We start from the raw sequence: 72,089 nt of genomic DNA, 5'->3' as shown, positions 1-72,089 counted from the left end.
ATCCGAATCATGTTAGCAATTGTTGCATTCTATGATTATGAGATATGGCAAATGGACGTCAAAACGACATTCCTTAATGGTTTCCTTAAGGAAGAATTGTATATGATGCAGCCGGAAGGTTTTGTCGATCCTAAGAATGCTGACAAGGTATGCAAGCTCCAAGGCTCGATCTATGGGCTGGTGCAAGCATCTCGGAGTTGGAACATTCGTTTTGATGAGATGATCAAAGCGTTTGGGTTTACGCAGACTTATGGAGAAGGCTGCATTTACAAGAAAGTGAGTGGGAGCTCTGTAGCATTTCTCATATTGTATGTGGATGACATACTGTTGATGGGAAATGATATAAAATTCTTGGAAAGTCTAAAGGCCTACTTGAACAAGTGTTTTTCAATGAAGGATCTTGGAGATGCTGCTTACATATTAGGCATCAAGATCTATAGAGATAGATCGAGACGCCTCATTGGTCTTTCACAGAGTACGTACCTTGACAAGATATTGAAGAAGTTCAATATGGATCAGTCAAAGAAGGGGTTCTTGCCTGTATTGCAAGGTACGAGATTGAGCACGGCTCAATGCCCGACCACGGCAGAAGATAGAGAAAAGATGAGTGTCGTACCCTATGCCTCGGCCATAGGGTCTATCATGTATGCTATGCTGTGTACCAGACCTGATGTAAACCTTGCCGTGAGTTTGGTAGGAAGGTACCAAAGTAATCCCGGCATGGAACACTGGACAGCGGTCAAGAATATCCTGAAGTACCTGAAGAGGACTAAGGATATGTTTCTCGTTTATGGAGGTGACGAAGAGCTCGTCGTAAAGGGTTACGTCGATGCTAGCTTCGACACAGATCTGAATGACTCTAAGTCACAAACCGGATACGTGTATATTTTGAATGGTGGGGCAGTAAGCTGGTGCAGTTGCAAGCAAAGCGTTGTGGCGGGATCTACATGTGAAGCGGAGTACATGGCAGCCTCGGAGGCAGCACACGAAGCAGTCTGGGTGAAGGAGTTCATTACCGACCTAGGAGTCATACCCAATGCGTCGAGCCCGATGACTCTCTTCTGTGACAACACTGGAGCTATTGCCCTTGCCAAGGAGCCCGGGTTTCACAAGAAGACCAGGCATATCAAGCGTCGCTTCAACTCCATTCGTGAAAGTGTTCAAAATGGAGATATAGAGATTTGTAAAGTACATACGGACCTGAATGTAGCAGATCCGTTGACTAAACCTCTCCCTAGAGCAAAACATGATCAACACCAGAATTCCATGGGTGTTCGATTCATCACAATGTAACTAGATTATTGACTCTAGTGCAAGTGGGAGACTGTTGGAAATATGCCCTAGAGGCAATAATAAAATGGTTATTATTATATTTCCTTGTTTGTGATAATTGTCTATTGTTCATGCTATAATTGTGTTATCCGGAAATCGTAATACATGTGTGAATACATAGTCCACAACACGCCCATAGTGAGCCTCTAGTTGACTAGCTCGTTGATCAAAAGATAGTCATGGTTTCCTGACTATGGACATTGGATGTCATTGATAACGGGATCACATCATTAGGAGAATGATGTGATGGACACGGCCCAATCCTAAGCATAGCTCAAAGATCGTGTAGTTCGTTTGCTATAGCTTTTCCGAATGTCAAGTGTCATATCCTTAGACCATGAGATTGTGCAACTCCCGGATACCGTAGGAGTGCTTTGGGTGTGCCAAACGTCACAACGTAACTGGGTGACTATAAAGGTGCACTACGGGTATCTCCGAAAGTGTCTGTTGGGTTGGCACGAATCGAGACTGGGATTTGTCACTCCGTATGACGGAGAGGTATCTCTGGGCCCACTCGGTAATGCATCATCATAATGAGCTCAATATGACCAAGTGGTTGATCACGGGATCATGCATTATGGTACGAGTAAAGTGACTTGCCCGTAATGAGATTGAACGAGGTATTGGGATACCGACGATCGAGTCTCGGGTAAGTAACGTACCGATTGACAAAGGGAATTGTATACGGGATTGATTGAATCCTCAACATCGTGGTTCACCCGATGAGATCATCGAGGAGCATGTGGGAGCCAACATGGGTATCCAGATCCTGCTGTTGGTTATTGACTGGAGAGTCGTCTTGGTCATGTCTGCGTGTCTCCCGAACCCGTAGGGTCTACACACTTAAGGTTCGGTGACGCTAGGGTTGTTGAGATGTTAGTATGCGGTAACCCGAAAGTTGTTCGGAGTCCCGGATGAGATCCCGGACGTCACGAGGAGTTCCGGAATGGTCCGGAGGTGAAGAATTATATATAGGAAGTCCAGTTTCGGCCATCGGGAAAGTTTCGGGGGTCACTGGTATTGTATCGGGACCACCGGAAGGGCCCCGGCGGTCCACCGGGTGGGGCCACCTATCCCGGAGGGCCCCATGGGCTGAAGTGGGGAAGGGAACCAGCCCCTGGTGGGCTGGTGCGCCCCCCTTGGGCCTCCCCCTGCGCCTAGGGTTGGAAACCCTAGGGGTGGGGGGCGCCCCACTTGGCTTGGGGGGCAAGCCACCCCCCTTGGCCGCCGCCCCCCCTTGAGATTCAATCTCTAGGGCCGGCGCCCCATAGGGGCCCTATATATAGTGGGGGGATGGAGGGCAGCCGCACCCTAGCCCCTGGCGCCTCCCTCTCCCTCCCGTGACACCTCTCCCTCTCGCTGAGCTTGGCGAAGCCCTGCCGAGATCACTGTTGTTTCCACCACCACGCCGTCGTGCTGCTGGATCTCCATCAACCTATCCTTCCCCCTTTCTGGATCAAGAAGGAGGAGACGTCTTCCCAACCGTACGTGTGTTGAACGCGGAGGTGCCAACCGTTCGGCGCTAGGTCATCGGTGATTTGGATCACGACGAGTACGACTCCATCAACCCCGTTCTCTTGAACGCTTCCGCTCGCGATCTACAAGGGTATGTAGATGCACTCCCCTTTTTCCCTCGTTGCTAGATAACTCCATAGATTGATCTTGGTGATGCGTAGAAAATTTTAAATTCTGCTACGTTCCCCAACACTCAAGTCCACAATGCAAATGTGTTAAGCTTTTGAGTGCTAAGGGCATCTACAACGCGGGCGCTTAGCCCAGGCACCAGGTTCTGTTTCCCGGTCGATTGGCTCGATTCCTAGTCGATCCCAGGAATTCGCTTGGCGTCGATGCCGCTCCTGTCATCGGGCGCTTGAGCCTTTTTTTTCCTGCATGCATCTGTTTTGACGAGAGTCAGGTCCTAGAACGTGTGCTAAAAATATTATCTAAGCGCTCAACCTGGCGCTCCTGCGTTGGAAAGGGAGACTCCTCCACTGATGCTTTTTGATTAATCTTTTTCTTAAATGATGCAAGCGCCCAAATAAGCGTCTATGCATTGAAAATGCCCTGAGCTTTGTGCATTTAATTTGTTGCAGACTCGGAATTGTGCTTCCACCTAGGTACACGTGCTTAGCACCGTTTCTTCCTGGGGTCACCAGACTACTCTCTCTTCTTAACTAGCATGCCACAGCATATTTTTTACTTAGTTGGCAACCTTAGCACCTGTACAAGGTGAAGCATTGGGAGGGGCCTAAAGGCATCTCTCCTAATGCAGGCATGTATCAGTCCCTAGGACGGTCTAGACACATTTTCTTTCAGACTAGTCACAATGGGAGTAACTTAACTAGTAACATCACACATTTCAATACAAGATTGCTTATGTGGCAGCTAATTAATGAGGAGAGAGGGATTTGTGGTAACTTAGATAGTTACTATAACATCACATATTTCAAGGCATAATGAGTCTATAGCCTAATAAATGAACTCTTTCACGATACCACTCATATGTTACTACCCACTATGGAGGTAGTAACATAGACTAGTAACATCGGCAAGTTACTACTCTATGTTACTCCCAACTATGAGCAGTCTCATACACCGGAAATAAACGTGAAGACTTTGCGGGTCTCCACATAGCTGCCACGCCCCCGTTTGATCATGGTGGCTCATAAAAAAATCAACCCACCTCTTCCGTGCTTTCCATCAAACGCTCACACTTTGCCGCGTCGCATTCATGCCGGCTCAGAGCATGTAATGGCCAACATTGATGCCGCGATGACCGGATGGGAGGGCGGCACAGACGGACATGACCTTTCACTGCCGATTGAGAGAGCGCCGCCCGGCTGAACACACCTCTTCGCCACATTCTAACGGCCACAGATTGCTTGTCTTTCTCCATTAAATACGCGTGTGCATCGAGAAACCAACTCCGGCCACATGTCCGTTCACGAGCCGCCGGCTATTAAACACAACGCCGATTGGCTTCGACCGTCCGCCCTCTATTTAAATGGTGCCTGCCGCCGAGCAAAAATCGCATCACACTCCGCTCTGAAAGGATCGATATAGTTGACTAGATGGGGGGGGGGGAATAGGCAACTAACATTTTTTAGCTTTTCTTTACCAACTTAAACTTTACATCAAAGTAGATTGTTTAGATATGCAACTAGGTGAGCAACCTATATGATGCAACAACAACAAGCACACAAGCAAGCAAGGGATACATCACAATATAAGTTTGCACAAGTAAATGTAAGAGATAACGAAACGTGGAGCCGGAGGAGACGAGGATGTGTTACCGAAGTTCCTTCCCTTTGAGAGGAAGTACGTCTCCGTTGGAGCGGTGTGGAGGCACGATGCTTCCTAAGAAGCCACTAGGGCCATCATATTCTCCTCATGCCCTCACACAATGCGAGATGTCGTGATTCCACTATTGGTGCCCTTGGAGGCGGCGACCGAACCATTACAAGCAAGGTTGGGGATATCTCCATAACTCAATTGGAGGCTCCCAACAATACCACGAAGCTTCACCACAATGGAATGTGGCTCCAAGGTGACCTCAACCGTCTAGGGTGCTCAAACACCCAAGAGTAACAAGATCCGTGAGGGATTAGTGGGGGAATCAAATTTCTCTTGGTGGAAGTGTAGATCTGGGCCTTCTCAACCAATCCCTAAAGAATCAACAAGTTTGATTGGCTAGGGAGAGAGATCGGGCAAAAATGAGTTTTGGAGCAAAAAGGAGCTTGGGGGAAAATAGGTAGGTCAACTTGGAGAAGAAGACATCCTTTTATAATGGGGGAATCAATCCAACCGTTACCCCCCTCTTCAGCCCGCACAGAGCGGTATTACTGCTCAGTGGGGCGGTACTACCGCTGGTAGCAGCGGTACTACCGCGGTGACTGAGAATAGAGCCATCAGAGGAGGAATGAAAGAGAGATGGGGTGTTTGGGCGGCACTAATAGCGGTGGTAGCCGCGGTACTACCGCTCAAGGGTGGTACTACCGCTGCTACTGCCGCTACTAGTGCCGCTTAACCCGACACGATGAGAGCACCCTCGAATCGAGGCGGTAGCAGTGCCAACCAAGGATGGTACTGCCGCTTGAGGTCCATGGGCGGTACTACCGCGAGCACCTCACAACCTCCACTCTCGATGAACCGACAAACTCCAAGGAGGGGAAAGGAGCTGGGGGTGCAAAGATGAAGTGTACATGTTGACTCCATCCTAGCATTTCCAATGCGAACCCCCTCTTGATAGTACGGTGTCTCCTACGACTCAAGTCCACCAGAACCGAAACAAAAGAGACTACACCGTATTCACATAAAGCTCCGAGGGGAAAGACTCATCTCCTGCCAATGAATGAATCTCTGAAATACTCAATGCACACGATTAGTCCGCAAAAGCATTGTCATCAATCACCAAAACTACTTAGAGAGAGACATGCCCTAACACGCTCCCATCTTCTCCTTGCACCATTTTCTTCACAATCTCCATGGCATCCAAGGAGCAGGAAGAGGAGTTCTTCGGCATTACAGCCAGCTGGGTGGCCCGTCGAGACTGCCGAATATGAGCAAGGCAACGCTCTGCTCCACCACCCTCGACGATACAGGCGGATACATCCCAACTCAACGATGCATAATTTCCAAACCGGTACGTCGTAACAACTCGCCACTCCAAGCCAGCTTGCCGAGGAGCGGCTAGTTGCACCAGGCCGACACGTGGGGGAGCACGGCGGCACGAGCATCGTGGCTTCCGTGGACGACGTCGTTCGTACCGCTACTCTCGTGCTCGGGACTATGCCATACCTCGTCAACGTACGCGTAACTGCACCCTACCGGCGAGGAAAGAAGTCGGCTTTGCAGAGATCGAAGAAACAATGGCCAGCACGTCTGCGGCTGCCGTCATCATCGAGGAGAAGTAGAACACGGGAGGCCGCTGAAGGAAATATGCCCTAGAGGCAATAATAAAGTTGTTATTTATATTTTCTTATATCATGATAAATGTTTATTATTCATGCTAGAATTGTATTAACCGGAAACTTAGTACATGTGTGAATACATGTACAAACAAAGTGTCACTAGTTTGCCTCTACTTAACTAGCTCGTTGAATCAATGATGGTTATGTTTCCTACCATAGACATGAGTTGTCATTTGATTAGTGAGGAAGCTAATGATGATGATCATGTAACTTCAGATCAAGTTACTACCGAACCTCGTAGGTCAACCAGAGTGAGATCCGCACCAGAGTGGTACGGTAATCCTATTCTGGAGGTCATGTTAATTGAGCATGATGAACCTATGAACTATGAGGAAGCGATGATGAGCCCAGATTCCACGAAATGGCTTGAGGCCATGAAATCTGAGATAGGATCCATGTATGAGAACAAAGTATGGACTTTGGTTGACTTGCCCGATGATCGGCAAGCCATAGAAAATAAATGGATCTTGAAGAGGAAGACGGACGCTCATAGTAGTGTTACTATCTACAAAGCTAGACTTGTCGAAAAAGGTTTTTGACAAAGTTTAAGGTGTTGACTATGGTGAGATTTTCTCACTTGTAGCGATGCTTAAGTCTGTCTGAATCATGTTAGCAAATTGCCGCATTTTATGAAATCTGGTAAATGGATAAACAAAACTGCATTCCTCAAAGGATTTATTAAAGAAAGAGTTGTATATGATACAACCAGAAGGTTTTGTCAATCCTAATGGTGCTAAAAAATATGCAAGCTCCAGCGATCCATCTATAGACTGGTGCAAGCATCTCGGAGTTGGAATATACGCTTTGATAAGTTGATCAAAGCATATAGTTTTATACAGACTTGCGGTGAAACATGTATTTACAAGAAAGTGAGTGGGAGCACTACAGCATTTCTGATAAGTATATGTAAATGACATATTGTTGATCGGAGATAATGTAGAATTATTCTGTAAAGTATAAAGGAGTGTTTGAAAGGAGTTTTTTCAAAGAAAGACCTCGGTGAAGCTGCTTACATATTGAGCATCAAGATCTATAGAGATAGATCAAGACGCTTGATAAGTTTTTTCAATGAGTACATACCTTGACAAGATTTTGAAGTAGTTCAAAATGGAAAAGTCAAAGAAAGAGTTCTTGCCTGTATTACAAGGTATGAAATTGAGTAAGACTCAAAGCCCGACCACGGTAGAAGATAGAAAGAGAATGAAAGTCATTCCCTATGCCTCAGCCATAGGTTCTATAAAGTATGCCATACTGTGTACCAGATCTATTGTATACCCTACACTATTTTTTGGCAAGGGAGTACAATAGTGATCTAGGAGTATATCACTGGACAGCGGTCAAAATTATCCTTGTGGAATAAGGATATGTTTCTCGATTATGGAGGTGACAAAAAGGTTCGTCATAAAGGATTACGTCGATGCAAATTTTGACACTGATCCAGATGACTCTAAATCTCAATCTGGATACATATTGAAAGTGGGAGCAATTAGCTAGAGTAGCTCCATGCAGAGCATTATTTACATAGAAATTTGCAAAATACTTACGGATCTGAATGTGGCAGACCCGTTGACTAAACTTCTCTCATAAGCAAAACATGATCACACCTTAGTACTCTTTGGGTGTTAATCACATAGCGATGTGAACTAGATTATTAACTCTAGTAAATCCTTTGGGTTTTGGTCACATGTCGATGTGAACTATGGGTGTTAACCACATAAAGATGTGAACTATTTATGTTAAATCACATGGCGATGTGATCTAGATTATTGACTCTAGTGCAAGTGGGAGACTGAAGGAAATATGCCCTAGAGGCAATAATAAAGTTATTATTTATTTCCTTATATCATGATAAATGTTTATTATTCATGCTAGAATTGTATTAACCGGAAACATGATACATGTGTGAATACATAGACAAACAGAGTGTCACTAGTATGCCTCTACTTGACTAGCTCGTTGATCAAAGATGGTTATGTTTCCTAGCCATAGACAAAGAGTTGTCATTTGATTAACGGGATCACATCATTAGGAGAATTATGTGATTGACTTGACCCATTCCGTTAGCTTAGCACTTGATCGTTTAGTTTGTTGCTATTGCTTTCTTCATGACTTATACATGTTCCTATGACTATGAGATTATGCAACTCCCGTTTACCGGAGGAACACTTTGTGTGCCACAAAACGTCACAACGTAACTGGGTGATTATAAAGGTGCTCTACAGGTGTCTCCGAAGGTACTTGTTGGGTTGGCGTATTTCGAGATTAGGATTTGTCACTCCGATTGTCGGAGAGGTATCTCTAGGCCCACTCAGTAATGCACATCACTATAAGCCTTGCAAGCATTGCAACTAATGAGTTAGTTGCGGGATGATGTATTACGGAACGAGTAAAGAGACTTGCCGGTAACGAGATTGAACTAGGTATTGAGATACCGACGATCGAATCTCGGGCAAGTAACATACCGATGACAAAGGGAACAATGTATGTTGTTATGCGGTTTGACCGATAAAGATCTTCGTAGAATATGTAGGAGCCAATATGAGCATCCAGGTTCCACTATTGGTTATTGACCGGAGACGTGTCTTGGTCATGTCTACATAGTTCTCGAACCCGTAGGGTCCGCACGCTTAACGTTTCGATGATAGTTATATTATGAGTTTATGAGTTTTGATGTACCGAAGGTTGTTCGGAGTCCCAGATGTGATCATGGACATGACGAGGAGTCTCGAAATGGTCGAGACATGAAGATTGATATATTGGACGACTATATTCGGACACCAGAATGGTTCCGGGGGTTATCGGATATATACCGGAGTACCGGGGGGTTACCGGAACCCCCCGGGGGTTATTGGGCCTCATGGGCCCAAAGTGGTGGAAGAGGAGAGGCAGCAGGAGGTGGCGCGTGGCCCCCTTGCCCCAATCCGAATTGGGAAAGGGGAGGGGGCGCGGCCCCCCTTCTCCTTCCTTCTCTCCACCTCCTCCTTCCCCCTTCTCCTAGTTGGAATAGGAAAGGGGGGCAAAACCTACTTGGAGTAGGATTGCCCCCCCTTGGGCGCGCCTCCTCCTCTTGGTCGGCCCCCTCCTCCTCCTCCCCTTTATATACGGAGGAGGGGGCACCCAATAGACACAACAATTGATCAAGTTGATCTTTTAGCCGTGTGCGGTGCCCCCCTCCACCATAGTCCACCTCGACAATACTATAGCAGTGCTTAGGCGAAGCCCTGCGTTGGTAGAACATCAACATCGTCACCACGCCGTCGTGGTGACGAAACTCGCCCTCAACACTCGGCTGGATCGGAGTTCGAGGGACGTCATCGGGTTGAACGTGTGCTGAACTCGGAGGTGCCTTACGTTCGGTACTTGATCGGTCGGATCATGAGGACGTACGACTACATCAACCGCGTTGTGCTAACGCTTCCGCTTTCGGTCTACGAGGGTACGTGGACAACACTCTCCCCTCTCGTTGCTATCCATCACCATGATCTTGCGTGTGCGTAGGAATTTTTTTGAAATTACTACGTTCCCCAACAGGAACCAATATGAACATCTAGGTTCCGTTATTGGTTATTGACCGAAGACATGTCTCGATCATGTCTACATAGTTCTCGAACCCGTAGGGTCCGCACGCTTAACGTTCGGTGACGGTCGGTATTACGAGTTTATGTGTTTTGATGTACCGAAGGTATTTCAGAGTCCCGGAATTGATCACGGACATGACGAGGAGTCTTGAAATAGTCGAGACATAAAAATCGATATATTGGAAGCCTACGTTTGGACATCAGAATGGTTCCGAATGAGTTCGGTCATGTTCCGGAGTACGAGGAGGTTACCGGAACCCCCCGGGGAGTATATGGGCCTTATTGGCCCTTAGTGGAAAAGAGGAGAGGAATTAAAAGGTGGGAAGCGCGCCCCCTAGCCCAATCGGAATTGGGAGGGGGCCGGGCCCCCCTTTCCTTTCTCCTCTCCTCCCCTTCCTTCTCTCCTACTCCTACTACATGGAAGGGGGAATCCTACTCCCGGTGGGAGTAGGACTCCCCTAGGGCGCGCCATTGATAACCCACAAGTATAGGGGATCAATTGTAGCCTCTTTCGATAAGTAAGAGTGTCAAACCCAACAAGGAGCTAAAGGTAGAACAAATATTCCCTCAAGTTCTATCGACCACCGATACAACTCTACGCACGCTTGACGTTCGCTTTACCGGAAACAAGTATGAAACTAGAATTACTTTGTAGGTGTTTTTTTGGGTAAGCTTGCAAGAAAGTAAAGAGCAGAAAATAAAAGCTAGGGGCTGTTTAGATGAAGACACAACTAAATTAGTTTTAGTAAAGAGCTTTTGTCAACAAGAAAGTTATTTGTCCCTAGGCAATCGATAACTAGGCCGGTAATCATTATTGCAATTTTATTTGAGGGAGAGGCATAAGCTAACATACTTTCTCTACTTGGATCATATGCACTTATGATTGGAACTCTAGCAAGCATCCGCAACTACTAAAGATTCATTAAGGTAAAACCCAACCATAGCATTAAAGTATCAAGTACCCTTTATCCCATACGCAAATAACCTACTTACTCGGGTATGTGCTTCTGTCACTCACGCCACCCACCATAAGCAAATCATAAGCATATTGCAAACCCTACAGCGGGAATCCCTCACGCTTGCGTGACACGGAGAGCACCATAGGACAGCACCAATAATAAAACATACAACTCAAACCAATCTTGATCATCAAATAGCCATTAGGACAAAACAGATCTACTCAAACATCATAGGATAGCCATACATCATTGGGAAATAATATATAGTGTTGAGCACCATGTTTAAGTAGAGATTACATCGCGTAAGAGAGAGGTTACACCGCTGCATAGAGGGGGGAAGAGTTGGTGATGATGGCGGTGAAGTTGTTGGTGAAGATGGTAGTGATGATGATGGCCCCGGCAGCGCTCCGGCGCCACCGGAAGCAAGGGGGAGAGGGGCCCCTTCTTCTTTTTCTTCTTCTTCTTCTTCCTTGACCTCCTCCCTAGATGGGAGAAGGGTTTCCCCTCTGGTCCTTGGCTCCCATGGCGTGGGAGGGCCGATAGCCCCTCCGAGATTGGATCTATCTCTCTGTCTCTCTCTGTTTCTGCGTTCTGTCCTCGCTCTGTTTCACCGTTTCATGTATATATGGAGATCCGTAACTCCGATTGGCCTGAAACCTTCGCCATGATTTTTTTTCCGAATATTAGCTTTCTTACGGCAAAAGAAGAGCGTCAACCGCCTTACGGTTGACTCACGAGGGTAGGGGGCGCGCCCCCCTGCCTCGTGACCACCTCGGGCACTGGTTCGCGTTGATTTTCCTTCCAAAATTTCCATATTTTCCAAAAATAAGCTCCGTCCGTTTTTATCCGGTTTGGACTCCGTTTTATATGGATATTCTGCGAAACCAAAAACATGCAACAGACAGGAACTGGCACTGGGCACTGGATCAATATGTTAGTCCCAAAAATAATATAAAAAGTTGCCAAAAAGTATATGAAAGTTGAATAATATTGGCATGGAACAATCAAAAATTATAGATACGACGAAGACGTATCAGCCATAGAGAGGGCCGGCCCCTCCCCTCCTCCACTCCTTTATATACGGGGGAAGGGGCACCCCATAAATACACAAGTTGATCATTGATCTTTTAGACGTGTGCGGTGCCCCCCTCCACCATAATCCACCTTGGTAATATCGTAGTGGTGCTTAGGCGAAGCCCTGTTCCAGTAGCAATATCATCACTGTCATCACGCCGTCGTGCTGAAGAAGCTCTCCCTCGAAGCTCTACTGGATCGTGAGTTTGCGGGACGTCACCGAGCCGAACGTGTGCAGATCGCAGAGGTGTCGTACCTTCGGTGCTAGATCAGTCGATCGTGAAGACGTACGACTACATCAACCGCTTTGTCATAACGCTTCCTCTTACGGTCTATGAGGGTACGTAGACAATAATCTCCCCTCTCGTTGCTATGCATCACCATGATCTTGCATGTGTGTATGATTTTTTTGAAATTACTGTGTTTCCCAACAGCCGCCACCGCTTGGGTCCCATGAAGGCCACCAATGTGGCGACGCCGGCGTACACAACCAGCGTCTTGCCCGGTAGTAGGCCATCATAGTCCCCTTCCCCTCCGGCGGAAGCACATTGTGCGGGTTCCACTCGGATGAGCGGTGCTGTCGAATATGGGGAAGCGATCCACTTGTTGCGCTGAAGCATATACTCTAGGGCTCACGACAGTCCGGCAGCGGGCTGCCGGACATGGGGAAGACAATGGAGATCCTCCGGCGACAGCCGTAGACTAGTCAAGGGTATCCGTGTCATGCACATGGATATCCGTTGTAGACTAGTTTTACCTTACTTGGGTATAGTTTTAGTTAAAAAATGCCCAAAATGTAATGAATGTTGTTCGGTTTATATGAAATCCATCGTGTTTACATGAATTTCATCCACTTGGTTCAAAAAGTTGTTGAAATGTATGCGGACAGTGTTGGATGGTTGTCTCCCTCATCCGTGTCTGCAGACTGGGCCCCTTGTCTATGGACGGATGCAGGGGAGGGGGGATTTTGCGTTTCGCCGCTGGAGATGCCCTAACAGTGCCAATGGGCTCATCAGATGAGCTATAATTTTTTCTTTTTCCACTAGGCAATTGGCCCTGCGTTGCAAAGGATACAAATATTCTAGTATTTTAGCTCGTGGTTTACTAGTTCATATTAATATGATTGTGTAGATAAATATTGACAAAGTCCTGCCTATGATTTATCTACCCATATCGTAAAACTTTATTTTGTATTCACTTAGTGGCTTATCAAAGAGAACACAAGTTTATTCGGTAAGCTAATAAAGGTGAGACAGTTAAGGCATTGCAATACGTTAGCTTGTGATTTACTTGCTCATATTAGGCCTCATTTGGCCGCAAGGGCAAAGTATCCCAGGGTAGTAATCCCACGGTGGGGATTTAACTGGTCATAGTAGATCCTCTCCCACCACGTGAAGACCCCCACGTGAATTTGGAGATAAGCAGGAGGGGAGGGAATCTCGTTCAGAAAAATGTCAGGTAAGATCCAGAATATAGCATCACAGCATCTGGGGGAGAGGAGGTGGAAGAGGAGGCGGAGGGAACTAACCTTGGCGGAAAGGAGGAAGACAAACGTCGGGTTGTCCTAGTCGTCAGACGAGACAGAGATTTGGGGAGAGTGGATCTTGGTGGAAGCAGAAGTACGGCCGTCGGGTCGTCGTTGTCGTTGTCGCCGGAAGGCAGAGGAACTTGTAGGTGTAGCGTTTGGCGAGTCGTCACCGGAGGGAGGCAGAGGCGCTGTTCCAGATTGCCGGAGAAGCTTGAGCGGCGTCACCGCCTCTCGGTCGCGAGAGCGAGCCGAGGTTTTCCTTCCCGTCCTATTTCGTCATGGAATTCTCACCCAGGAAAAGGCCGTGGAAAGGGCCGCGGTGCCTCCCACACGTGGGCGTCCAAATGTCACGCTCGGTTTCCCGAGGTTCATCCCTCCCGTGGTTTCTCCACCCGGGGAATAATCGGGGATCCCCTCGGGATACCCTGCAACCAAATGAGGCCTTAATGTGATTGTGTAAGTAAATGTTCATCAAAACCTATCTATGATTTACCTTATTTTTTTATGAGAAGTTTGATAAGTAAATTAAAGTAAAATTGATTAAGAAGATAAATCAATTAAGGTGATTGATTATCACAAAAGGAAGGTTGGACGAAGAGGTTATGAGAAGAAAGGTGAAACGAGAACTTTACATTCTTTTTAAGTAGTATAAGTAGAGATATGGTCACCGAAAAGGACCAGATTTCACTATCAACGATAATAGAACAAAAAAGCAGAAAACATGAAAGCATCTTGCCATCTTGGTGCAAAATATAGCTGTTGCATAGTACACTCACTAACAACATTCAGAAAGAAAGAAAACGAAGGCTAGATGTAGGATCGAAAGTATGTCTAGAGGGGGAGGGTGATTAGACTACTTGATAATAAAAACTTATCCTTTTCTCAATTTTAGTTGCGGGCAAGTTTTAGCAATACTACCAAGTCAAGTACACCCTACACATGCAAGTCTAAGAGTTGAGCAGCGGAAAGTAAAGACTTTGCATATGAATGTAAAGGAGGGATCGGGGAAATCAAACACAATGAAGACACGATGATTTTTGTCGTGGTTCCAATAGGTGGTGCTATCGGACATCCACGTTGATGGAGATTTCAACCCATGAAGGATAACGGGTGCACGAATCCACGGAGGGCTCCACCCATGAAGGGTCCACAAAGAAGCAACCTTGTCTATTCCATCATGGCTTAGGCCGACGAAGGACTATCACTCGGGTGGATCTTCACAAAGTAGGCGACCTCCTTGCCCTTACAAACTCCTTGGTTCAATTCCACAATCTCTTGGAGGCTCCCAAATGACACCTAACCAATCTAGGAAACACCACTCTCCAAAAGGTAATAGACGGTGTTGTTGATGATGAACTCCTTGCTCTTGTACTTCAAATAGTAGTCTTTCCAACACTCAATCACTCTCTCTCTTAAATTTGGCTTTGGTAGAAAGAGGGGATTGAATGAAAGTAACTTGGGAAAAGCTAGAAATTAAGGTTCAAATGGTTGGATTGTAATATCTTCATCTCAACACATGAGTAGGTGATTCTCTCTCAGAAAATGAGTAATGGAAGTAGTGGTTCGTTTTGATGGCTCTCTTAGAGAGTAGGTGTGGGGTGGAGGGGTATATATATATAGGCAGCACCAAAATCCAACCATTACAAGTCTTTGACCCAACTTGGTGGCACCAATCAGAAAATCTCAGTGAGACCGACTAGTGCAAAAAACATGACCATTAGGCTTTTTGGTGAGACCCACTAGTGCAAAAGACTTGACTGTTAAGCTTTTCGGTGAGACCGAACAGAATGAGTCAGTGTGACCGAAGTGCAATGGCTAGGGCAAGACCTCATTTCAGTAGTTTCGATTGTTTCATCTCGGTAATTCCAAAATGAAGCAACTTCATTACAGAAAATTGGTCAGGCCATCTCGGAGGGACCGAGGTCCATATCGGTTGTACCGAAATGTTAGGGTTTGATATGTGGCAATGTATGGGGTCATCTTGGTGGGTCCGGATGCGAAGGTTTTGGTGGGACCGAGATGAACATTTAGGGTTTTGGACAGGTGTGATGTGGAGAAGTGGTTGAGGATTTTTGGAGCAATATCACTAAGCACTTGAGCAATTAAGTCATGAGCAAAAGTTCATCCCCTTTTGATAGTATTGGCTTTCCAATGGACTCAATGTGATCTTGGGTTACTTAACTAAACATGTAGAGTCTTGGAGCTTTGTCAATTCTTGTCCTTAGCATTTTGAGGGGTCCATAATCACTAGTCCTTGCCATGCCAATCATTGATCTTCTCTGAAATCTATTTATCAATGAGCATTAGATCAATGACTCATATGTTGTTATTAATCACCAAAATCACCCGGAGATTAGTTGCACTTTCACTAGAACAACATGTATTAGAGCATCTATAGCCGGGTGCCTCAAACGCCCGAGCAGGTCGCCCGATCACTGATCGGTCAAAAAAGTCGAACCACTCGGGCGCCTCAAACCGGCCTTAAACACTCGGGCTATCCAACGCCCCTCATATCCAGCCCAAATGTAGGGCAGATATGGGGCGGCTCAGACATGCTCGGGCGCGTCTGCCACGTCAGCCTGGCCCACTTCGACCTCATAAATATATATTCTTCGATGAACCCTAGACCACAGTCCGCTCAGTCCCTCCGTCCACTCCTCTTCCCAATCCGCCGCTTCCTCTCTGTATCAGATCCATGACGGATGACAATGCTCTGTATCGCTCCATCTGATGGTGTTGCTACTGGTGCATCATGCAGCGCTTGGGGTTCGCCGTGGGCAGCAACCACACCTGGCCGGTGGCATCGGCCGCCGAATTGTCCCACGGCCTCCACGTATGGTGCAATGGTGAAGCTCACCTGCTTCCCTCCCATGCACAGAAGGTGTTTGTTGAAATGCCAGAGAGAGAGAGAGAGGATTGATGCGGCCCCACATGTCAAACGGTCTAAAAATGGAGTCGACTTTCCTGCCACGTCAACATTGACGGGTGGGCCCCGTCTGTTATAAACGCGCTTAAATGGTCTAAAATGGTTATGAAATTGAAGTGGTAGTTTGAGCGCAGTTTACCCCTGAAGTCAGGGGCGAAGCCAGGGGGGACGAGCAGGGGCCTGGCCCCCCCCCCCCAACAATCAACAATTTTAGTAGGAGCAATGAGTAATTACCAACGAGATTCGATCAATATACGTACTCGGCCCCCCCTATACTCCAATCCTGGCTCCGCCACTGCCTGAAGTGGTAGCCTTTTTCTACTGTTAAGAAAGTGATAGTTCAGTGGGACGGGAACCCAAAAGGTGATACTATTTTGTTAAATACTCTCTTCATTCATTTATATGTTCCTTTATGTAAGGTGCATTTGTTCTAACTCCTCGTAATCCCGTTCTTAGCCCTCCAGAAAAAGAAAAGTATCTATCACCTGATTGCATATATCTCTCGTAGAAATTTTTTGGGAAGTATATCTCTCCCGATTGTATGTATCTCTTACTTTTCTAGGCTAAATGATTTACTTTCCAATAATCAATGAACTAACAAGGGTAATTTCATCCTAATTTGTCTATAATTATATGACTTGGTCACTGTTCCGAAAGGGAGTACTCGATATTGGCCGGACTATGGCACTGTGGTACTATACAATGATCACCAAACTAAGAAATGTCAGACTCCACCCATAACTTATTTAACTACCAAAACCGATAGTTAGGCGTTTTGGCTCTCGGCCTCCATGGAGGCTTTTTTTGAAAAAGAATATTAAAAATCAAAATTTTTAGGTTGAAAAAAATCTAAAATATTGTGTACAAGTAAACAAGAATGTTATGCATATGTGTGTAAAATTTTAGGATGAAATACGTTGAAATGCGATCTGTACAAAAAAGAAAAAATCATGGCCTAGAAGGATTATCATGTGTTAAAAAGCCTCAGGTTTGTCTTTTTTTGCACATCCCTCATTTCAATGTATTTCGCCCTGAAAATTTACACACACATGCATCATGCCTCTATTTATATCTATATTTTTTCAGAATTTTATGAAATGTAAAAAATATGAATTTTGAATATTTCAAAAGACGGCCTCATTGGAGCTCGGCCTCCAAAAAGGATTTTCGCTTCTTTCTTGCCAATCACATTCACTTTGTATTTTTTTTCGAACCATGCAGGAAGACTGCATGTATTATATTAAAGAGAGAAGGAGAAATACACAACCAACGTCCATTAGAGTTACAGGAAGGACAACCTAAACTTCAGCAAACAAAAAAACCCAAAACCCTGACCACCACAACTGTCTACAAAAGCCTCAAAAAGAACGAAACTAAAATAATACAAAACGACCTAGACTTGCTTCTGCCCAATGCATCGCATCAATCTTGATCTGATTGATGATTCCTTGAAGCGGTGTGTGCGAGATTTCAAAAATTCTGCCATTTCTTTCCCTCCATATACTCCATATAATTAGTGGTACCATAGTGTTTAAGGAATTCCTTCTAGGTCCATGGACTCTATTTCTGGCCTTTTGCCATCAATCCCGGAAATCAGGAGCATTTTGAGGGATGGCGTCTCTCAGATTTGCCCAAAGAAGCACTGAACTCCAAATGATGGTTACAACACTACAACCCATGAAGAGATGATGAACTGATTCTTGCGCAATATTGCAGAAACAACATGCAACATTATGAGGCAAATCACGCTTAGCTAGATGGTCCGCTGTCCAGACACGCCTCTTGACGACCAACCAGAGAAAGAGCTTGCATTTTAAAGGAGCCCAAGCCTTCCAAATGATGCGAGAAGTATTACACATAATTGATGCAGCGTAGTGTACCTTATAAACAGATTTCGCTGAGTAGGTACCTTTAGAATTCCACGACGAGAACCGTTTGTCTTCAGCACCATGAACTTCAGAGATCGCCTCCCATAAGGTTAAGATCTGATGAAAAATGCGAATATTTATTTTCCCCTTTATGTCCTTGATCCATACTGCACTAATCATTGCTTCTGCTACTGTTCTTCTCTCCCTAACGACCGGAGGTACGGAATTAAAAACTTCTGGCGCAATATCTTCTACTGTGACGCCATTGATCCACTTGTCAGTCCAAAAGAAACATCTGTTTCCGTTGCCTAACTCAACATGAGCAGCAGCATTGAGTAGACGCCTTTCATGATTTTTCAAAGGATTTAGTAAGATGCTCCATGCACGATTATTTGATGTACGACATTCACTTTGTATTTGCGAGCAATCTCAAAATGTTGGAGTATATCTTAGCATCAGGAAAGAAAGTAACCTAGGCAAGGGCAGTATTCAGAATATAGAGCATCCGGCTGTGAAAATACAAGCGACTGATATGTGGGCTCTTATAAAAAATGGGTGGAAATACTGTGCGTTGTTTGTCAGAAAATATAGATGGAAATACAAGTGATTGAGACGTGGACTCTGTAAAAGTGTCCAATTATTCAGTTTTGCAGCTGTACTGACGGACGAGGAGCTGCGAGAAACAAAGCAAGAGCCTCCAAAAATCTGACGTCAGATTTATAGTGAATCAGTTCGTATTTCTTCTGAAAGTTTCTGTGTCTACACGCACGGGTTTTATGTCTGAGAATTTGTCACCTTTCCGGTCCATTGTAGGATTGCTACAGCACTGATGTATTTTCACTGCCCAAAAATGCACCAGAGACGAGATCCTAATTTCACCTCCGATGACACGGCCCGCCGCGCTGATCAAGTTTTGCATCAGCCAAGGTCGTCTGCCACCCATACATCAGTGCCGGCCTCCTTGTCCACCGCCCCCAGCATAGCATGGGCATGGCAACATTGCTGCTACTCCTGTCCTGTGCAAGCTCGTCCTCCGCGTAGGGAAAGTACTGACTGGCCAAGACGCGCATTCACTTTCCCCTACCCTGCGGAGAACCACCACTGACCACACGGCACACTCCACACTCCACACAGCCTCTGCTCTGCTCTGCTTCCTTTCTCCAGCCGTGAAAACCCCAACCCAGCCCAGAAACCCCACCGCAATGTCCAGCGACGACGAGCTCCGCGGCCTCCTGGTCCAGGAATCCACCGCCGCGATCGTCTCCGGCGCCGACCCCTCCAGCCCCACCGCCCGATCGGCCCACTTCCTCCTCCCCCGCGCGGGGGCCGCTCCCCTCCCCGCTCTGCCATCCCCGCCACGCAATGCCGACGAGCTCGCGGTGGAGTGGACGGACTGGCCCGGCTGCTCCAAGCTGTGGAGGCGGTGGGTGGCCAAGCTTCGGCCGCGGCACGAGCGCCTGTGGCGCAAAATTGGGATCTTGGACGGCGTTCTCGCGACCACGGGCTGGGTGCGGCGGGACGAGGACCTGCTGCTCCAGCTCGCGGGTTTCTGGTCCGGCGAGACCAACACGTTCCTCTTCCCGTGGGGTGAGGCCACGGTGACGCTGGAGGACATGGCCGTGCTCGGGGGCCTGCCCCTGCTGGGCAGGCCGGTGTGGTCGCGGCTCCCGGACGAGCTCCGCGTGGACGTGGACGCGCTCCAAGCCGTCCGGATCGCGCTCAACTGGAGCAAGAGCAAGAGAGTCAATTATACCTTGTGGGTTAAGCAATTCATCGAGGAGACCGGTGCCGGTGCTGGTGCCGCTGGCGACGGCAGAGGAGAGGCCGAGGCGGCCACATTGCTCGAGCACGGGGCGTTTCTGGCCATGTGGCTGACCAGATACGTGCTTCCGGTGGAGTCATTCGACGTGGTCAGAACGGACGTGCTCCCCCTCGCCGCCGGACTGGCGCGCGGCAGGTGCTCGGCCCTCGCACCTGCCGAGGGCTGCCAAGTGGTACAATATCAGAAGGATGCTTGATCCTGGGCACATCCATGCAGTGTTCATGTCCCCGGATGAGTTCAAATGGAGGCCGTACGGAGGCAGTAGCTTTGCTCTGCCACAAGCCAAAGGTGGCTGCTGGGTGCACTGCAATGAATTAGCAACAAGCAAGGGATTGCAATCCTTTGCGCAATGTCTCCGACCTTGCGAACTTGTCGGCATGCAATGCATCGAGCAATACTGTCCGCACCGTGTCGCGAGGCAGCTCGGCTTCGATCAGGACGTACCTGGGACTGTTGCCCGTGCCAACTCAAGTCAAAAGACGGCATGGGCGACATACAAAATGCAGCCTGGAAATGTTTCGCTCTTCGTTCCGCAACGCGATCCGGGCATGACAGTTGAATACGCACAATGGTGGAAGCAATACTCGTCAGCATGTGCTGCCGCCGTTGCTAATGCTGCAAGGATGAAACAACTTAATGTTGTAGTTATTAGCCCAAGAAAGATGAAAGCTGATGGTCTCAGTCTCAGTGGTGTAGATTGTGGCAAAAAGCGTCACTTGGAGGCTGGGATGACTCTGCAAGATGATACAGAGGATGAGATTCCGCTGGAAGAGAGGCTGAATAGTGTCATTCTAAAGACGGAAAGCCAGGATACAGAGATGCATATTTTGAAAGATGGCGAGACAAAGCAAAATTCAGAAACCGTGAAGGATTTGGTGCCAAGATGGGCAGGAAAAGGCAGACGTAGGGCAATTTCACGCAAAGTTGCTGAGAAAGCTTTCTCTGATGCAGAGGCAGTTTTGGTGAGTGAAGTTGATAAACCATCGTGTGGGCCGGTCACCAAGAATGAGAATTTTGAAGAGCAAGCATTAGGCTCGGTTATTCCGTGTGATGAGAAGAATTTCAGTTCAGAACATGGGGAAGTCGAGGGTGCAGCGACCGCTAGAAGCAACAAAGGCATTAGAGCTGCAATTGGAGCGGACATGTATTCAAATCTTCCAGACATCTTGGCCATCAGTGGTAATGAGTTGGATGAAATATTCAGAAAGGATAGCGAGGCGAGTGCAATTTATATGGAACTGTCCAAGTTGACGATGGCAGCATCCAACTCAGACCAGCCAAATGAAGAATTCGAACGACAACTGGTCACCATAAGAAGAGATGAGTCGAAGGAAATCATGGTCCAAAACAATAGTGATTATGAGCTTCCTACTGTCCAAAGTGATATCACTCTCAGACAAGGACCAGTTAAAGTAACTCATGCCACTAATGTTCAAACTAATGTTGATGTCTTAGAAGAATGCATTGATGAAATGCAGACACGCAATGTAATGGCAGAGGGAGATCAGAGAGCGAAGGTGGACAGAGAAAACTCAAAAGGTAATGAAATAGCACATGAAAATATCTCATCCTCGTATCTAGCAATGGAGTCGCTTAAAGACTGTATAAAGGTTAATGCATACTTTTCCTCTTCCTTTTTGCAGGAATCAATGATGCATCTTATAATGGTCTAGTATATGGAAAGAATGAAGTGGTCAAGAGAGTAATTTCTACTAAAACACTCTACTATCTTAGACCATTCAAGCGGGTGAAAGATGCTCAGGTCAGAGATTCAAGAGCCACCAATGCAGGTCAAGTCATTTTCCAACCAGGACGGGAAGTCGGAACAACGGAAATGATTAGAGAGGCGTCTGAAGCTCGAGAAGCAGAAAAGGTTGAGTTGGAAACAATAATTGATCGTCTTAAGAAACAAGTCGTGGCGCTAGAGGTGCAGTTGCGGGGCAGGAGAACCTAGGAAATTTGAGGTATAACTTAACATAGTATAGTGGTAGCTTGGGTCTTTAGAAGACATCTCCCGATGAAGAGTACCACAAAATGGTGGGCTAGTCTTGCCGGTGAAATGATCTTCATCAGCTAATTGCGCGTGCAGAAACTACAGCTCCTTAAGCTCTGATTATATGTTCCTGGTTGCTTCTTTCTTTATGTTGTGAAATTCAGGGGAATACATAAGTGCTAGTTTGTTTGGTGGTATAGATAAACGATATGCAATCTTCACACTAAACGACCGATTTGACCATGACATACATATATGTGTGTGCTCTTGTTAACTGATCTTTTGACTTACATAAAACAAGCTGATTACCTCAGTTAGCTGTGATTAAAACAAACGGTGCTTCGCAGTTGATGTGCCAATGGCCAACTTCTGTACCAAGTAGTCAAACCGAGAATCCTGTCATAGTGGTTTCGACCTTCTAGGACATGAGTTCATTGGATGCATGGAATTGGCTAACAAGGATTCAACAGATTTGGGGTGTGCATATTTGGAAACAGTTTACTGATACATAGCTTATTTTCTATCTAAAGGTTGCCTATATACTGCAAATTAACATCTCTGCCCCTACTCATCTGTAGTATCATCTCTGAACATGATATTTTTACAGATTACAAAATTGTTCTATTAGCACATCAGCATCTTGCTTGTCCCCAGCGCATTTATGATTCAAAGTTGAGGAGCTACCAAAAGGTACTTTACTATGCAGAGAATACATTGAGTATGCAATGGCTGTATGGACACAGACAGTTGAACAGAACTTCAGAACTGCTCAAAGTTATTTATGTAGAGAGATAAGTTGTCTGGGAATGCTTACCTTGTCTTTCATTGCTAGGCCAGACTCCATAAGCAAAGATGTGTAGGCGCCAATAAAAATTTACTCATCTTAATGTGATTCTTGTCAGGTCATACAGCGTAGACATCCACATCTAGACTCTTCTAAAAGCAATCGCACTCCTCATCATATGTGTTCCTTTGCTATTACAGTGACAATAATTATCATGTTGGGTGAACTTGTAATATTATGTTGCTATATACTCCCTCCGTTCCCAAATACTTGTCTTTTTAGGCATTTCAAATGGACTCAACATACGGATGTGTGTAGACATATTTTAAAATGTAGATTCACTCATTTTGCGTCGTATGTAGTCACTTGTTGAAATCTCTAAAAAGACAAGTATTTAGGAACGGAGGGAGTACAGTAGAATCCATTCTTATACCGCCATATAAGTGCACCATCAGCTAACCATCTGATCCCCTACAAGAAAAGCTTGTAGCCACTGTAGTATGTACACAGCTACTTATAAGGCAGGCATAACCGAGACCAAGCTTGCCACATTCACAGGGACCCCGCTGCCCGCTCTCCGTCATACTAACCAATGCCTGCCTCACATCATCTAGCATCTTGTTGGCCAAGAACGCCGAGACTACGGACAACATCCGGGACTGGCATTTCATCAAACACCCCGCGCGCGTCACGTCCGTGAGGTGGCCGCATAGAAAGAGGCGCAGCGTGTTGCCCGCGAACACGTCCGTAAGGTGGCCGCTTCTGAGCGCGGCGGCGTGGAGCTTGACTGCTTGACCCTTGGCTGCGTGCGCCTCAGCGGCGGCGTGGAGGACGAAGGGGAAGGTGCGGTCGTCCTGGCTCACGGCGGAGCAGAGCATGTGGATGTAAACGTACGCGCAGAGCTTAGGATGGGTGAGTTCCAGTCGTCCAGAGGAAGGAGGAGGAGGCGGGAGGAGGTTAGGTCGGCAATCGCGGCGTGGGAGAGGATGAGCGCGCCGGCGCCGGCGAGGGGCGAGGGACCGAGGAGGTTGTTGTCGTCGCGGCATTGGTGGAGGTGCGCGTGCACGAAGGAACGCGGCTGTCAAGTGGCTGGCGGCAGCGCGCTGCTGCAGTTGATGATTATTTTGACCATTTGAGTAGTTCAGGCTGGTCTTGTGGATGTAAAATGCTCATTTCAACTTAGACATGTTTTTCTTCTTCTCCTTGTAACTTGTCTTTCATCATTATTTCAACGCAACTAACCCTTCTGCTTGCGTCCCTAGATTTGGTATGAGTTTCCTAGCCAATTGTTTTCAAATATATATTAAAATAGTTTTAAAATATTAACTTGTTTTAGGTAAATTGTTTTAAAATATGAAGGAAACATTTATCAAAAACTTACAAACAAAATGTTAATTGGAATGGTTTCCTAGCCAATTATTTTCGTGTCAACCACACATTTTCTTTATGCCTTCAATCTTCCTCAGTGTTATCATTGATATATTCTTAATAATAATAAAAAACTTGTGAGGTGTGTAGTCGATATGTACATCTTTAGCAAATGTTAGTGGATTTTATTTTTATTTTTTGTTATCCCTGATGTTCTTTATACTAGCATGACTGTTGATGAATAGATCAGAAATTTTACCCACAAATAAAATAAAAATAAATTTGAATTTCACCCTTCCACTTCTCCCGGTCCATTGCTGTATTTCCATCAATAGTATGTAAGAATTTTCCATAATAAGAATTAAATACATATAAGTATGGCTTCTACAACGATGGACACCACCAGATGAGGGTTGGGTCAAAGCAAATTCGGATGGGGCCATACCGAAGCATGCTGAGAAGGGAGGAGGAGCAGTAGTTCTGCGGGACCGGATGGTGACTTTAGAGCTCGGACAACAGAAGACTAAAAAATGGAACACGGCTAATCACCGGAGGGAGAGTGTGACGTCCTTCAATATCCTGTTGTTGCTTGTCCTTCCGCAAAAGGGGCGGACGAGTCGATCCAACCGGACAAAAAAGACAAAGCTCACGTGCATTTGGGTCAACATGTTGGAGTTGCGGTGAGGAGGAAAAAATGCCTAGCGGCAACACATCTAGATCAACTAGAGGCGAGGAGAGAAAAGGGGCGTGTTGGCAGCAGGGGGCAACCTTCAAGGATTTGGGTGTGTTTTAGAAGTTGCCTCCTACCACATATATATACGAGAAGGGTTGGGTGCGTTTTGCTGCGCGTTGGTGTAGTTGAGTTATCTAAAAAATCACTATATTTTAAAATATAAGGTGTATTACTTTCTTGAAAAGGAAAATATTTTAAGTTTGATTAAATTTGTAAAGAAATGTATCAAAATCCATAATATCAAATCGATATTTTTAGATTCATCATGAAATGAATTTTCATACTTTTTTGTTTAATATTGTGGATGTCGATATTTTTGCTTTGAACCCGGTCAAAGTTAAAGAAATTTTACTTTCTAAAAAACTATCACCCCTTATATTTTGGAACTAATGTAATATTTTGTTTGGCGGGTGGGGGAGATGATAGAGTGTGTATTATTTTTATTTATAATGCGTAATTTGATGGTTCTTTCGTGGTGTGATTTTGTGTTATCCGCTAACCAACCTATATTTATGTGAAAAAAATTCTATGTGAGTGGTTGCATGTACTACATTGGTGCTACAATATTACATGATGACGCTTCTTTTTTGTAGGTGGTCGGTGGGTGCGCGGGATTGATATGTTTTTATAGCCTCGGTTGCTGCTGATTGATTTGAAAAATTGTTGGTCCGGTCAAAATCATAAACCAAATTCAAATTTGAATACCTCAATTGAATGGAAGAGCTTCAAACTTCAGCAAATAGTGAATTAAAAGAATTGAATGGGAGAGCTTGAGAAATTGTTGACCCGGTCAAATCATTTGACCCAATTCTAAATTGAATACCTCAATTAATTGTGAGACCTTAAAAATTAAAAAGTATAGTGGATAGTATAAAAGAATGTATGATATAAAAGAATTGAATGAGAGACCTTTGAGAAATTGTTGACCCGTTTTCAGGTGATCCAATTCTAATTGATAACCTCAATTGAGTATGAGCTCTTTAAAATTAGAGAGCTTAGCGTTATAGAGGATGTAGGTGGCGGTGAGAAAACGGAACTTGAGGAGAGGGGGCCTCCCCAAAATCGGCCAAAGCCAAAAGGAGGAGTCAAACTCCACCTGCACGCCAGAAGCCGTCTGCGGAGGTTTGGTCACGATTTACGGAATTTCGGACATCTGGACTTGTCTGGACAATTTGATAACCGAATGGCTAAAAGTGTCGAAATAATTCAGTCAAAACGTCTGCGTATGCTTTGCAGCAGCCAAAGCTGATGTCGTCGTCTGCCACCCATCACCATGGCAACATCTCTGACATCTCTACTCCGGCGCGTAGGAAAGTGAACAGCCTAATTTACTTCCTCCCCACTTTACTTTTTGTTATTTTATTATTACTGCCTCCCACCCACCCCAAATTCCACGGAGCACCTTCCCTACTCACGCTCGCCTTGCTCTGCGCCGCCCAGAAAACCCCAGCCCACCCAGAGCGCCACCGGCACCGCAATGTCCAGCGACGACGAGCTCCGCGGCCTCCTAGTACAGGAAGCCACCACCGCGATCGTCTCCGGCGCCGATCCCTCCCGCCCCTCGGCCCGATCGGCCCACTTCCTCCTCCCCCGCGCGGGGGGCGCTCGCCTCCCCGCTCTGCCGTCCCCGCCCCGCAATGCCGGCCCTGTTCTTGGCGACGAGCTCCCTGTGGATTGGACGGCCTGGCCCGGCTCCTCGAAGCTGTGGAGGCGGTGGGTGGCCAGGCTCCGGCCGCGGCATGAGCGCCTGTGGCGGAAGCTTGGGATCTTGGACGCCGTCCTCGCGACCACCGGCTGGGTGCGGCGGGACGAGGGCCTGCTGCTGCAGCTCGCGGCTTTCTGGTCCGGCGACACCAACACGTTCGTCTTCCCGTGGGGCGAGGCCACGGTGACGCTGGAGGACATGGCCGTGCTCGGGGGCCTGCCCCTGCTGGGCCGGCCGGTGTGGTCCCGGCTCCCGGACGAGCTCCGCGGCGACGTGGACGCGCTCGAAGCCGCCCGGATCGCGCCCAACAGATGCACGAACAAGAAACCCTCGTTTGCCCAGTGGGTTAAGCGATTCGTGGAGCCGCCGACGGGGGAGGTCGCTGCCGCCGGCAGAGGAGAGGCCGAGGCGGCCACATTGCTCGAGCACGGGGCGTTTCTGGCCATGTGGTTGACCAGATACGTGCTTCCGGCGCCGCCATTCGACGTGGTCAGACCGGACGTGTTCCCCCTCGCCGCCGGACTGGCGCGCGGCAGGTGCTCGGCCCTCGCACCCGCCGTTCTTGCCAACATCTACAATGACCTCTCCGCACTCAGTCACCACTTAAGCTTGGGCACCACCCATCAGCCGTTCGTGGCGAGTGCGCCACTGCACATCCTCCAGCTATGGGTCTGGGAGCGCTTCCCAGAGCTTCGTCCTGAGACACCAAACACTGCCTCCCACGGCGACGATCAGGGCATGCCGAGGGCTGTCAAGTGGCACAACATCAGAAACCCGCTTGATCCTGGGTACATCCACGCCGTGCTCATGTCCCCGGAGGAGTTCGAATGGAGGCCTTATGGAGGCAGTAGCTTTGCTCTGCCACAAGGCAAAGATGGCAAAGATGGCTGCTGGGTGCACTGCCATGTTGTAGCAACAAGCAAGGAGCTGCAATCCTTTGCGCAGTGTCTGCTACCTTGTGAACTCGTCGGCATGCAATGCATCGAGCACTACTGTCCGCACCGCGTCGCAAGGCAGCTGGGCTTCGATCAAGACGTGCCCGGGACTATCCCCCGTGCCAATTCATGTCGAAAGACCGCGTGGGCGACATACAGGATGCGGCCTGAAGACGTTTCCTTTTTCGTTCCGCAACGTGATCCGGGCATGACGGTTGAATATGCACAATGGTGGAAGCCTTACTCGTCAGCATGTGCTGCTGCTGTTGCTAATGCTGCAAGGATGAAACAACTTCATGCCGCAGTTATTAGCCCAAGAACCATGAAAGATGAAGGGCTCCCTGCCCCTGCTGGTGTAGGAGATGCGCAGGACTGCACCGAGTCGTCCAAAGATATCATCATGGTGCACAACAATTGTGGTTATGAGCTTGCTAATAATGTCCAAAGTGATACCACTCCCAGTCAAGGATCCACAGTTAATAAAGTAACTCATGTCACTAGTGTTGATGTCTTTGTCTTAGAAGGATCCATTGATGATGAGGTGCAGACACACAATGTCACAGAAAAGGAAGTTCAGAGAGCGAAGGTGGATACAGAAAGCTCAGGTGTTTTGGAAGGTAAAATGAAATAGCACATGAAAACATCTCAGCCTCATATCTACTGTAGAAGAATTGATGAATCGTCACAGCAAGCTATTGCTAATGCATACTTTACCTTTTTTTTCTGTAGGAAACAATGATGATGCATCTTGTGATGGTCTAGTATATGGAAACAGTGAAATGGTCAAGAGAGTAATTTCTACCAAAACACTCTACTATCTTAGACCATTCGAGTGGGTGAAAGATGCCCAGGTCAGAGATTCAAGAGCCACCAATGCAGGTCAAGTGATTCTCCAACCAGGACGGGAAGTCGGGACACCGGAAATGATTAGAGAGGCGTCTGAAGCTCGAGAAGCAGAAAAGGTTGAGTTGGAAACAATAATCACTCGTCTCAAGGAACAAGTTGTCGCGCTAGAGATGCAGTTGCGGGACAGGACAACCTCTAAAATTTGAGGTATAACTTAACATAATATCATAACGGTAGCTTGGGTCTTTAGAAGACATCTCCTGATGAAGAGTGCCACAATATGGTGGGCTAGTTTTGCCGGTGAAATGATCTTCATCAGATAATTGTGAGTGAAGAAACTGCAGCGCTTACACCCCATTAGACTCTAATTGTATGTTCCTGGTTGCTTTTTCTGTATGTTAACTTGTGAAATTCAGGGGAATACATAACTGCTAGTTTGTTTGGTACTAGTATATATAAACCCTATGCAATCTTCACATTAAGCTGAGATAGATATGCGTGCCCTGGCTAACTGATCCCTTTTTTTTTGTCTATTCCCTTTCTACTTATACTCTTTCCAGCTGAGATAGATTCAGAAACTGTGGCATACCATATTTGGACACAGACCGCTTGTCTGAAGCCAACTAGGCTGCCAGAGGTTCAAACTTACTAGACATAAATTCATTGGATGAATGTGGTCAGCCAATAGGGGTTCAACAGTAACAAATTTATGATGTGGATAGATGAAAACAGTTTACTGGTACATAACTTATTTTCTATCTAAAGCAAGTTGCCCAGATACAGATTAACATCTCAGCCTCTACCTCATATGTACTACCATCTCTGGACATGATATTTGTTACGGATTACAATGTTGTTCTATTAGCAAATCAAGATTATATTCTTGCTTATCCTGATCTACTACTCAAAGTTGAGGAACTAGCAAAAAGTATTTCACTGTGCAGGGAATATAGTCAGTATGCCAATGACTGTATGGACGGAGACAGTTGAACAAAAGTTCAGAAGTGTCCAAAGTTATTTATATAGAGAGACAAGTTGTCTAAGAATTGCTTATCCTGATTTACTACTCAAAGTTGAGGGACTAGCAAACGCTATTTCACTATGCAGAAAATATATCGAGTATGCTGACTGTATCGACGGAGACAGTTGAACAGAAGTTCAGAAGTGCCCAAAGTTATTTATGTAGAGAGACAATTTGTCTAAGAATTGCTTACCTTCTCTTTCGTTGATAGGTAGACCGGTAGCGCCAATCAATATTAAGTCATCTTAACAGGATTATTGTCAGGTCATACAGCGCAGCCACTAGAGCTTCTAAAAGCCTTTGCACTCCTTATCGTATTCTTTAGCTATTACAGTGACAATATTTTTCAGGTAGGTTGAACTTGTAATATACGTAGTATTTTGAAAGATTACATTACCAGCATATAAGTGCACCATCAGCTAACCACCCCCGAGCCCTGACAAGAAAAGCTTGTAGCCAGTTGCCACTCTGTACCCAGCTATAGGATGGATTTCTCTGTACCTTCCTGGATTTCATTAAAATGTCCTCATATTGATTGATGGTCTCGTTCCAGCTTCAAACCCAAACCCCTGCTCATCTTGATTGATGGCTCCATACCCAAGCAGCTACAGCCGAGAGCAAGCTTTCCACGTTCTTGAACATGCTTGGCATGTGTGTATGTCTGGTTTTATTCTTGCAATGCAATGGAACTGGGGGAAGCTCCCTCATCTTATAAAACAAGAAGCTTTCCACATTCACAGGGACCCGGCTCCCCAATGGGCAGTATTTTGATCTCATCTCGCACCTTCTATTATATGTTTGTCTTTATTACATTTATTTTATTAATTATTTTATATACTTACCGTATCGCCGTATTGATGTTTCTGAAAATTGCCGTATCCCGTATCGCCGTACTCGTATCGCCGTATCGGTGCTTCGTAGCCCATAATGCTAACCAATGTCTGCCCCGCATCATCCTGTTGGCCCACGAGACAAACGTCCCGAGCGGGCATTTCATCAAGCGCCCTGCACGCGTAACGGCCAGCATAGGAAGAGGCGAGCCTATGTGGCCGCGTACATAAGTCAAACAATCAAAACAATAAGAAATATAACACTAACATCCAGATGTACTTGCAAATTCTTTACTACTACTACTAGATGAAGTCAATCATTGCTTTAATCTCCACCTATAGTCCTTGGATGTAACATAAATATTTCTATCATCGTTGTGTGCCCATCCCAATCGCCAAGATACCAATCTCAATCTGTTTTCTTCTAGCACTGAGAAAACACCACTATGGTCAAGAATGGCTTTGATTCATATCCAACCAAATGTATTAGCCACCCTGTTGACCATGTAGCGACAATTTGATTATCAGGCCTGCCAAAAATTATTTGATTATCTGAGATATATATCTGGGTTTCTTCTGTTCAAATAAATTCTGTAGTAATTCCAGGAGATTCTGTGAACTTTAATGTTCATTTTAGTAAGATTGTAAACTATAGAAACTTGGCTTATGGTCTATGCTGCATGTAAGGAAAATTTCCGTCGAACAAATCTCATGTGGTGCACACTTTTTTTTTGCGATTTCAGTTCCTCCGGAATTCAACATGGCATGTGATCTGAATCCTATGTATTTTCTGTCCTTATGCTTTTAGCATCCTTCATATCAAAGAGGCCCCATATTTCAGTTTTGAATACTTGAGTCATAGGACGTGACCATTGATTGATGCAATGGTTGAGATCAAAGGGATTAACCAGAAGTCCGCTTTATTATAATCAAATCATGCAAAATGGCTGACCGGGCTCAGCATAAACTAATACAGAATGCATGACAAATTATAAGGGGTGCGTTTATTTCATTTCATATTGTATCTCGAAAGAGTCCATGCGTACATAAACTTTGGATGCGATTTGCACGTATGGGACGTGGTAGTTGTACTTGTGGATAAAATAGAGATCGACAAAATTACTAAATAACACTCAATGAGCTAACACAAATTATAATATACAATAACATATTTCGACAAAGTACAATGCAACATATACAGTAAAAAGGTACACTCTCTCGATCTCTGCAGCCAAAGATGCACACATCAATTAGTAAACCAACAAACTAAGGCACAAAAACAGTAGCTTCCAACAAGAGGTTAGTCTTCCGACGCGCCGTGATCCCATATGCCTCGGTCATATCAAGCTTCTCCGGACTCGCACCATCGGGGAGCCTCCAGTCGAAGTGATAGAGAAGGCTCGCGAGAGCAATCTCCATGTTGGACACACCAAACATCATACCAGGGCACATCCTTCGACCGGCGCCACCAGGGAGGAACCTGAAGTCGGTACCACCGTAGTCCACCTTCTCGACCTCGAACCTCTCGGGCTTGAACTCGCTCGCGTCGGTCCAGCTCTTCTCGTCCTTGCCGATGGCCCACACGTTTGCAAACACCGTGGTGCCCGGAGGCACGTCGTAGCCCATGATTTTTTTCTGTTCCGTGCACAGCCTCGGGAGGAGCAACGGCACCGGAGGGTGCAACCTGAAGGTCTCCTTGATTACCATCTGGAGGTAGTGGAGCTGGCCGTCGATGTCCGCCTCGGCCACCTTGGTCTTGCCTTGGAGCACTCGCCGCACTTCAGACTGTGCGATGGCCATTGTCCGTGGGTTCCTGATAAGCTCCGACATGGCCCAGACGGTGGTCGTCGCCGTCGTCTCTGACCCGGCGGAGAAAATGTCCTGATGTAAAAGAAACAGTTGAGACACTTCATACTCCGCAGATGTGGCGCTGGCGCAGGAAAGGGGATGCATGGCAGAAATGGTGGTAGTGAGTGCTGAGTGACTTACGAACAAGATGCCGTTGACATTCTCGTTCGTGAGGGCGATGCCGCCCATCCCACCGTCCGTCTGGAACCGCAGCAGGGTGGTGAGGATGTCCTCGTTCTCATGGCCGGCGCCGGCGGCAGTGGCTTCCTCGCTCTCCATCGCCCTCTTGTGGTCCTCGACCATGGCGTCCAAGATGGACTGGATCCTCTCGCGCACCTCCCATGCCGCCCTCAGGGACCTACCGCCGAGCGCCCGTGCCAGGCGCGACGTCGGGAACAGGTCGGTCAGGTTGAACCCGGACAAGACGCCCAGCCCCCTGTCCAGCTCCTCCAGGTACAGCTCCCGCTGCTGGCACCGGTCGCCGACGGAGACCCTCATGATGACGTCGTTCATCATCACCTTCACCCTCTCGCTGACGTTGACGGCGGCCGCGGTGCCGGCATCAGCGACGACGGACCGCACGAGCCTCGCCGCCTCCTCCTCCCGGATGGGGCGGAAGGAGCGGACGCGCCTCGGGCTGAGCAGCTCCACGCTGCACAGCTTCCGGGCGGTCTTCCAGTGCCGGCTGTCGAGGCGTGCGAAGGAGATGTTCTGCCCTCCGTAGGTGAGGACGTCCGCGGTGGCGTACACGGGCCGGTTGGCGAAGGCGGCGTCATGGACCTTCATCACCTCCCTTGCCGCCTCCGAGGAGGAGAGCACCAGCGTCGGGACGTGGCCCAGGCGGAGGAGCATGACGGGCCCATGCCGCCGGGCGAGACTGCGCATGGCCTGGTGCGGCAGGGCGCCCAGCAGGAAGTGCATGTGGCCGATCACCGGCAGCGCCCATGGGCCGGGAGGCAGGTTCAGACGGCCGGCAGAGTCTGGTCTGATCTTGAGCTTGAGCTTGAGGACTATGGTGACGACAAGGACGCAGAGCAGACTGTAGCAGACGAGCTGAACGGGTGTGGTTTCTGCCATTTGAGCTAGCTCCATCGATCGAAGGTGTAAAGATTGGAAAATCCAGCTTGGCTATATAGGACTTTGAACGAGGTATATACTACTCCCTCCCTCCCAGCGTTAGCGTTTTTACACTTTATGCAGTGTCACAAACACTCTTATATTATGAGACGGAGAGTATAATATCAAAAACGCTCTTATATTATGAAACGAAGGGAGTTAGTAAACAAATCTAGAGTCCATGAAGTGCAAGCGACACAAATGAGACATAAATAAGTCGGAGGCACATATCATTGTGTTTCATAGCGCATCACCGTGTCTTAGTGTGTTCCTGTGCTCATCAAATTTGTTTCATTTTGACTTAAATAGGTCGGAGATACATATCATATCCGAAGACTTGCCAATTTCTAATGTCAAAAAACATCTTACATTATGAAACGGAGGGAGGACCTTTTTGTGTTTGTACAAAAATGTCCTCCCAAATCACAGCAAGACATGTGAACCAAGTGCAACTTAAATGGTTAGATTTCAGTGGTGGAACAAATCTATCCGGGTTCAAGTCCTTTCATTGGCCCAGGTGCATACGTGTTGTGAGCATCTACCCCTGTACGGTATTAAAAAAAAATCACAGCTACACATGTATATTGGCAAAGAATCCATACATCGCAACAAAATCAACATAGCCAGTGTGGAATAAAAGCGGAGAAACAGGGGAGGCAAGGCAGATAAGAAACTGTGTCAGGTGAAAGGGGCGGAACAAGATAAATTTACAAGAAAGAGCAAAATCCAAATGCATGTGAATATACATGGGTGCGGCTGCAGATTTCCGAGGAAGTGTAGGGCCGATGCATGACAGAGAAGCATTTCTCCAAGATATGGTAAACAAATCGAGAATCCATGTAGCGTACACAAGCGACGGAAATCGGTAGTACCATGAAAGAGACGCACGAATTAACTTGTTATATTGCTTGGCCTTGCTGTGTGGAATTGGCAATTAGTGAATCATGGAGCTAGCGCATCTATGAAAGAGATCAATTCTGTCGCATCATACTGGGAAATGAAACAGGAGATGGACAGGACAAGAGGAAACGGAACGGCATCCAGAAGTTTGGCGTTCCCCGTTGGTGAGCGCTGAACAGCATCTCAGTTAGAGAAGTGGATACCATCAGCCTCTCCATCAAATGACGGAGGGAGTAGTTATTTTTATTGCATTGTGCAAATCCTAAGAAAAGTTAATTGAAGCTCATGCATCACCAATCATGTGGCTAGATCGTCATCCAAATTGGTCGAATAACGCCGGAGTTATCGTCTTCAAGTAGTTCCACCCCGAGTCCATTGTATCCCGTGCCTCCTCCGAATCCTTTAGTCCAAATAAGCTGAAGAATTTGTACTACCAGAAACATGTAGTGTTTATCTAAATATCTTGATGAGTTAAAAAATACCCAATTTTGGATATGTTTAGCAAAACAACCAATATTTTGTAACTATGTAGTCCAAATAAGCTCAAAAATTGCATTACTATTGGAAACATTTAATATTTGCTACTCCGCCGATCCATATTAATTGTCGCTGTTTTGATACAACTTTCTAGTACTAAATTTTTTAACCAAATTTTGGTTTTGTTTAGGAAAACAATCAACATCAGTTGAGGTAGCGTTGGGCTCTGGCACAACAAGGGGGAATTAGAAATGCTTGGAAACCAATTGTGCAAAGACTCTCTCTTCATTTCTAGAAATAAGAATAGAAATGAATTCATGGATTAATTACAACTACAACTAGGGTTCACCCCGCCTCCTGTCGGCGTCGCCGCCGTTCTGCCCCGCCTTTGTGGCCTTCGGGCCATGGAGGCGTTGTGCATCTCGGTCCTTGTCAGTGGAAGGGTTATGTTTTATGGTGTTATGGTCAAGATTTGTTGGGGCGGTGCTCAGATGGTGGTGGTGCTGCCTCGTTCAATAAAGTCTCCATGGTTTCAATCCCATTTGGGCGGTGACATTGAGAGGCGTGTGGGAGTGGTGTGGTTCTCAAGGATTTCTTCTGGCCGTGGGGATTTCCGGATCGCCAAGGGGATGTTGCCAGGCATCGTGGGACCAGGCGGAGATGCCGTCGAGCGCCTCGTCAGGCGTGGGTGATCGAGATTTTTTTTGACGGCCAATGGCAAGAGCTCTGCCTTTTTCATTATAAGTAGAGGGATTTCTGTACATGACTAAGTAGTCAGCGATGAAAAACAAAGAAGAGGAAAAGGAAAAGAAACAAGGCTAATTGGAACTACTCGCGGTAAGCCAGTTCAAGTAACTGGATGTCAGCCCTTATCAAAGAAGCCACCTTGTTATGCCGAAGCTCCTTTTGTTCGAAGGTTCTGCGATTTCTCTCTTTCCGGATGTTCCAGGCTACGTACTTCCTCCGTTCCTAAATATTTGTCTTTCTAGATATTTTAATAAGTGACTACATACGAAGCAAAATGAGTGAATCTACATTCTAAAATATGTCTATATACATCGGTATGTGGTATTCCACTTAAAATATCTAGAAAGACTTACATTTAGGAACAGAGGGAGTACATGGCAGTGGAAATCATGTGTTGTTGCCGGGTTCTTCATCATCCTCGTGGTTTGGCTCCACCACACATTTAGAGTTCAAGGCCCAATGGTGAGAGCAGAGTCTCGTGGTTGCGTGTAGTCGATGGCCGCCCAGATTGATTGAGAGAAAGAGCAGCCCAGGAAGAGACGAGCTGCCGATTTCATTTCCTGATCACAAAGCTTGCAAAGATCTGAGTGTGGCCCTCCTCTAGCAGCCAAACGGTCGGCAGTCCAAAGCCGGTTTTGAAGAAGTAGCCAAAGGAAGAAATTCACTTTGGCTTTCCTCTCTTGTTCGCCAAATAGCATGGAGCTCAGGCCTCCTCACAAACCCCCAAAACTGAATGTTGTATGCAAATTTTGCGGTGAAATGGTTGTTGTTGTTGAGTTTCCAAACAATGCTATTCAAAATTGTAGTCAGCTGAACAGTCTGAATCATCTTCTATAGCTTACTGAATTGTGTCAGTTGCTCCACATTCATAATCATGTGTGGCCGTCTCATCCATTTGCCCCCAGTCAGCCCATCATAGACTGAGATATTTTTCCTTGTGGCCAGCATGTAGAGAGAGGGTGCTGCCTCGGCGAGAGGGAGATCGTCAATCCATCGCTCCTTCCAAAAGGATGTCGATCGATCATCTCCAACATTGATCTTTGTGCATGCCACAAACAGGCAGGGCCGGCCCTGAGGGGGGGGCAGGGGGGGCGGCCGCCCCGGGCCCCCGATGGCTTGGTTATCTTATGTGTGTGATATTTAGGAAAGAGTTGTAATTTTTTGGAAATAATTCTTTCCCGTGTTGACAGATCGCCTAATTCTAAAAAAGGTATAAAGAATTATTTGCATGTAACAGATCACCTCATTTTTACGTGTTTGTTGTTTAGGAAAGAATTCTTTCCCATGTAACAGATTGACTAATTAATTCTCAATCAAAAATGGAAAGAACTGTAACAGAGCGATTAATATTAATTCTGGCCTTGCCTCACGCGAGTGGTGTTCTCGTCTTTCTATTTCTTCTCTTCTAAAATTGGCAACCAATCGGCCATGCCAATGCAAAGTTCAACGCCATGTCACCCGCATGGTCTAATTGTGATTTTCGGCTGCCGAACGCGATTAGTGGAGGAAGGTAATGCGATTTTCAAGATTCCATCAACGTTCTCTTCTTTTTATATAGTCTTGTATGATTGTTGAGTTCATAAAGTTTTAATCCCCGTATTGTTTGGGAATAGACAAGGGAAACTGGGATTTCTGTCTGTGACTCGTAAGCAGCAGCAAAAGCTTGCAATTTCTATTTTCTAGCCATCAAGGTACCTTATTCCATGCCTCTTTCTTGGCATTTTTTTTATTTAATTAGCAGTGTTCTTCATTTCTTGTATCGCATGTGTGTGCTACTTAGCAAGAATGCTATTAATTTAGTTCCAAAGTATCCATTTGACAAAGAAAGAGAGAGAAAAAAAAAGAACATGCATATGAGTTGATTGAGTCCTACAAAAATGTTCTACTGCTTCCCCAGAAACAAAGAATGTGCTGCTAGGTATTTCGACGAATTAGCTTTAGTTACTGTTGAAGAACAACCTGACGAAATATTATAAGATGATAAAAATTTATGTTGGCACAGAAGTTTAACTAATTCACCTAATAAAAAATATAAGTATCGATTGAAAAGAGTAAAAAAAATATAAGTATCAATTGAAAAGAGCGACCAACTTTTATGTGCCTTTTTTTTGAATAGTTGAGGTAACAAGGAAGCATAAATTATAGTGTAAAATTTGAGATTGGAACAAAAACACATATATTTATATAGCTTTAGGGCCCCCTTTTTGTTATCTTGCCCCGGGTCCCCGGAATCTCAGGACCGGGCCTTCAAACAGGTTTCGATCGACGGCGTCGCAAGGCACCTGCATCCCTTTCCAAGGTCTGTCCACCGGGTCCCAATCAAACCAGAGCCATCTTAGCCTCAATACAGTTGAAATATATTGCTCGCCTTCCTTCATCAGTTCGGACTTTTGGATGAGTTGGCTGGAGTATGAATTCAGTATGGTATCTGAGCCAAGAGGTCTTGAGTTCAAGACCCTGCCAATGCAATATTAAATAAAAAAATCCCGCGGCCTACATCGATCCCACGTCTAAGGACTAAATAAGCCTAGACATGAAGGGAGTGTTGAAATATATTGTCCGCCTCCCTTCATCAGTTTGGACTTTTGGATGAGTTGGCTGAAGCATGAATTCAATAAATACTCGGTTGTATCTCTCTAAGTTATTTACACCAGGCCACCACAATCCTTTGGGGAGCAAACCTTCCTCCAGTTAACCAAACATTTTCTTTCGGCAGCCTCGTCTTCGCCACTCCACATGAAGCTTCTTCTAATTTTATCGATCCTCTTGATGAGCCATTTGGAGGGTATGAAGGTCGTAAAGAGATATGTGGTGAGAGCAGTGAGAACAGAGTTAACCAATGCAAGTCTTCCCACTCTATTCATTAGCTTTCCCTTCCAAGGCTTTAGCCTTGCAGCAAAATGGTCAAGGATGGGATAAATCTCTATTCTCGTTGGCACTCGTGGACCAAGCGGTAACCCAAAGTGTAACGCCCTAAGACCGATGCTCGAGAAGACTTCCATATGTTCTGGGTTTCGCCGTGTGTTTCATTTGTGCCTGCCCTTTTATTTTTTGCATTGCCTCATGTCATCATGCCATCATCTCATAAAATTTTTGCAACTCAACTAAATAAATTGCATAGATCGTTGATTTATTTAAATCGAGGGAATTCACATGGTGATTCTCTTTAAAACATATCCTCTCGATATTTAGAGAGCTATAGTAAATATTCCAAATATTTGGATTTACCGCAAACACACTTGCAAAATATCCCAATGCCTTTGTTATCTTAATTCTTGGTCTCCAACATGGCCATATATTTCTTTCGTCATATTTCGGAGCTCCACCAAAAATCCGAACATTTTTGGACACCTCTATTTCCTAGCCCTTGTTCAAACCATTTGAATTAAATTCAAATGACTTTGGATTAAATCCTTGCAATCATGCCTCTTCTATTTTTCTTGGAACCAGGCAACCAGCGCATTTTTGCGAGTCCGGAAATATTATCTGCGTGCGCTAATTCTTTCCCTAACCCCTCCCTCGTTCTTTTCTTCTCCACTTTTGTTTTCTTCTTAGAAATAAAGGAGAGAGAGGAGAGAGCCCAGCAGACCGGCCTCTAGGGCCATCCCTAGGCCCAACCAGCCGCCGGCCTCCCTGGGTCAAACTCCAGCGCTGGCCCAAGGCTCAGCCGGGCTCCCGAACCCTAGCGCCCCCTCACCCGATCCCCACTCCCTCGATCCCATCGCTCTCCCTCCGCCGCCAGGAGACCCTCGCTCGACCTCCTCCTTCTCTCGATCTCACTCTGGTGCCCGACCCCATCTCTCCCTCGCAGGCGCGACCCCCTTCTTCTCCCGAATCTCCCTCTCGGTCCCTCCCTCGCTCGAGCCCTCGAGCCTCCTCCCTCCGCCCGCGCCACGACCAAGCTGGGCCCCTGCACCGACGCGGTTGCGCCTCAGCGCCGCCGTCCTCCATGGCTGCTGCCCGCGAGCCTCTGCTCTGCTACACCTGCCTCGACCTCCTCTGCTAGGGCAAGCAGCGCCGCCCCGTCGACCCGCCTCGTCCTCGCGTCTCCGGCCTCATCCCCGACCCCCAGCCACCGGATCCGGCCGGATCGAGTCGGCCCGCGTCGAGCACCTCCACCACCTTGCTCCGTCGAGCTCTGTCCCGCTGCACCTCGCCTTGAGCCACCTGCACCACCTCCGGAACCCCTGCCCGACGCCATGGCCTCCCCTGCTTCGCGCCAAAGCCGATGCCGGCCCATTCATCCTTCACCGTCCTGCTGTCGCTGCAGTCCAGCTGCGCCCCTGCTTCGTGTCTGCGACCTTCTATCGATGTCCCCGTTGACCCGAGCCTCGAGCTGTTGTCACGGTACCTGCTCGAAACAGGGAATATGCCGAGTACCAGGTCAACGAAATCGAAGTTCGCCTTTCGCTGTCTCTGAAATCGGCAAGTACCACGACGTCAAGTACCCCTTCGTTTCGACGAGACCAGCAAGTCTGAAGAACGCCAAGTTCGACGACGCTCTCCGCCCGAACGACTACCGCCAACGCGTACCTCTCCGTCGCCGTGGGTTTCGTCAAGTTCAACGGTAAACCTCGAAGCCTTCGGATTCGTCAAGTTCGAAGATGCAAGTACCCCTCCGAACCATGTACGATGACCGTCGCCGAAGACCCGTGTAACGCGAGCATCAAGTTCGATTACCGTCGCGTGAACCGCTACTTCCACTATGAACGTGAACGACTACCGTCGCGAGAACAACTACATCCCGTCAAACTCGTTCCGCCCAGAAAATGCATGCTCCGAAAGGTATAACCCCGAGACGACCGCCCGTGAACGAATGCATGTGTGATGTATGAGATGCTCGTGCTTGCTCCGTGCTTGAATTGTTGGTGCACGTTGCCCCTATTTTGCCTCGTCACCATCGTCGACTCATGGGACACATGGTATCTGGGAGTGCCCCACCATCTTTTGCACGCATCCGCACACTTCTCCTTTGCATCGGTATCTCAATCGAATTGCCGGAACCGGAACGTTGTCGTGGCACCGTTTTCGTTATCGTTGTCGTGGCACCCCTTTCATTTCCACCACGGTGACAAATTGCTTCATAATGCTCTTGTCAACTTTTAATAAAAATTGCATAAACTTGCACATGTCATCCGCATCATGATAACAACATTTAAAATGTTTAAAATTGTTGTTGCATTAAATTGCTAATGCATATGGGGATTTACCGGATTTGTTGTTTGTTATATTTGGCCCCATTTAAATTGTTTAAATGGTATATTTTTGTTATGCTTCACCCTCTTGTCATGCTTATTAACATTTAATATTGTTGAGTACCTAAACGAGATCGAACTAAATAACTTGAATGTGGTGTTCCGTCAATATGCAACTCGTTGCATATTGGGCTCCACTTAACTTGTAGTTTTTTTTATGCACTTTGACATGCCATGCCTCTTTAAACCGGACATGCATCATACTTGGTTGTGCATCATGCCATGTTTATGTGGTGGTTTTTACTATGTTGTTTGCTTCTTTCCGGGTTGTTTCCCTCGTTAGCTTCGGTTCCGTTCCGAAGTTGTGAGGATCCGTTTGACTTCGTCCGTTTGTCTTCATGGACTCGTTCTTCTTCCTTGCGGGATCTCAGGCAAGATGACCATACCCTCGAAATCACTTCTATCTTTGCTTGCTAGTTGCTTGGTAAAGGGTGGAAGGCTCGGCCTTATGCCTGGTGTTTTGTTCCACTCTTGTCGTCCTAGTTTCCGTCATACCGGTGTTATGTTCCTTGATTTTGCGTTCCTTACACGGTTGGGTTATAATGGGAACCCTTGACAGCTCGCCTTGAATAAAACTCCTCCAGCAAGGCCCAACATTGGTTTTACCATTTGCCACCTAGCCTTTTCTTTCCATTGGGTTCTGCAGACTCAAGGGTCATCTTTATTTAAACCCCCAGCCAGTGCTCCTCTGAGTGTTGGTCCAAACTAGAGCCCCTTGCAGCGCCACCTCGGGGAAACTCGAGGGCTGGTTTTAGTTGTACGGATTGCTTATTCGGTGTGCCCTGAGAACAAGATATGTGCAGCTCCTATCAGGATTTGTCGGCACATTCGGGTGGTTTTGCTGGTCTTGTTTTACCATTGTCGAAATGTCTTGTAACCGGGATGCTGAGCCTGATCGGGCCTTCCTGGGAGAAGGAATATCCTTCGTTGACCGTGAGAGCTTGTGATGGGCTAAGTTAGGACACCCCTGCACGGACTTGATCTTTCAAAAGCCGTGCCCGCGGTTATGGGCAGATGAGAATTTGTTAATGTCCGGTTGCAGAAAACCTGAAACTCAACTTAATTAAAATGCATCAACCGCGTGTGTAGCCGTGATTGTCTCTTTCCGATGGAGTCCGGGAAGTGAACATGGTGTTGGAGTTATGCTTGAACGTAGGTTGTTCTAGGATCACTTCTTGGTCATAGATTCTCGAACGTGCTTTGCCTTCTCTTCTCGCTCTCATTTGCGTATGTTAGCCACCATATATGATAGTGCTTGCTGCAGCTCCACCTCATACCTTTTACCCATCCATAAGCTTAAATAGTCTTGATCGTGAGGGTGTGAGATTGCTGAGTCCCGTGACTCACCGATTACTTCCAAACCAGTTTGTAGGTGCCGATGATACCGTGCAGGTGACGCAACCGAGCTCAAGGAGGAGCTTGATGAAGATCGTGTCCATTGTGTTGTTTCGTTTCAGTTGATCAGTAGTGGAGCCTAGTTGGGGCGATCGGGGATCTGTAGCATTAGGGGTAGTCTTCTTTTATTTTGGTTCTGTAGTCGGACCTTGATTGTATCTGTATGATGTAATGCTTTATTCATGTATTGTGTGAAGTGACGATTGTAAGCCAACTATGTTCCTCTTTTCTTATTCAATACATGGGATGTGTAAAGATTACCCCTCTTACGACATTGCCTTCAATGTAGTTATGTCTCTAAGTCGTGCTCCGACACGTGGAAGATATAGCCACATCGAGGGTGTTATATAAAATATCCGCAGGGAAGACCAAGAGGTAACACAAGCAAGAGCGTGGGTGATCGAGATGATGAAGGGGACTTGGGAGGTCGGCTAGTCGAGAGCAGCACGAAGGCTCCGGTCAATCCCTGCCCCCAGCAGCGGCTAGGGCACTGACAGCATGCGAGCAAGAGCGAGGTCAGCAAGACTCGAAGCATAGCTGCCTCTTGGATCGAGCGCTCGTTTAAGCAGGATTGAGTTCGTACTCCATGCAGTTGCCCCCCCTAGTAGATTCACCGTTGATTACGGCAATTTCATATGTCCCATATATGAGCTGTCAATTAAGAACCTACCGCCCTTAGCCAATTCCTAATCACAAGAAAATAACCGTTCTCCACACTAGTCGAGCTGAGGAACATGTAAACTTTGTATAGCCATGATAGCAAGGCAGAACACGAACGTAGCAACAAAAGGTATTTTTAAAGATTTTTTTAGGCAAGCAAAGATGCATGCAAAGAAAAAGACAAAAGTAACTAGGTAAGATATATAACAAGAGCATGGTGAGACAGTACGAAGGACATGTTTGTTAAGTAGAAGACTCCCCGACAACGCTGCCAGAAATCTTGCTTACTTCCGCGGGAGTTGTTGGGATTCTTACAAATGTAAGGGTGAAACAGGATGATAGAAAGTATTTCACTCAGTTAGAGAATCAAGGTTATCAATCTAGTAGGATTCCCCTAACTATAAAAGTGAACGGCACCTGCACACAAAACATACTCGTCCCTAACACAATAAGAGGGCTGTCAAGTCCCTTGTCTTGCTAGTTACTATATTAACTGCAAGTGGTAGATATAGTTGATAGCAATGTAACACGGCAAAGAAAAATAACAATTGCGATAAATATTTCAGTAATCACTTTTGCTTTGGTACATCCCCTAAAACACATTGACCGCTGAGATATCTCAAGAAAAAAGTTCTAAGAAGGACCACACTAACCAACTAAGACCTCCTAATGCTTGTGCGTATTTACTTCCTTTTTTTTATTTTCTTCTACATCAGTTCGCAGCTGGGCTGGCCTATTCTTCAACCGGTCCTTTTATCACTATTTTTTTTCATTTTTTCCTTTTTATTTTCTATTTTTCAAAAAATGCTCACACTTATAAGCTTTTGTTCAAAATTTTCAAAAATGTTTGCTTTTTCACTTTTTATTCTTAAAAAACCAATATTTGCATTTAAAAAATGTATAGATATGTTAAAAATATGTTCGTGTCTTTCAAAATTGCTCAAAATGTCATAACACAAACATATTTTAAAAAGTGCGAACAAAATTTTGAACATGAATTTTTTCGAAAATCACAACAAAATTTGAATTTGATGCAAAAATAAAATAAATGAAACTAGTTTATTTTGAATTTCCTCATACTTTTTTTGTATTTGTGTAACAAATTTTTTAATATAGGATTATTTTCTAAATTCCAAATAAATTTTGAAAGCACAAACATTATTTGAAAATGCAGAACTGTCGAAAGCACAAAAAGTTGGCATAGTGCCTTGAAATGGTGATACAAGGCCCTAGGAAATTTTTGGGCCATTTGAATGACGTTGAAAAAAGGTACTTTGAGATTGAACCTTCTGCCCAACCCGAATACCCTACTCGAACTTTTTCCATTTAAGTTCGTGAACATTTTCTTAAATTCGCAAACTTTGTTTTCAAATTCAAAAACCTTTTTCCATATCTAGTAACCCTTTTCAACTTCTACAAACGTTCGATAAAATCCCACATTTTTTTTCAAATTCATAAACACTCTTTTTCAAAATTAGTGGACTTTTTTCAAATCAGAGAATGCTTGGGCCGGCCCAACAGGCAACCGACGGAAGTGATGCTGTCGCCCGGTTGGGCAATGCCTGAGCGTAATTTTTTCTATTATATTTTTATTTTTTCGTTAATTTTATTTTTATTTTTTAACTTTATTATTCATTTCAAAGCCTGTTTAAAAATTTTAAATTTGTTTGGAATATCAAAAAAGTGTTATTGTTTTCAAATATTTTTTACAAATTACAAAAATGTTGTGGGATTTGAAAAACAATATCCCATTTTTGAATTTTTTGCTCATAAAGTTAATGAATGTTTGTGTTTTAAAAATGTTGATAAATTTTAAAAAAAAAGAATGTGGTCTGCAATTTGTGTGCAACATCAATATTTGACAATTTATTAACAATTTTGGAAAAAGTGTCCATGTTTATAAAATTTTCATACACAATTTGAAATACCAAAATTTTTGACAAATTTATAGAAATAATTCGGATATAAGAAAATGTTCATGTTGACTGATAATGACAGAGATTGCAAATAGCAAAAGCCTTGCCCTACCGGCCTACTCAAACCATCACCTTTGAACATGATGTGCTTCTTGACATGGATGAAATGACATCAATTTTTGTGAACATGCGAGCATGATCAGGGAAGGCCTGCATGCAAAATTTGAAGGAATTCGAACACCGAACGCTCATTGCATTACGTTCGGCTAGTTATTTAGGTTTTTTCACTAGGAAAATCATAGAAATTGCATAAAATGGCAGAACTCAATGAAATTTATTATGGATGCTTGGCATGGTGATGCTGAAGGAAATATGCCCTAGAGGCAATAATAATGTTATTATTTTATTTCCTTATATCATGATAAATCTTTATTATTCATGCTAGAATTGTATTATCCGGAAACATAATACTTGTGTGAATACATAGAGAAACTAAACGTCACTAGTATGCCTCTACTTGACTAGCTCGTTAATCAAAGATGGTTGTGTTTCCTAACCATAGACATGTGTTGTCATCTGATCAACGGGATCACATTATTAGAAGAATGACGTGATTGACATGACCCATTCCATTAGCTTCGCACCCGATCGTTTAGTATGTTGCTATTGCTTTCTTCATGACTTATACATGTTCCTATGACCATGAGATTATGCAACTCCCGTTTGCCGGAGGAACACTTTGTGTGCTACCAAACGTCACAACATAACTGGGTGATTATAAAGGAGCTCTACAGGTGTCTCCAAAGGTAAATGTCGGGTTGGCGTATTTCGAGATTAGGATTTGTCACTCCGATTGTCGGAGAGGTATCTCTGGGCCCTCTCGGTAATGCACATCACATAAGCCTTGCAAGCATTGCAACTAATGAGTTGGTTGCGAGATGATGTACGAGTAAAGAGACTTGCCGGTAACGAGATTAAACTAGGTATTGAGATACTGACGATCGAATCTCGGGCAAGTAACATACCGATGACAAAGGGAACAACGTATGTTGTTATGCGGTCTGACCGATAAAGATCTTCGTAGAATATGTGGGAGCCAATATGAGCATCCAGGTTCCGCTATTGGTTATTGACCGAAGACATGTCTCGGTCATGTCTACATTGTTCTCGAACCCGTAGGGTCCGCACGCTTAAGGTTTCGATGACAGTTATATTATGAGTTTATGAGTTTTGATGTACCGAAGTTAGTTCGGAGTCCCAGATGTGATCACGGACATAACGAGGAGTCTCGAAATGGTCGAGACATAAATATTGATATATTGGACGACTATATTCGGACATCGGAAGTGTTCCGGGTGATTTCGGAGAAAACCGGAGAGCCGGAGGGTTACCGGAACCCTACCGGGAGTAGTAATGGGCCATATGGGCCTTAATGGAGAGAGAGAAGGGCGCCAGGATGGGCCGCGCGCCTCCTCCCCGCTTTGGTCCGAATTGGACTAGGAGAGGGGGGGCGGCGCCCCCCTTTCCTTCTCCTTCCCCACTTCTTTCCCCCTCCTAGTAGGAGTAGGACTCCTCCCGGTTCTCCCGACGTGCTTTGCACAAAGGTGGCTAGCGGGTGTCAGTTTCTCCAACTTTAGTTGAACCGGTCCTTGCGAAGGTTAAAACAGCACCAACTTGACAAACTATCGTTGTGATTTTGATGCGTAGGTAAGATTGGTTCTTGCTTAAGCCCATAGCAGCCACGTAAAACTTGCAACAACAAAGTAGAGGACGTCTAACTTGTTTTTGCAGAGCATGTTGTGATGTGATATGGTCAAGACATGATGCTAAATTTTATTGTATGAGATGATCATGTTTTGTAACCAAGTTATCGGCAACTGGCAGGAGCCATATGGTTGTCGCTTTATTGTATGCAATGCAACTGCGCTGTAATGCTTTACTTTATCACTAAACGGTAGCGATAGTCGTGGAAGCATAAGATTGGCGAGACGACAATGATGCTACGATGATGATCAAGGTGTCGCGCCGGTGACGATGGTGATCATGACGGTACTTCGGAGATGGAGATCACAAGTACAAGAAGATGATGGCCATATCATATCACTTATATTGATTGCATTTGATGTTTATCTTTTATGCATCTTATCTTGCTTTGATTGACGGTAGCATTATAAGATGATCTCTCACTAATTATCAAGAACTGTTCTCCCTGAGTATGCACCGTTGCGAAAGTTCTTCGTGCCAAGACACCACGTGATGATCGGGTGTGATAGGCTCTACGTTCAAATACAACGGGTGCAAAACAGTTGCACACGCGGAATACTCAGGTTATACTTGACGAGCCAAGCATATACAGATATGGCCTCGGAACACGGAGACCGAAAGGTCGAGCGTGAATCATATAGTAGATATGATCAACATAGTGATGTTCACCAATGAAACTACTCCATCTCACGTGATGATCGGACATGGTTTAGTTGATTTGGATCACGTAATCACTTAGAGGATTAGAGGGATGTCTATCTAAGTGGGAGTTCTTTAATAATATGATTAATTGAACCTAAATTTATCATGAACTTAGTACCTGATAGTATCTTGCTTATTTATGTTTGATTCTAGATAGATGGCCCGTGCTATTGTTCCGTTGAATTTTAATGCGTTCCTTGAGAAAGCAAAGTTGAAAGATGATGGTAGCAATTACATGGATTGGGTCCGTAACTTGAGGATTATCCTCATTGCTGCACAGAAGAATTACGTCCTGGAAGCACCGCTGGGTGCCAGGCCTGCTGCTGGAGCAACACCAAATGTTATGAACGTCTGGCAGAGCAAAGTTGATGACTACTCGATAGTTCAGTGTGCCATGCTTTACGGCTTAGAATCGGGACTTCAACGACGTTTTGAACGTCATGGAGCATATGAGATGTTCCAGGAGTTGAAGTTAATATTTCAACAAAATGCCCGGATTGAGAGATATGAAGTCTCCAGTAAGTTCTATAGCTGCAAGATGGAGGAGAACAGTTCTGTCAGTGAGCATATACTCAAAATGTCTGGATATAATAATCATTTGATTCAATTGGGAGTTAATCTTCCAGATGATTGCGTCATTGACAGAATTCTCCAATCACTACCACCAAGCTACAAGAGCTTCGTGATGAACTATAATATGCAAGGGATGAATAAGACTATTCCCGAGCTCTTCGCAATGCTGAAAGCTGCGGAGGTAGAAATCAAGAAGGAGCATCAAGTGTTGATGGTCAACAAGACCACTAGTTTCAAGAAAAAGGGCAAAGGAAAGAAGAAGGGGAAGTTCAAAAAGAACAGCAAGCAAGTTGCTACTCAAGAGAAGAAACCCAAACCTGGACCTAAGCCTGAAACTGAGTGCTTCTACTGCAAGTAGACTGGTCACTGGAAGCGGAACTGCCCCAAGTATTTGGCGGATAAGAAGGATGGCAAGGTGAACAAAGGTATATGTGATATACATGTTATTGATGTGTACCTTACTAATGCTCGCAGTAGCACCTGGGTATTTGATACTGGTTCTGTTGCTAATATTTGCAACTCGAAACAGTGACTACGGATTAAGCGAAGATTGGCTAAGGACGAGGTGACGATGCGCGTGGGAAATGGTTCCAAAGTCGATGTGATTGCGGTCGGCACGCTACCTCTACAATTACCTTCAGAATTAGTATTAGACCTAAATAATTGTTATTTGGTGCCAGCGTTAAGCATGAACATTATATCTGGATCTTGTTTGATGCGAAACCGCTATTCATTTAAATCAGAGAATAATGGTTGTTCTATTTATATGAGTAATATCTTTTATGAAACATTTGAAAAGTTCAAAGAATTTCAGAGTAAAGTTGAAAATCATCGTAACAAGAAAATAAAATTCCTACGATCTGATCGTGGAGGAGAATATTTGAGTTACGTGTTTGGTGTACATTTTGAAACAATGCGGAATAGTTTCGCAACTCATGCCACCCGGAACACCACAGCGTAATGGTGTGTCCGAACGTCATAATCGTAATTTAGTAGATATGGTGCAATCTATGATGTCTCTTACTGATTTACCGCTATCGTTTTGGGGTTATGCTCTAGAGACGGCCGCATTCACGTTAAATAGGGCACCATCAAAATCCGTTGAGACGACGCCTTATGAACTGTGGTTTGGCAAGAAACCAAAGTTGTCGTTTCTAAAAGTTTGGGGTTGCGATGCTTATGTGAGAAAACTTCAACCTGATAAGCTCGAACCCAAATCGGAGAAATGTGTCTTCATAGGATATCCAAAGGAAACTATTGGATACACCTTCTATCACAGATCCGAAGGAAAAACCTTTGTTGCTAAATTCGGAAACTTTCTAGAGAAGGAGTTTCTCTCGAAAGAAGTGAGTGGGAGGAAAGTAGAACTTGATGAGGTAACTGTACCTGCTCCCTTATTGGAAAGTAGTACATCACAGAAACCAGTTTCTGTGACACCTACACCAATAAGTGAGGAGGCTAATGATGATGATCATGAAGCTTCAGAACAAGATACTACTGAACCTCGTAGATCAACCAGAGTAAGATCCGCACCAGAATGGTACGGTAATCCTGTTCTGGAAGTCATGCTACTAGATCATGATGAACCTACGAACTATGGAGAAGCGATGATGAGCCCAGATTCCGCAAAATGGCTTGAAGCCATGAAATCTGAGATGGGATCCATGTATGAGAACAAAGTATGGACTTTGGTTGACTTGCCCAATGATCGGCAAGCAATTGAGAATAAATGGTTCTTTACGAAGAAGACTGACGCTGACGGTAATGTTACTGTCTACAAAGCTCGACTTGTCGCAAAAGGTTTTCGACAAGTTCAAGGGATTGACTACGATGAGACCTTCTCACCCGTAGCGATGCTTAAGTCTGTCCGAATCATGTTAGCAATTGCCGCATTTTATGATTATGAAATTTGGCAGATGGATGTCAAAACTGCATTCCTGAATGGATTTCTGCAAGAAGAGTTGTATATGATGCAAGCGGAAGGTTTTGTCGATCCAAAAGGAGCTAACAAAGTGTGCAAGCTCCAGCGATCCATTTATGGACTGGTGCAAGCCTCTCGGAGTTGGAATAAACGCTTTGATAGTGTGATCAAAGCATTTGGTTTTGTACAGACTTTTGGAGAAGCCTGTATTTACAAGAAAGTGAGTGGGAGCTCTGTAGCATTTCTGATATTATATGTAGATGACATATTGCTAATCGGAAATGATATAGAATTTCTGGATAGCATAAAGGGATACTTGAATAAGAGTTTTTCAATGAAAGACCTCGGTGAAGCTGCTTACATATTGGGCATTAAGATCTATAGAGATAGATCAAGACGCTTAATTAGACTTTCACAAAGCACATACCTTGACAAAGTTTTGAAGAAGTTCAAAATGGATCAAGCAAAGAAAGGATTCTTGCCTGTGTGACAAGGTGTGAAATTGAGTAAGACTCAATCCCCAACCAATGCAGAAGATAGAGAGAAAATGAAAGATGTTCCCTATGCTTCAGCCATAGGCTCTATCATGTATGCAATGATGTGTACCAGACCTGATGTGTGTCTTGCTATAAGTCTAGCAGGGAGGTACCAAAGTAATCCAGGAGTGGATCACTGGACAGCGGTCAAGAACATCCTGAAATACCTGAAAAGGACTAAGGATATGTTTCTCATATATGGAGGTGACAAAGAGCTCATCGTAAATGGTTACGTTGATGCAAGCTTTGACATTGATTCGGACAATTCGAAATCGCAAACCGGATACGTGTTTACATTAAACGGTGGAGCTGTTAGTTGGTGCAGTTCTAAACAAAGCGTTGTGGTGGGATCTACATGTGAAGCAGAGTACATAGCTGCTTCGGAAGCAGCAAATGAAGGAGTCTGGATGAAGGAGTTCATATCCGATCTAGGTGTCATACCTAGTGCATCGGGTCCAATGAAAATCTTTTGTGATAATACTGGTGCAATTGCCTTGGCAAAGGAATCCAGATTTCACAAGAGAACCAAGCACATCAAGAGACGCTTCAATTCCATCCGGGATCTAGTCCAGGTGGGAGACATAGAGATTTGCAAGATACATACGGATCTGAATGTAGCAGACCCGTTGACTAAGCCTCTTCCACGAGCAAAACATGATCAGCACCAAAGCTCCATGGGTGTTAGAATCATTACAGTGTAATCTAGATTATTGACTCTGGTGCAAGTGGGAGACTGAAGGGAATATGCCCTAGAGGCAATAAAAATGTTATTATTTTATTTCCTTATATCATGATAAATCTTTATTATTCATGCTAGAATTGTATTATCCGGAAACATAATACTTGTGTGAATACATAGACAAACTAGAAATCACTAGTATGCCTCTACTTGACTAGCTCGTTAATCAAAGATGGTTATGTTTCCTAACCATAGACATGTGTTGTCATCTGATCAACGGGATCACATTATTAGAAGAATGATGTGATTGACATGACCCATTCCATTAGCTTAGCACCCGATCGTTTAGTATGTTGCTATTGCTTTCTTCATGACTTATACATGTTCCTATGACTATGAGATTATGCAACTCCCGTTTGCCGGAGGAACACTTTGTGTGCTACCAAACGTCACAACGTAACTGGGTGATTATAAAGGAGCTCTACAGGTGTCTCCAAAGGTAAATATTGGGTTGGCGTATTTCGAGATTAGGATTTGTCACTCCGATTGTCGGAGAGGTATCTCTGGGCCCTCTCGGTAATGCATATCACATAAGCCTTGCAAGCATTGCAACTAATGAGTTGGTTGCGAGATGATGTATTATGAAACGAGTAAAGAGACTTGTCGGTAACGAGATTGAACTAGGTATTGAGATACCGACGATCGAATCTCGGGCAAGTAACATACCGATGACAAAGGGAACAACGTATGTTGTTATGCGGTCTGACCGATAAAGATCTTCATAGAATATGTGGGAGCCAATATGAGCATCCAGGTTCCGCTATTGGTTATTGACCAGAGACATGTCTCGGTCATGTCTACATTGTTCTCGAACCCGTAGGGTCCGAACACTTAAGGTTTCGATGACAGTTATATTATGAGTTTATGAGTTTTGATGTACCGAAGTTAGTTCGGAGTCCCGGATGTGATCACGGACATAACGAGGAGTCTCGAAATGGTCAAGACATAAAGATTGATATATTGGACGGCTATATTCGGACACTGGAAGTGTTCCGGGTGATTTCGGAGAAAACCGGAGAGCCGGAGGGTTACCGGAACCCTACCGGGAGTAGTAATGGGCCATATGGGCCTTAGTGGAGAGAGAGAAGGGCGCCAGGGTGGGCCGCGCGCCTCCTCCCCCCCCCCTTGGTCCGAATTGGACTAGGAGAGGGGGGCGGCGCCCCCCTTTCCTTCTCCTTCCCCACTTCTTTCCCCCTCCTAGGAGGAGGACAACTCCTGGAGCGCCTATAGGGGCCGGCCGGCCTCCTCCCCTTGCTCCTTTATATACGGGGGCAGGGGGCACCCCTAGACACACAAGTTGATCCACGTGATCGTTTTCTTAGCCGTGTGCGGTGCCCCCTTCCACCATAATCCTCGATAATATTGTAGCGGTGCTTAGGCGAAGCCCTGCGACGGTAGAACATCAAGATCGTCACCACACCATCGTGCTGACGGAACTCTTCCCCGACGCTTTGCTGGATCAGAGTCCGGGGATCGTCATCGAGCTGAACGTGTGCTAAAACTCGGAGGTGCCGTAGTTTCGGTGCTTGATCGGTCGGGCCGTGAAGACGTATGACTACATCAACCGCGTTGTGCTAACGCTTCCGCTGTCGGTCTACAAGGGTACGTAGATCACACTCTCCCCTCGTTGCTATGCATCACCATGATCTTGCGTGTGCGTAGGAATTTTTTTTGAAATTACTACGTGACCCAACAGATGCTAGTGTGTGAAAAACTTTGGGTCCATTTTATTGATGTGAAAAAGTGCATCCAGACTTGCCCTATTGGTCTACCTGAACCACCACCGTTGAACATGGTGAGCTTGTTGACATGCATGATATGAGACCAAAATTTGCTAGCATTTGAGCATTTTCATGGCAGGCCTCCATGCAATAATTGAAGGAATTCAGACACTGAACGCGCATTGCGTCATGTTCGACTAGTTTGTTTAGGGTTTTTTCACTGGGAAAACCCTAGTAAGCGCATAAATGTGAGAACTCAATGAAATTTATCATGGATGCTTGCTTGGTGATTTTAGTGTGTGGAAAAAAATTGAGTCCATTTTATTGATGTGAAAAAAGAGTGCACCCAGACATGCCCTATCGGCCTACTCGAACCACCACCTTTGTGGTCTGCTTCTTGCTATGCATTAAATGCCATCAAATTTTGCCAGCATGTGAGCATGCTCATGGGAGACCTCCATGCAAAATTGGAAGTAATCCGAACACCGAATGCATGTTGCGTCACGCACGGCTAGTGTTTTAATATTTGTTCACCAGGAAAATCCTAGAAAATGCACAAAATGTCATAACTCAATGAAACTTATCATGGATGCTTGGCATGGGTATGCTGTGTGTGGAAAATTTTGGGTCCGTTTTATTGATGGAAAAAAAGTGCATCCAGACTTGCCCTGCTGGCCTACCCGAACCACGACCTAAACATGGTGTGCTTGTTGACATGCATGATATGACACCAAAATTTTCTAGCATGTGGGCATACTCATGGCAGGCGTTCATACAAAAATTAAAGGAATTCGGACACCAAACACACATTGCGTCATGGTCGGCTAGTTCTTTTTAGGTTTTTCACTAGGAAACTCCTAGAAAACGCATAAAATGTCAGAACTCAATGAAATTTATCATGGATGCTTGCCTTGGTAATGCTAGTGTGTGGAAAACATTTTGGTCCATTTTATTCATGTGGAAAAAAGTGCGTACAAACTTGCCCTACCGGCCTACCCAAACCACCACCTTTGAACAGGGTGTGCTTCTTGCCATGCATTAGATGACATCAAATCGCTAGCATGTGGGCATGCTCATGGCAGGCCTCTATACAAAATTTGAAGGAATTCCAACACCGGACGCACGTTCCATCACGTTGGGCTGCTGTTTTAGGGTTTTTTCACCAGGAAAACCCTAGAAATGCACAAGAGGTGATAACCCAATGATATTTATCATGGATTCTTGGCATGGTGACGCTGGCGTGCGGAAAAAATTTGGGTCAATTTTATTGATGTGAAAAAAGTGCATCCAGACTTGCCCTACTGGCCTATCCGAACCACCACCTTTGAACAAGGTGTGCTTCTTTCCATGCATGATATGCCACCAAATTTTTCTAGAATGTGGGCATGCTCATGGCAGACCTCCATGCAAAATTTGAAGGAATTCGGATACCGAACGCACGTTGCATCACACATTCGGCTAATTGTTAGGGGGTTTTCACTAGGAAAACCCTACAAAACGCATAAAATGTCATAACTCAATAAATTTTATCATGAATGCTTGCCTTGGTGATGTTAGTGTGTGGAAAAAAAATTGGTCCATTTTATTGATGTAAAAAAAGTACACCCAGACTTGTCAAACCGGCCTACCCGAACCACCACCTTTGAACATGGTGTACTTCTTGCCATGCATGAAATGACATCAAATTTTGCCAACATTGAGGAGAGAAGAGCATGTGTCGCTGAGAACAAAGCCATGTCCAAGCTTCTTGCCGAAGAGAATAGGATCATGACATTGAACCGCGCTGACATGAACGACATCACCAAAGAATGGCATGATATGGCAAGGAGAGACATCTTGAAGAGGAGGATGCTTGCGGCGGCCGGTGCCTGTTACAGTGTCGGTGATGTTTTCTCATCGGGATTTGGAACCAATGTCACTGATGCATTCAGTGCGCTCGGCGATGCTTTCGGTGCCGGAGTTGGAACAAGCGCCCGCGATGGATTCAGGGGCAGCGATGGCATCGATGAAGGTGGTGCGGAGTGAAGATCATGAGGACGGCTGAAAAGCGACCAAGATGATGATGGACGTGTTCGATAATTTTGTATGAAGTCCTTTTGCGTTTGTCATACAAAACTATGCTTTTATTTGCGTGCGAACTATGTTTTATTGTTCGAATTTGAACTTAATTGTCGGAATCGCTGTCAAAATCGCTTATTGGGGGTTTTCGGATTTGCGGGTCGATGCGGGCTGCGGCCGAGCAGACCCCGCGTAGCCGACCTATAAAAGAGCATATTCTGGATATGCTCTTTTACATGTCGGCTATGCGGGGTCTGCTCGGCCGTAGCCCGCGTCGACCCGCAAATCCGTTTTTCAGCGAACTGTAAACGCATTTTACGGGTCGGCATTGTACGGGGTCTGCTAGAGATGCTCTAAGAATGAGTACAATAGATAAGCGTATATGGATCGTAAATCACATTCATGTTTAACATTTATACTAATATAGCCTTTGATCTTGCATATTGTGAAGTAGTGCAAGCTCTATAAAATTAGTGTGCAAATTTTCAATTTGGACTAGTCTGCTTTTTCTGTGAGCTTACTATTTATGTTTTTTTACCAAGGTAACTTTACACCTCAAAATTGACTATTATATTGTTGCGCTTTTGTTGTTGTGCAGTTGCCATGTTTTTTTAGTTTAGTCAATATATTTTCCTATTTTCAGGTGTGTTTGCTTCTATTTTTAATCGTTTTTTGTTTTTATTTATGTATATCTGTGGATATTGGTTGTGTGTAAATTATCATACATGTGAGTACTATACGGTATATGTGTAAAATATACTAGAGTGCAAAAATGCACTATTATCTAGTTATTCTTGCATGTTATAAAAGAAGTGCAATGTATGTGCAAATTGTGTGCAATAACGTTCATCATTTATTTATATATTTATTTTCTCTAATTTTTAAGGGTAATGAAAATGTCACTAATTCATTCTTCCTTAGAAAACTTAAAAAAGCCTTTCTTTTAGTTTTTGTATAGGGGTGGGGGAAGAAGGTTGGAGGAATATGGAAGTTGGTCCTTTGGATCTTGGTCGGACGGTGGTTAGCAATTTGACTGAACCGAAACAAATCCAGGCTCCTGTTTAATAGTTGTCCCCTTATTGTTAGCTTTTACAATTGTGCTAATGTTTCAAATCCTTTACTTTTGGTTGTTGATTAGTTAATTTTTTTTGGCCATGGCAGTTTCTTTTATTTCTATGCGTGTGATGACCGTTTGATATTGCACATGTGTGGCACTGCTTAATTTTGCTATTGAAAGTTATGTTAATGTATTGGCTCGCAAAAAAGTGTTTATTCTTGTCCCTTGTGATAATGTTCCTAGCTCATGTATTGTTGTTCTAGCTTAGTCAAGAAAATATTGTTTTATTATGTCTTTCTTTATTGATGCTTCGTTGATTTATCTTTTGGCAATTGCATTTCACTTGTATGTGTGCATGTGACGGGGGTATTTGATGTTGGACCATGTCACTACTTAATTTTGTGTTTGGAATTAAAATGTAATTCAATTTTGGACGGTTCTACTCGAATCATAATTAGTATCAACACTACGGTATTATATTCTTTCTCTTGCATTTGTGGAATAGTGCAAGTTTTATGAAATATGTTGCAAATTTTAGTCATCATTTGCTTTGAGTTTTTCATTGGGTTTCTTTCTTCTTTTAGGGTCATACTGGTACTCTTAATTGATTGTGCCTTAGAGTATTATATATTTTCATTAAGTCTTCCCTTACTGATGCTTAGTATATTTCTGCTATTGTTGAGTTTTCTCCTATATGTCGGCATGCGGCAAAATATTATGTTTATTCATTTATTATTGTGGTAATACCACTTCTATAATTATTTTCCTCTTAGAGTGGATTTTTCTCATCTTTGTTTTTTGCGGTTCCTCTTTTAGAGTAACCTCATGATTTTATCTTCCTTAGATTGAAATTTATTCTTTCTTTTCGCCTTTTGTTCATTTCATGGTCGGTTTTCTAAATTCTTCCTTTTCAATTCTAGATTGTTCAGTTCACTAAACTTTTTTAAATGGATATATTTTTTCCTTTGCGGAAATATCTTCGTTATTTTAATTTTCATGTAACACACTCATTTGCAATGAACTTTGATTAAATATAATATATTAGAATTATTATTTTAATTCCATCTTTTATCTGTCTATTAACCTGTATAATTAATAGTTACATAGTAATATACGTGTCAATGCAAAGTACTATATATACACGGTGATGGTTATGCAGCGCTTTGCATGTATAATGTGTGGTCAAGCAGAAACGAAAATATATAGCGCTAGCAGTACCTCGCTGGAGCATCTATAGTGTAGCCGTCGTCCGAAGGTCGGTGATGCACAGCAGGCCGACCGATAAAAGCAAAAAAAAAAAGATTCCTGTCTGCGGGACGGCCGACCGATAAAAATCCAAGCCCGGCGGCAGCCATCGATCGACACGGCTGCGCATAACGCCACATCGCCTCCCCGCCACTGCCATCGCTCTCGATCGTCAAACCGAGTCAGGCGCGCATACAACTACTGGAGTAGCACAGTCATTTTTCAACGTCTTGGTCCACGATCACGGCGGAAATCGACGTCTGTCTATCCAGTCAAGGTCTTCTGGAAAAAAAAAAACCTATCCAGTCAAGGATACCGAGCGTCCGGGCGTATGCTAATCTCCAAGTCATCACCGATCACACCCGTCACTGTCGTACGTCCACCTCGTTCCTTTGTACATTTGTCAAGGCAGGGGCAGGGGCGGCGGCAGAAACGACGGGCCAAAACGTTGAAGTTTTGAACTTGCATAAATGTGACGAGGAGCGGGTCTAGAGTTAAAGGCCTAGATTATATGGTTGATTGCTTACTGCTCTAGAATTCTCGAGGTTAATTCCTTGTCTTTTACGTTTTCTTTTCTTTTTTAAAAAAGATGTTAAAACCGCCGGCCTGGGCATCAATCGATGCATACACCCATCTTTATTGATTATTCAACAAGGGTCAGACAAGAATATACATCAATTCACCCGAATCCGTTACACACACCTATAATCTTGAAAATGTGGAGTGTCATCACTCCTCACCATCGAAAACCGGGGTCACCACCGACCCGCCCACATGACATATCATGAGTCCACGTTCGGTGCAGCAAACCTAATACGTACACCGCATGCACGCATTCTAGAAGCCGACATCGCCATTGAACCGCTGACCCATGTCCAGGAAATAGATTGGCATCATCCTTGTCAGACCGATCATCCGTCAACGCCGCCACGGCGTCAAACAACGTCACCACCCTGCACTCGTCTATCTAGACGCATTTTTGTCGCTGAGACTCAGCTGCACCATTCCGTCAAGATCCTTGTCTTTTACGTGGAGAGTAAATGTGTGTTTTCTACCATGAAAAAAATATCATGCTATAGTGTTGTTAATAGCATGATACGGTGCTACGGTTAATGTCTCGCTAAAATGAAATCGATGTACAACCATTTCTAAAACTCCCTGCAAAAAAATCATTCATAAAAGCGTGACATATCGCAAAAAATCACATTGGAGGACGAGCTCTGGTGAGCCCTATATTTTGAGTAGTGCCAATATAGTACTTTGAAGTTTAAAAAATCAAACAAATTCAACATGTTTGTATGAACGTATATTACACATGTGCAAAATTTGATGTTGAAATAAATAACCATGTGAGTTACACACAAAAAAACATGATTTTTTTTAAAAGATGAACAGTGCATGTTTTATCCACTATTTAGAAATCACCATTTGTCATTTTTGTATAGCTCACATTACTTATTTCATCACCAAACTTTACACATGTGTAATATACATCCATACGATCATGTAGAATTCTTTTTGTATGTTTTGAAACTTCAAATGTGAGTTTTAAAGTATTTAAAATAAAGTCCTCCAATCCACCCGGCTCCCAAAAATCCACTCTCGATATAGTGTTGCTATAGCGCGATATAGCTTCGCTATAACAGATTTTAAGGGTTGCGCTGTTTTGTTATAGCACACTATTTTTCATTGATATGTTCTATATCATACGAACAAGTAAACCACATGCCGTGGTTAGTCCACTATCTTAGCATAACAGTGGAAAATAGCATTTTTTAGTTCCTCAAGCAGAGAAAATTGTCACAACAGAACCGTTTCTAATGTTTTTCTTCTGTTGGCCCCTGAACGTGTTGTAGAGAAGAAAATTGACTTTGAGAAGGGACTCCACAATTACAACTGAGGGAGTCCTGGATTAGGGGGTGTTCGGATAGCCGGACTATACCTTCAGCCGGACTCCTGGACTATGAAGATACAAGATTAAAGACTCCGTCCCGTGTCCGGAAGGGACTTTCCTTGGCGTGGAAGGCAAGCTTGGCGATACGGATATGTAGATCTCCTACCATTGTAACCGACTTTGTGTAACCCTAACCCTCTCCGGTGTCTATATAAACCGGAGGGTTTTAGTCCGTAGGACAACATACACAACAACAATCATACCATAGGCTAGTTTCTAGGGTTTAGCCTCTTCGATCTCGTGGTAGATCTACTCTTGTACTACCCATATCATCAATATTAATCAAGCAGGACGTAGGGTTTTACCTCCATCGAAAGGGCCCGAACCTGGGTAAAACTTCGTGTCCCTTGCCTCCTGTTACCATCCGGCCTAGACGCACAGTTCGGGACCCCCTACCCGAGATCCGCCGGTTTTGACACCGACATTGGTGCTTTCATTGAGAGTTCCTCTGTGTCGTCGCCGTCAGGCTCGATGGCTCTTACGATCATCAATAGCGATGCAGTCCAAGGTGAGACCTTCCTCCCCAGACAGATCTTCGTCTTCGGCGGCTTCGCACTGCGGGCCAATTCACTTGGCCGTCTGGAGCAGATCGAAAACTACGCCCCTGGCCGTCAGGTCAGATTTGGAAGTTTAAACTACACGGCTGACATCCGCGGGGACTTGATCTTCGACGGATTCGAGCCACTGCCGAGCGCGCCGCACTGTCCCGACGAGCATGATCTAGCTCTGCCGCCAAACAGTGCCCTGGAGGCCGCACCCGCATCAGCTTCGACCCTTAATTCGGAGCCAACTGCGTCGATCGAGGATGGGCGATTGGACGCCACCTCGGGGGCTGTGATCCCAACGGGATTGAGCCAAACACCAGCCCCGTACTCTGCGAGACTCGTAACTCCAAGGAGCCGGACTCCTCTCCGGACTCCGAACCCTCCGCGCCCCTGCCGATCGAATCCGATTGGGCGCCGATCATGGAGTCTACTGCCGCGGACATCTTTCAGCACTCGCCTTTCGGCGATATCCTGAAGACACTGAAGTCTCTCTCTTTATCAGGGGAGCCCTGGCCGGACCACGGTCAGCAAGGTTGGGGTATGGACGATGAAGAAATTCAAAGCCCACCCACCACCCACTTTGTAGCCACTGTCGACGACTTAACCGACATGCTCGACTTCGACTCCGAAGACATCGGCGGTATGGACGCTGATGAAGGAGATGATGAAGAACCAGCGCCTACTAGGCCCTGGAAAGCCACCTCGTCATATGACATATACATGGTGGACACCCCAAAAGAAGGAGATGGCGATGGAACAGCGGAGGACGACCCCTCCAAGAAACAGCCTAAGCGCCGGCGTCAGCGGTGCCGCTCATAATCCCACCAAAACAAATACGGTGATTCCAGCACGGGAGATAATAATACTCCGGAAAGTGCCGAAGAAAATCCCCTCCAGCAAGATTTAGCACAGGAGGATGGAGAAACCAGCCCTCATGAGAGAGCGGCAGACAGAGAGGTCAAGGACGATAATTATATGCCTTCCTCCGAAGACGAGGCAAGCCTCGACGACGACGAATTCGTCGTGCCAGAGGATCTCGTCGAGCAAGAGCGTTTTCAACGCAGGCTTATGGCCACGACAAGAAGCCTCAAGAAAAAGCAGCAACAGCTTAGAACTGATCAAGATTTGCTAGTCGATAGATGGACCGAAGTCCTTGCGGCCGAAGAGCATAAACTCGAACGCCCCTCCAAGAGCTACCCAAAGCACAGGTTGCTACCCCGATTAGAGGAGGAAGCACTTGATGCGGCCGACCGACCACCTCGTGGCCGCGACAGAGAGGCCTCTCGGCCCTTCACTCAAGCCGCACCCCATACCAGGGCACGGAAATATGCGCCGGACTTACGAGATATGTTGGAGGACAAGGTAAGGCAAACAAGATCGATCTACGGATCGCGTGGGCGCCCCACGGCTCGAGACGGTAACCGTCACGCCGGCCACAAATTCGGCAGGGCCGAAGCTCATTGGAGCTACGTCGTGATATAGCCCAGTACAGAGGCGCCGCACACCCACTATGCTTCATAGACGAAATAATGGATCATCAAATCCCCGAGGGTTTCAAACCCGTAAATATCAAATAATATGATGGCACAACAGATCCTGCGGTATGGATCGAGGATTACCTCCTTCATATCCACATGGCCCGCGGCGACGATTTCCACGCCATCAAATACCTCCCACTCAAGCTTAAAGGACCAGCTCGGCCTTGGCTTAACAGCTTGCCAACAGGATCAATCAGTTGTTGGGAGGACCTGGAAGCCGCATTCCTCGACAATTTCCAGGGCACTTATGTGCAACCCCCAGACGCCGATGACCTAAGTCACGTAATTCAGCAGCCAGAGGAATCGGCCAGGCAATTCTGGACACGGTTCCTAACAAAGAAAAATCAAATAGTCGACTGTCCGGACGCTGAGGCCCTAGCAGCCTTCAAGCACAATATCCGTGACGAGTGGCTTGCCCGGCACCTTGGACAGGAAAAGCCGAAGTCTATAGCAGCACTCACGACACTCATGACCCGCTTTTGCGCAGGAGAAGATAGTTGGCTTGCTCGTAGCAACAATATGACCAAGAACCCTGGTAATTCGGATACCAGGGACAGTAGTGGCAGGTCACGTCGCAACAAGCAGAAGCGCCGCATTAACGGCGACAATGCTGAGGATACGGCAGTTAATGCCAGATTCAGAGGCTCTAAATCCGGTCAGCGGAAAAAACCATTCAAAAGGAATCCTAGGGGCCCGTCCAGTTTGGACCGTATACTCGACCGCTTGTGCCAGATACATGGCACCCCCGAAAAGCCGGCCAATCACACCAACAGGGATTGTTGGGTGTTCAAGAAGGCAGGCAAGTTAAATGCCGAAAATGAAGACAAGGGGCTGCATAGCGATGACGACGAGGAGCCCCGGCCGCCGAACAACAGTGGACAGAAGGGTTTCCCCCCACAAGTGCGGACAGTGAACATGATATACGCAACTCACGTCCCCAAAAGGGAGCGAAAGTGCGCGTTAAGGGACGTATACGCGGTAGAGCCAGTCGCCCCAAAGTTCAACCCATGGTCCTCCTGCCCGATCACCTTTGATCGAAGGGACCATCCCAGTAGCATCTGTCACGGTGGATTCGCCGCATTGGTTCTAGACCCAATTATTGACGTATTTCATCTCACTAGAGTCCTTATGGACGGCGGCAGTAGTCTGAACCTGCTTTACTAGGATACAGTGCGGAAAACATGCATAGATCCCTTGAGGATTAAGCCCACCAAAACGACCTTTAAAGGCGTAATACCAGGTGTAGAGGCCAACTGCACAGGCTCGGTCACACTTGAAGTGGTCTTCGGATCTCCGGATAATTTCCGAAGCGAGGAGTTAATCTTCGACATAGTCCCATTCCGCAGTGGTTATCACGCACTGCTCGGGCGAACCGCATTCACCAAGTTCAATGCGATACCGCACTACACATACCTTAAGCTCAAGATGCCAGGCCCTCGAGGAGTAATTACGGTCAATGGAAACACCGAACGCTCCCTTCGAACGAAGGAGCACACGGCGGCTCTTGCAGCGGAAGTACAAAGCAGCCTCTCCAGGCAGTTCTCCAGTCCCGCCACTAAACGACCGGACACCGTCAAGCGCGCCCGGAGTAACCTACAACAAGACCGCCTGGCATGATTCGAGCAGGCGTAGCAATGCGGCCCCAACCCCAACCCTCGCAAAAAGGCGACGCCAGTACTTTGCGTACATAACTACGCTCTAGAGATACCATGGGTACAAGGGGAGGGGCACCATCACGGCACGCCCGAAACACGGCTTAAACCGTACCAGGGGCTGCCAATTTTTTAATTTTCTCTTACTTTCAGGACTCCATCCTTCGGAAGGCCTGTTCGGCAGATCAATTGCCGCACAAACGATGCAAGAACCAGGGAAGCAGACAAGCCACGCCGCATTACGGAACTCCCAGGTGGTCTCTATCACGAGCAGTATACCTGTTCCGCATACTATTCCGCAACTTGCCCCTGGAACGGACATGTTAACTAGTACAACCTTTCACTTATCGCATTATTTGTATCGTTCTGCTTTTATCGCAGCCCTTTTTAATAAACAATGCATAGCTTTCGTCTATTTTTGCATTACCTTTTTTCTTTATATATGTTCCTTAACGACATGTTGCACCCGTACATGTTGGTACGGCCAAAATACGCCAGGGGCTTTAGTACCCCTCAATATGGTGTGAGAAGTCCGAACACTTTAAAAAGTGCGGCACCCCGAACTTATAGCATTATATGCATCGGCTCCGAATCATGTCTTGGGTCAATAGTGTTGGGGATCGTAGCAGAAATTCAAAAAATTTCTACGCATCACCAAGATCAATCTATGGAGTAATCTAGCAACAAGGGGAAGGAGAGCGTATCTACATACCCTTGTAGATCGCTAAGCGGAAGCGTTCAAGTGAACGGGGTTGATGGAGTCGTACTCGTCGTGATCCAAATCATCGATGATCCTAGTGCCGAACGGACGGCACCTCCGTGTTCAACACACGTACAGCCTGGTGACATCTCCTACGCCTTGATCCAGCAAGGGGAGAAGAAGAGGTTGGGGAAGACTCCATCCAGCAGCAGCACGACGGCGTGGTGGTGGTGGAGGAGCACGGGACTCCAGCAGGGCTTCGCCAAGCACTACGAGAGACGAGGAGGGAGAGGGGTAGGGCTGCGCCAACAGGGGAAGAATTCGTGTGTTGGGCTGCCTCTTAGCCTCCACTATATATAGGGGGAGAGGGAGGGCTGCGCCCCCACCTAGGGTTCCCTCCCTAGGGGTGGAGGCAGCCCCCAGATCCCATCTGGGGTGGCGGCCACAAGGGGAGAGGGGGAGGCGCACCTGACGTGGGGCCTTAGGGCCCATCTGCCCTAGGGTTTGCCCCCTTCCCCTCTTGGAGGCGCCTTGGGCCTTGGTGGGAGGCGCCCCAGCCCACCTAGGGGCTGGTCCCTTCCCACTATTGGCCCATGTAGGCCTCCGGGGCTGGTGGCCCCACCTGGTGGACCCCCGGACCCCTCCGGTGGTCCCGGTACACTACCGGTGATGCCCGGAACACTTCCGGTGGCCAAAACCATACTTTCTATATATTAATCTTTACCTCCAGACCATTCCGGAACTCCTCGCGACGTCCGGGATCTCATCCGGGACTCCGAACAACATTCGGTAACCGCGTACATACTTTCCCTATAACCCTAGCGTCATCGAACCTTAAGTGTGTAGACCCTACGGGTTCGGGAGTCATGCAGACATGGCCGAGACAACTCTCCGGTCAATAACCAACAGCGGGATCTGGATACCCATGTTGGCTCCCACATGCTCCACGATGATCTCATCGGATGAACCACGGTGTCAAGGACTTAATCAATCCCGTATACAATTCCCTTTGTCTAGCGGTACGATACTTGCCCGAGATTCGATCGTCGGTATCCTGATACCTTGTTCAATCTCGTTACTGGCAAGTCTCTTTACTCGTTCCGTAACACATCATCCCGTGATCAACTCCTTGATCACATTGTGCACATTATGATGATGTCCTACCGAGTGGGCCCAGAGATACCTCTCCGTTTACACGGAGTGACAAATCCCAGTCTCGATTCGTGCCAACCCAACAGACACTTTCGGAGATACCTGTAGTGTACCTTTATAGCCACCCAGTTACGTTGTGACGTTTGGCACACCCAAAGCACTCCTACGGTATCCGGGAGTTGCACAATCTCATGGTCTAAGGAAATGATACTTGACATTAGAAAAGCTTTAGCATACGAACTACACGATCTTTGTGCTAGGCTTAGGATTGGGTCTTGTCCATCACATCATTCTCCTAATGATGTGATCCCGTTATCAACGACATCCAATGTCCATGGTCAGGAAACCGTAACCATCTATTGATCAACGAGCTAGTCAACTAGAGGCTTACTAGGGACATGGTGTTGTCTATGTATCCACACATGTATCTGAGTTTCCTATCAATACAATTCTAGCATGGATAATAAACGATTATCATGAACAAGGAAATATAATAATAACCAATTTATTATTGCCTCTAGGGCATATTTCCAACAGTCTCCCACTTGCACTAGAGTCAATAATCTAGTTCACATCGCCATGTGATTAACACTCACAGGTCACATCGCCATGTGACCAACATCCAAAGAGTTTACTAGACTCAATAATCTAGTTCACATCACTATGTGATTAACACTCAAAGAGTTCTGGGTTTGATCATGTTATGCTTGTGAGAGAGGTTGTAGTCAACGGGTCTTGCCATATTCAGATCCCTATGTATTTCGCAAAACTTTATATCGTAGATGCTGCTACCACGTTCCACTTGGAGCTATTCCAAATTGTTGCTCCATTATACGTATCCGGTATCTCTACTCAGAGCTATCCGGATAGGTGTTAAGCTTGCATCGACGTAACTCTTTACGTCGAACTCTTTATCACCTCCATAACCGAGAAACATTTCCTTATTCCTCTAAGGATAATTTTGACCGCTATCTGGTGATCTACTCCTAGATCACCTTTGTACCCTCTTGCCAGACATGTGGCAAGGCACACATCAGGTGCGGTACTCAGCATGGCATACCGTATAGAGCCTATGACAAGAGCATAGGGGACGACCTTCGTCCTTCCTCTTTCTTCTGCCGTGGTCAATCTTTGAGTCTTACTCAACTTCACACCTTACAACTCAGGTAAGAACCCCTTCTTTGACTGATCTATTTTGAACTCCTTCAAAAACATGTCAAGGTGTGCGTTCTTTGAAAGTATCATCAGGCGTCTTGATCTATTTCTATAGATCTTGATGCCCAATATGTAAGCAGCTTTATCCAGGTCTTCCTTTGAAAATCACTCTTCAAACAACCGTTTATGCTTTCCAGAAATTCTACATTATTTCGGATCAACAATATGTCATCCACATATACTTATCAGAAATGTTGTAGTGCTCCCACTCACTTTCTTGTAAATACAAGTTTCTAGCAAACATTGTATAAACCTAAAAGCTTTGATCACTCCATCAAAGCATATATTCCGATTCCGAGATGCTTGCTCTAGTCCATAGAAGGATTGCTGGAGCCAGCATACCTTTTAGCATCCTTAGGATCGACAAAACCTTTTATTGTATCACATACAACTTTTCTTACGAAAACTGGTAAGAAAACTTGTTTTGACATCCATCTGTAAGATTTCATAATCGAAAAATACAGCTAATGCTAACATGATTCCGACGGACTTAAGCATCGCTACGGGTGAGAAATTCTCATCGTAGTCAACTCCTTGAACTTGTGAAAAGACTCTTTCCCACAAGTCGAGCTTCATAGACGGTAACATTACCGCCCACGTCCGTCTTCTTCTTAAAGATCCATTTATCTCAATGGCTTGCCGATCATCGGGCAAGTCCACCAAAGTCCATACTTTGTTCTGATATATGGATCCTATCTCGGATTTCATGGCTTCTAACCATTTGTCGGAATACGGGCCCACCATCGCTTCTCCATAGCTCGTAGGTTCATTGTTGTCTAACAACATGATATCTAAGACAGGATTACCGTACCACTCAGGAGTAGTACATATCCTTGTCGACCTACGAGGTTCGATAGCAACTTGATCCGAAGCTTCATGATCACTATCATTAACTTCCTATTCAACAGACGTAGGCTCCACAGAAAACATCTTTCTGTGTTGCATCACTCTCTGGTTGAAATAAAGGTTCGACAACCTCATCAAGTTCTATCTTCCTCCCACTCAATTCTTTCGAGAGAAACTCCTTCTCGAGAAAGGACCCGTTCTTAGCGACAAACAATTTGCCCTCGGATCTGAGATAGAAGGTATACCCAACTGTCACCTTTGGGTATCCTATGAAGATGTGTTTGTCCGCTTTGGGTTCGAGCTTCTCCGGCTGAAGCCTTAAGCATCGCAGCCCCAAACATTAAGAAACGACAACTTTGGTTTCTTGCCAAACCAATGTTCATACGACGTCGTCTCAACGGACTTAGATGGTGTCCTATCTAAAGTGAATGCAGCTGTCTCTAACGCATAACCTCAAAATGAAAACGGTAGATTGGTAAGAGACATCATAGATCGCACCATATCTCATAGGGTTCGATTACGACGTCCGGACACACCATTACCTTGTGGTGTTCCAGGTGGCTTCAACTGTGAAACAATTCCACAATGTCTTAAGTGATTGCCAAACTCATAACTCAGAAAATCCCCTTTTGATCAGATCGTAGGAACATGATCTTTTTGTTATGATGATTCTTAACTTCACTCTGAAATCGCTTGAACTTTTCAAACGTTTCAGACTTGTGCTTCATTAAGTAAATATACCTATATCTACTCAAATCGTCAGTGAAGATGAGAAAATAGCGATATCCACCGCACGCTTCAATTCTCATTGGATCACACGCATCAGCATGTATGATTTCCAACAAGTCACTTGCCCGTTTCATTGTACCTGAAAACGGGGTCTTAGTCATCCTGCCCATGAGGCATGGCTCGCATGTGTCAAGCGATTCAAAATCAAGTGACTCCAAACATCCATCGACATGGAGTTTCTTCATGCATCTTATGCCAATATGACCTAAGCGGCAGTGCCACGAGAAAGTGGTACTATCATTATTAACTCTACATCTTTTGGCGTGAACATGTGTATTACCACGACCGAGATTCAATGAACCATTCACATAGGGTGCATGACCATGAAAGGTATCATTCATGTAAACAGAATAACCATTATTCTCTAACTTAAATGAATGACCGTATTGCAATGAACATGATCTAATCATATTCATGCTCAACGTAGACACCTGATAACATTTATCTAGGTTCAATACTAATCCCGAAGGCAGATGGAGCGTGCGATGGTGATCTCATCAACTTTGGAAACACTTCCAACACACATCGTCACCTCGCCCTTAGCCAGTCTCCGTTTAGTCCGTAGCTTTTGCTTCAAGTCACCAGTAATAGCAACTGAACCGGTATCCAATACCCAGGTGCTACCAGGAGTACTAGTGAGGTACACATTAATAACACGTATATACTTTGTTGAAGTTGCCAGCCTTCTTATCTACCATGCATTTGGGGTAATTCCGCTACCAGTGACCGTCCCCTTACAATAGAAGCACTTAGTCTCGGGTTTGGGTTCAACCTTGGGTTCCTTTACTGGAGCGGCAACTGGTTTGCCATCCATGAAGTTTCCCTTCTAGCCCTTGCCCTTCTTGAAACCAGTGGTCTTGTTAAACCATCAACACTTGATGCTCCTTCTTGATTTCTACCTTTTGCGGTCTTAAGCACCGCGAACAGCTCCGGGATCAACTCCATCCCTTGCATGTCATAGTTCATCACGAAGATCTAGTAGCTTAGTGATAGTGGCTAGAGAACTCTATCAATCACTATCTTATCTGGAAGTTTAACTCCCACTTGATTTAAGTGATTGTAGCACCCAGACATTCTGAGCACATGCTCACTAGCTGAGCTATTCTCCTCCATCTTGTTGGCAAAAGAACTTGTCAGAGGTCTCACACCTCTCAACACGGGCATGAGCCTGAAATCCCAATTTCAGCTCTTGGAACATCTCATATGTTCTATGGTGTTCAAAACGTCATTGGAATCCCGATTCTAAGCCGTAAAGTATGGTGCACTAAACTATCAAGTAGTCATCAGGATGTGTCTGTCAGGTGTTCACAACATCCACAGACGATGTTGTAGGGGTTTGCACATCGAGCGGTGCATCAAAGACGTAAGCCTTCTGTGTAGCAGTGAGGACACTCCTCGGACTACGGACCTAGTCCGCATCAGTGCTTACAATATCTTTCAACTTGGTCTTTCTCTAGGAACGTATTGAAACTGGGAGCTACAACGTGAGCTATTTATCTACAACATATTTGCAAAGACAATTTAGACTATGTTCATGATAATTGAGTTCATCTAATGAACTCCCACTCAGATAGACATCCCTCTAGTCATCTAAGTGAAACATGATCCGAGTCAACTAGGCCGTGTCCGATCATCACGTGAGACGGACTAGTCAACATCGGTGAACATCTTCATGTTGATCGTATCTTCTATACGACTCATGCTCGACCTTTCGGTCTTCCGTGTTCCGAGGCCATGTCTGTACATGCTAGGCTCGTCAAGTCAACCTAAGTGTTTTTGCTGTGTAAATCCGGCTTACACCCGTTGTATTTGAACGTTAGAATCTATCACACCCGATCATCACGTGGTGCTTCGAAACGACGAACCTTCGCAATGGTGCACAGTTAGGGGGAACACTTTTCTTGAAATTTTAGTGAGGGGTCATCTTATTTAAGCTACCGTCGTTCTAAGCAAATAAGATGTAAAACATGATAAACATCACATGCAATCAAATAGTGACATGATATGGCCAATATCATTTTGCCCCTTTTGATCTCCATCTTCAGGGCTCCATGATCATCGTTGTGACCGGCATGACACCATGATCTCCATCATCATGATCTCCATCGTCGTGTCTTCTTGAAGTTGTCTCGTCATCTATTACTTCTACTACTATGGCTAACGCTTTAGCAATAAAGTAAAGTAATTACATGACGTTTATGTTGACACGCAGGTCATAAATAAATTAAGACAACTCCTATGGCTCCTGCCGGTTGTCATACTCATCGACATGCAAGTCGTGATTCCTATTACAAGAACATGATCAATCTCATACATCACATATATCATTCATCACATCCTTTTGGCCATATCACATCACAAGGCATATGCTGCAAAAACAAGTTAGACGTCCTCTAATTGTTGTTGCAAGTTTTTACGTGGCTGCTATAGGTTTCTAGCAAGAACGTTTCTTACCTACGCGAAAACCACAACGTGATATGCCAATTTCTATTTACCCTTCATAAGGACCCTTTTCATCGAATCCGATCCGACTAAAGTGGGAGAGACAGACACCCGCTAGCCACCTTATGCAACTAGTGCATGTCAGTCGGTGGAACCAGTCTCACGTAAGAGTACGTGTAAGGTCGGTCCGGGCCGCTTCATCCCACGATGCCGCCGAATCAAGATAAGACTAGTAACGGCAAGTAAATTGACAAAATCGACGCCCACAACAAGCTTTGTGTTCTACTCGTGCATAGAAACTACGCATAGACCTAGCTCATGATGCCACTGTTGGGGAACGTAGCAGAAATTCAAAATTTTCTACGCATCACCAAGATCAATCTATGGAGTAATCTAGCAACGAGGGGAAGGAGAGTGCATCTACATACCCTTGTAGATCGCTAAGCGGAAGCGTTCAAGTGAACGGGGTTGATGGAGTCGTACTCGTCGTGATCCAAATCACCGATGATCCTAGTGCCGAACGGACGGCACCTCCGTGTTCAACACACGTACAGCCCGGTGACGTCTCCTATGCCTTGATCCAGCAAGGGGAGAAGGAGAGGTTGGGGAAGACTCCATCCAGCAGCAGCACGACGGCGTGGTGGTGGTGGAGGAGCGCGGGACTCCAGCAGGGCTTCGCCAAGCACTACGAGAGAGAGGAGGGAGAGGGGTAGGGCTGCGCCAACAGGGAGAATTGTGTGTGGGCTGCCTCTTAGCCTCCACTATATATAGGGGGAGAGGGAGGGCTGCGCCCCCACCTAGGGTTCCCTCCCTAGGGGTGGCGGCAGCCCCCAGATCTCATCTGGGGTGGCGGCCACAAGGGGAGAGGGGGAGGCACACCTGAGGTGGGCCTTAGGGCCCATCTGCCCTAGGGTTTGCCCCCTTCCCCTCTTGGAGGCGCCTTGGGCCTTGGTGGGAGGCGCCCCAGCCCACCTAGGGGCTGGTCCCTTCCCACTATTGTCCCATGTAGGCCTCCGGGGCTGGTGGCCCCACCTGGTGGACCCCCGGACCCCTCCGGTGGTCCCGGTACACTACCGGTGATGCCCGGAACACTTCCGGTGGCCAAAACCATACTTCCTATATATTAATCTTTACCTCCGGACCATTCCGGAACTCCTCGTGACGTCCGGGATCTCATCCGGGACTCCGAACAACATTCGGTAACCACGTACATACTTTCCCTATAACCCTAGCGTCATTGAACCTTAAGTGTGTAGACCCTACGGGTTCGGGAGTCATGCAGACATGGCCGAGACAACTCTCCGGTCAATAACCAACAGCGGGATCTGGATACCCATGTTGGCTCCCACATGCTCCACGATGATCTCATCGGATGAACCACGATGTCAAGGACTTAATCAATCCTGTATACAATTCTCTTTGTCTAGCGGTATGATACTTGCCCGAGATTCATCGTCGGTATCCTGATACCTTGTTCAATCTCGTTACTGGCAAGTCTCTTTACTCATTCCATAACACATCATCCCGTGATCAACTCCTTGGTCACATTGTGCACATTATGATGATGTCCTACCGAGTGGGCCCAGAGATACCTCTCCGTTTACACGGAGTGACAAATCCCAGTCTCGATTCGTGCCAACCCAACAGATACTTTCGGAGATACCTGTAGTGTACCTTTATAGCCACCCAGTTACGTTGTGACGTTTGGCACACCCAAAGCACTCCTACGGTATCCAGGAGTTGCACAATCTCATGGTCTAAGGAAATGATACTTGACATTAGAAAAGCTTTAGCATACGAACTACACGATCTTTGTGCTAGGCTTAGGATTGGGTTTTGTCGATCACATCATTCTCCTAATGATGTGATCCCGTTATCAACGACATCCAATGTCCATGGTCAGGAAACCGTAACCATCTATTGATCAACGAGCTAGTCAACTAGAGGCTTACTAGGGACATGGTGTTGTCTATGTATCCACACATGTATCTGAGTTTCCTATCAATACAATTCTAGCATGGATAATAAACGATTATCATGAACAAGGAAATATAATAATAACCAATTTATTATTGCCTCTAGGGCATATTTTCAACAAATAGTTGGGTTTGCCCGGCTCCTATGTTTTGGTGCCTTACGTTCCGCTATATCGGCTAAGGTAGCACTAGGAGAACCACTGCGATTGTGCCCAAGTTGAGCTGGGTCGAGCACGTCAGTGGAGAAAGCTAAAATTGACTATCATGATGAAGCGAGAGCTGGTCGCTGTTCGAGAGGTTTTTTCAAGTCCCTAAAGACTTATGCCGCTTAGGGCGAGGAGCCGGCTCTGTCCGACCAAGGCGTGGATAGTGCCCCGA

The 72,089-nt window shown here is 45.7% G+C and overlaps 2 protein-coding genes and 1 pseudogene across 2 annotated transcripts; 2 read left to right on the top strand and 1 right to left on the bottom strand.

Moving 5' to 3' along the window:
• The first annotated feature begins 19,153 nt into the window (after positions 1-19,153).
• LOC123105168 (uncharacterized) lies at positions 19,154-22,396 on the top strand (annotated as a pseudogene).
• Positions 22,397-26,327: 3,931 nt separating this feature from the next.
• On the top strand, positions 26,328-29,042 carry LOC123107891 (uncharacterized). Its single transcript, XM_044529788.1, has 2 exons — positions 26,328-28,192; positions 28,305-29,042. Exons 1-2 carry the CDS (start codon positions 26,413-26,415, stop codon positions 28,625-28,627), a joined length of 2,103 nt encoding a protein of 700 aa, XP_044385723.1. The 5' UTR covers positions 26,328-26,412; the 3' UTR covers positions 28,628-29,042.
• A 2,354-nt stretch (positions 29,043-31,396) lies between these two features.
• On the bottom strand, positions 31,397-33,222 carry LOC123107890 (zealexin A1 synthase). Its single transcript, XM_044529787.1, has 2 exons — positions 32,262-33,222; positions 31,397-32,153 (listed from the first exon to the last, which is right to left on the bottom strand). The coding sequence occupies exons 1-2, from the start codon at positions 33,210-33,212 to the stop codon at positions 31,539-31,541; spliced, it is 1,566 nt and encodes a 521-aa protein (XP_044385722.1). The 5' UTR covers positions 33,213-33,222; the 3' UTR covers positions 31,397-31,538.
• Positions 33,223-72,089: the final 38,867 nt, after the last annotated feature.

The sequence above is a fragment of the Triticum aestivum genome, chromosome 5A (assembly GCF_018294505.1).
Source record: "Triticum aestivum cultivar Chinese Spring chromosome 5A, IWGSC CS RefSeq v2.1, whole genome shotgun sequence".
NCBI classification, from domain to species: Eukaryota; Viridiplantae; Streptophyta; class Magnoliopsida; order Poales; family Poaceae; genus Triticum; species Triticum aestivum.
This window is presented reverse-complemented; position numbering and strand designations above follow the sequence as displayed.

Bases quoted from the DNA above. Each gene is read 5' to 3' on its own strand.
- LOC123107891 (XM_044529788.1), top strand. From the start codon at position 26,413: ATGTCCAGCGACGACGAGCTCCGCGGCCTCCTAGTACAGGAAGCCACC. The intron at 28,193-28,304 runs GTAAAATGAAAT...TTTTTTCTGTAG, and splicing joins AAGCTCAGGTGTTTTGGAAG to GAAACAATGATGATGCATCT.
- LOC123107890 (XM_044529787.1), bottom strand. From the start codon at position 33,212: ATGGAGCTAGCTCAAATGGCAGAAACCACACCCGTTCAGCTCGTCTGC. The intron at 32,154-32,261 runs GTAAGTCACTCA...CTTTTACATCAG, and splicing joins ATGTCAACGGCATCTTGTTC to GACATTTTCTCCGCCGGGTC.